This window comes from Sparus aurata, chromosome 9 (genome assembly GCF_900880675.1).
Source record: "Sparus aurata chromosome 9, fSpaAur1.1, whole genome shotgun sequence".
NCBI classification, from domain to species: Eukaryota; Metazoa; Chordata; class Actinopteri; order Spariformes; family Sparidae; genus Sparus; species Sparus aurata.
The window spans coordinates 2,603,276-2,668,591 of record NC_044195.1 but is presented as its reverse complement, the minus strand read 5'-3'; the positions used below and the strand labels follow the sequence as shown (position 1 = coordinate 2,668,591).

General features: G+C 41.1%; 3 protein-coding genes across 3 annotated transcripts; all 3 read right to left on the bottom strand.

The window, feature by feature from the left end:
- Window positions 1-24,517: 24,517 nt before the first annotated feature.
- Window positions 24,518-30,335, bottom strand: LOC115588118 (uncharacterized). The gene has a single exon (XM_030428500.1). The coding sequence runs from the start codon at window positions 30,333-30,335 to the stop codon at window positions 24,537-24,539; it is 5,799 nt and encodes a 1,932-aa protein (XP_030284360.1). The 3' UTR covers window positions 24,518-24,536.
- Window positions 30,336-30,624: 289 nt separating this feature from the next.
- Window positions 30,625-32,165, bottom strand: LOC115588117 (uncharacterized; the record flags this gene model as incomplete). Its single annotated transcript, XM_030428498.1, has 2 exons — window positions 30,625-30,637; window positions 30,742-32,165. Coding segments are annotated over 2 exons (1,437 nt in total), but the record flags the coding sequence as incomplete, so codon positions are not given.
- A 4-nt stretch (window positions 32,166-32,169) lies between these two features.
- LOC115588350 (uncharacterized) lies at window positions 32,170-38,288 on the bottom strand. The gene is made up of 12 exons (XM_030428939.1): window positions 38,167-38,288; window positions 35,834-35,942; window positions 35,590-35,690; window positions 35,229-35,501; window positions 34,999-35,092; window positions 34,758-34,825; window positions 34,439-34,657; window positions 34,270-34,329; window positions 34,031-34,171; window positions 33,841-33,882; window positions 33,652-33,732; window positions 32,170-32,946 (listed from the first exon to the last, which is right to left on the bottom strand). The coding sequence occupies exons 2-12, from the start codon at window positions 35,940-35,942 to the stop codon at window positions 32,170-32,172; spliced, it is 1,965 nt and encodes a 654-aa protein (XP_030284799.1). The 5' UTR covers window positions 38,167-38,288.
- Between the last annotated feature and the right edge of the window lie 27,028 nt (window positions 38,289-65,316).

Here is a 65,316-nt window from a genome sequence, read left to right as displayed (position 1 = left end):
CAGACAATCTTGCATATCTTTACAAAATACTGTCTGATTATCACATAAATACTCTTCATTGTGTGGTATGGCATGATGAGGCTTTGTGTAAAATTTGGTGCAAATCGGACCTTAGATGGCGCTCTGGTCGCAGTCTAATCATTTTGAATGGAAAGTAAATGGGGAAATCTTCAAGTCCTCTTCAAAACTCATCGACCTTCAACCTCTCCTTATCCATCATACTTTGAGCTAGACACACCATTCTAACTTTTAAAGAGTCAGAAGACCTCAAACTATTGGGCATGTATTCAGTTTTTAAAGCACACGTTAGCCACACCTGGCCTGCTATCATCATCAACAGCGTCAGCAACAGAGTTTTGTCCAGTGTTAGTTGTGTAGAAGCGTGTGCCTTTTAGAGATGCTTCATTAGATCAGAGTTGCTTACAATGGACGTGGACAAATTAGATTAAAACAGTGTCTGTACTTCCACTTTGTAAACATCAACTTTCCCTCCGGACTCGCCATAGCCGCAGTTCCCCTCTGCTAGTTTGAGTGTGTGAGGCTGGTGTGTGTCAGCGGAAGGTGTTGCTTGAGCAAGCCTCGACGGCAGCAAGCCCCGACGGCAGCATACATTGACGGCAGCAGGCCCCGACGCGCGTGGACTGCGAGGGCCCGTTCAACGCTGCTTGCAGCTTTAATTAGGGCCCGAGCAGGTCATCGACCTGTGAGGTCCCTATTGAAATTGGAAAAATTATTCTTCTTATTATTCTTCTGCGCTTTGACTGCAGTTTTGGATGCCTGAACATATCCAAAAACTCACCAAATTTGGAACATACATCACATCTGGCGAAAAATTTGATAATTTAATGTCGTTGGGCGAGGTCGTGACCTGCGGGCTCTGTAGCGCCCCCTAATGTTCAGCCCCGCCTCCCACAAGTGCGTAGAAGAACGAAAATCAATACGTAGATTCCTCATGACCAGACGCACAAAAAATCGTCTTGGAGCGATACTGTCACTCCAACAGGAAGTCAGTCATTTAGATGTGTGGCGGCATTTTTGTCCAATTCATGCCTACTTTGAAAATTATCTTGTCCTAGAGCTTAAACACCACGGTCTTCAAATTAACTCAGTAATTTTCTTCATGCCTTGAAGAATAAAAGTTATTGAAATCATTCAGCTGCGCCATACTTTAGTGGGCGGTGCGGTGGAAACCATTTTTTCCTCACGCCATCAAGCATCGAGGCTTTATAACTTCAACATACAATTTCCTATCCACACCATACTTCCATTAAGTGTAGAGGCTGTCTCCCCGAACAAATCTCAGCATCAATACTAAGTCTGCCATTTTGCTTTTGGCCGCCATGTTGAAATATTGCCAATCTTCGTACTTAAATTATCTCCTCCTACAGATGTAACACCACCGACTTCAAAGTCACTCAGTAGCATCCTCTGACCTTGAAGATGAAAAGTTATTAAAATCTTTATCCTACGTCATACCTGCTGGCCACAGTGGAGCGGGCAATTGGAATCCTTCGCCGTAAAGCATCGTGTCCTCATAACTTCTTCATACAATGTCTTATCTTGGCCAAATCTCTCAGGAATGCAGAGGGAGTCGCCCTAATGAGATCTGTGTAGTCATGGGGTGTGGCTGTGACGCGTGGGCTCTGTAGCGCCCCCTATTGTGATGCCCCGCCTCCTACTTGTAACATAGAAGGACGAAAATTGGTACGCAGATTCCTCATGTCTGGACGCACAAAAAACCCATTTGGACTCCTAGTGTCAGTCCAACAGGAAGGCAGTCATTTAGATGTGTGGCGGCATTTTTGTCCAAATCATGCCTACTTTGAAAATTATCTTGTCCTAGAGCTTAAACACCACGGTCTTCAAATTAACTCAGGAATTTTCTTCATGCCTTGAAGAACAAAAGTTATTAAAATCTTTCAGCTGTGACAAGGTGAAGTTGGCGGTGCGGTGGAATCCATTTTGTCCTCACGCCGTCAAGCATCGAGGCTTTATAACTTCAACATACAATGTCCTATCCACACCAAACTGCTCGTAACTGTAGAGGCTGTCTCCCCGAACAAATCTCAGCGTCAATAATTAGTCTGCCATTTTGCTTTTGGCCGCCATGTTGAATTATGACAATCTTTGTACTTAAATTATCTCCTCCTACAGATGTAACGCCACCGACTTCAAAGTCACTCAGTAGCATCCTCTGACCTTGAAGATGAAAAGTTATTGAAATCTTTATCCTACGTCATTCCTGCTGACAGTTGCGGAGCCCGCCATAACAATCCTTCGTCATGAAGCATCAAGTCCTGATAACTCCTTCATACTATTTCCTATCTAGGCCAAATCTAGAGGGAATCGAGAGGGGGTCCCCATGAATAGATCTGTGCATCAATACTCTGTCATATCCATAGCCCTACCCACTGGAAACATAAATTAGTTTTAATCTCATTCCATTAGGGCTCCTACAAGCTGTGAGTGACACAAGTCGCCACTAGATGGCAGTGTTGTCTTTCAAGTCACAGGTGTCACAGGTGTACTTTGTACCTCTGGATAACCCCTAGATAATTTCATTCCATGGCAGGAAGTCAGCCTCAAATTTATCAGATTTGATTGAAACTTCAAAATGTGGCTGCATGCACTTTATGGAATAAAAACTAGCAAACAAAGGAGAACTTAGATCAAAAGCATGACATTCATAGACAGCCATAAATACATTTTTGAAAGAAGGCAAGTGAAGCATCATTTGACACTCATTTATCTGCATTGATCACAAACATAGTCAGATGTACATGGCATTTGCAGGTAGTTTTGTCTAAATTGCACATTACAACATGGAATAATTGAAGGGTAATGTTTAGAGCCACATAATGGATAAGTCAGTGGTAGTAAGCCACAGCACACAATTTTCAATCAAGCCAATTTGCTAAGAATGCCATTTGTGTGTTGTGTCTGCCCTGTCAGTGTGGCACAAAACAAGATGTGTGTAGTAGTGATTCTGACCAACTTTTCCACGATGAACACAGTGGCTGCCCCTGCCATTTTAAACAACTGAGTCATTTCTTTGGTTAAAAGTCCCATATTATACTGTTTTTCATCAATGTCACACAGCTGTCAGAGGTCCAACAACTCTGTATTCGATATGTATTACCCCAAACACATCCGTGGTCCTGCATTCCAGCTGTCAAAAAGTCGGTCTGCTGAGCTGTAATCAGAGCACTCTGTTTCTGTGCCTGCACCTTTAAATGCTAATGAGCTCCGTCTGTCAACGCGTACTTGGGGAGCTTTGGATGCTGTCACTCTGAGGAAGCCCGTTATGCTAATGGCATGCGCTAATGTTTACGGTGGATGTAACACTATGGCTCGCGGAGATTTTTTCGCTCAACCGAACCAGTTTGACCCAGAATCGGACCCAGAAGGAGAGGCTTCTGAAGAAGTACAGACTCTGCGGCTGCAGCAGGACGTTTCAGAATGGTTAGTTTGTGTGTATGTGTTGTTACAGTTACTATAGTGTCGCTAATGGCTAACAGCTAGCGAAAGCTGTGTTTGTCTCAAACACAGTCTCAAACTATTGGCCACTGTTCGCATAGTTTCTGTCTCCAGTCTGCACATGTGTCCAGACTTTCTACTGTGACAACCTAGGTCCATCGTAATATCATTAACATCACACTCGCTTCAAACGCCATTGCACAGCGGACCGAAGTGGAGCTAACTCGTTAGCCAATTTCCAGCTGACTTCACCATACTCGTCGGCAACTGTAATCAAATCGCGGCGACAATTAAAGGTGGCTCGGGTGCAGTTGCTGCGTCCGGTATGGTTGAGACTGATCGTTTTACGAGGATCAGTGCCGAGGCAAAGACAGCGTTGTACTGACACTCGTTACCGAAGCAGTCCGATGTAAAGAGGTTAGCACACACATACAAGCTAACACGAACCGCAGCCGGCACGTTGTCATTAAAAAGGAAACACAACCACGGTCTCTGCCGGTCTGTTGTTCTGTAGCTGGGACAGAATATAGGCACTTATGTTGATTATTACGACCAACAACAGAGCAATTGCGTGTCTAGCTCTGAGCGACAACATTGTGAAACACTGCTGTCTCTCTGCTGGACACACCGAACTTCACCGCGGGGATGAACGCGCCCCCCTCTGACATCTCCTATCACCGCGCAGAGGAGGTCGGCCTATGATAATGACTCCTTTCGTTACATAACGTAAGGAGCAGAATCTGAACATCCTGTAGGTGCGCCTTATTACCAGTTAGTGGGCTGCAGGAATCAGTGGTTTTCCTTATTCTGGGAGTTAGCAGGCTCAGGGAGGACCAGCTTATATATGTTGAGAGCAGAGAAAACGTGTTTTTTATGATATGGGATCTTTAAATAACACAAAACACAGCTGTGGTTAACAGTCAGTATGTCAAGCCATCATGCTGTTTAGCATGCTTTGCCTATGCTAATGTTATGTTGGACATTGTACTGCGTATTCCAACGCTAATAATATATGGGTGATTCTCTGTAACGGGTGCCTTTTGGGTTCTCTGAGTTTTGAAAAAAGACCATAAATTATTGTACTTCTGAACATTGCATCTGATAAAGGAGTATTTGAACCTCTGGTAAAATACTGTTTCCCACCTTAGACGTGGAATGCCAAACATTACTAGGAATTTCTTTGTCATGTTAGCCATTTTTAATTCAACCCCGTAACAGACAATGTGATCTCTGTGTGAATACAATTTCAAAACATATTCAAACTAATTCTTGGAGATCCTTGGTAATCATCTGTCCCTTGTTTTAAGAATATATTGTAAGTACATTTCATTTTATTCTTAGTAATACTAATTTGAATGTCAAGTAGGATATGATACCTTCATGTAAATACGGCCTCCATATATTATGAAAATATGCAATGACATTAAGATTAGATTAGACCTTTATATATTTTCTTGTTGTCCTCTACAGTTTACACACAGTCCAACAAAGATTTCTCAAATATTTCTTTTTAATATCCAAAAATGTATGAAAATCTGTCACATAACAGGGTTGAACTCATTGTAACAGGGTTGAACTCACTGTAACAGGGTTGAATAGAATAACAGGGTTGACGTTTCAATCAACTTTTCAATACTATTTGGATTAATTTACCAGCAAAATAAATGTCGACATTTTATCACAATTATATTGACTCTAATTAATTCATTGCAACAAACAAGATGAGACAAACCTGTAATTTAGTATTTCATATCTAACATTGAAATCATTGAATCATAAAACATTTAATTTACCATGAAAATCAATGACGTTAAAACTATTTTATCACATTTAAACTGACTTCATTGTAACAAAAAAGAAGAAACAAACATGTCATTGGGTATTTCATATGAAATCACTGAATCATAAAACATTCAATTGAACATTAAAATCATTGACAAGAACTATTTCATAATGTTTTATGATAATTTCATTCCATACACACTTAACAGACAGCAGTCCTGTAGTTTTTTTCTATTTTAGTAGTATCAGTTAAGATTGTCTTTGCTGTTGATCCTTAATCTTTGCGTCCTTTTTAGTCTGACAGACGATCCCAAATCTCTTTCTGAATTTGCATGTGGCATGCATCGTAATGGGTTGAGCCACATAATGGATAAGTGAGTGGTAGTGAGCCACAGCACACAATTTTCAAATAAGCCAATTTGCTAAGAATGCCATTTGTGTGTTGTGTCTGCCCTGTCAATGTGGCACACAACAAGATGTGTGTAGTTGTGATTCTGCCCAACTCTTGCGCGATGAACGAAGTGGATTCCACTGCGATATGAAACAACTGAGTGGGTTCTTTGGTTAAACACCGCTACTGCAGGACGCTCGTCAAACCTGGTCACTTGACCGCTGTCCCTTTTCAAAAGGAAGAATCACATCTGGCTGCACTCCACTACCTATCTAAATCTGTGGCATTCCACTTCCATCCTCCCCTATGATGCGCTGCCTTCCTGCCTTCACGGTGACAACAGAAGGCTGTGTCTTATCTGCGCCGGTGGCCGAGTGGTTGGAGTGCATGCCACATATGCAGTGGACCCGGGTTCGAATTTAGGGCGGAGGAAGTTTACTGCAAGCCACAACCCCCCCCTCTGTCCCACTTCCAATCTGTTCCCTGCAAAAACACAGGTGTCCGTGCCTGAATTCCAGACAAAGGCAAAGAGAAGGCCGTAACACTTCACACAACGTAACGGTGCAGAATTGATTGTCAAAACGTACCCGATTATTAAGTGTTTTAGAAATCATTCACCTGTAGTCCATTTGGATTTCTGACTTCCCCTGAAAGCGCTTAATACTGGCAGGGGCAGCCCACCGCGTTACAAACACACATTGGGAGAAGATGCTGATATTCACCCCCGGCGTGCACCGTCTCAAACGCAGGCGGTTGCCGCCTCCGTGAACACCGAGCAACGGGGCTTAAGCCGCAGCGCGTTTGGAAGGCGGCGCGCCCCGACGCGCGCGCGGACTGCGAGGGCCCGTTCATCACTGCTTGCAGTTTTAATTATTATTATTTTTCTTCTCACAAAAGGATCGCATTTTTCACTGCTTGAACATACCCCAAAACTCACCAAACTTGGAATATAAGTCACACCTGGCGAAAAATTTTATAATCTATTGTCGTCCTGAATTTCCACCACTAGGTGGCGCTGTTATTAAGGAAAGCGCGTTTTGGCTAATAACTCCCATATACTTTGTCGCACATTCAAAAACCTTACATCGACGCGTTCAGTGGATTGTGCTGAATCTCGTGGTATAGGCCACGCCCATTTCCGCCTACCGTTTTTTTTCGCTACATCGCAAAATGTCGAAAACCTACTTTTTCGAACTCCTCCCAGGCGATTTCACCGATTTGCACGAAACTTGGCACACAGCATCTCTGGACCCTCCTGACAAAAAGTTATTAAAGGAATTTTGATAGGCCACACAATACTCAAGTTATTAAATAACTACTTCCTGCAGATTTGGTTACAAACAGGAAGTGTTGCATATCTCCACATTGGTGTGGTCTAATGACATGAAACTCAGGATACTACTTCCCCATGAGCCCCTGAGGCCCTGTGCAAAATTTTAGGCGATGACCACAAGGTGGCGCTCTTTAAATTGATGTATTTTATATCTCCACAACGGTGCATCGGAATAAGACGAAACTTGGTACATTCATTGTCAGTGCCCTCCTGAGGACATCTGACAAAGGGTTTACCGTTCCACCAGTAGTTGGCGCTCTGGCGTCACTTTAATTGCATAATTGGCCCTGTGCCCACACCATAACACTTATGGAAATGAAATTCATAGAGGTGCTATAGAATGGCCCCTGTGACTCACTCAGCGAAAATAACCACCAGGTGGCGCTATTTTCAATTTAAAGGCCTTTTTGGCTCATAACTCCCACTTAATATGTTCCACATTATTAATCCTCATATATATGTATTCCCTGAATTTAGCTGAATTGTTTGATGTAGGCCACGCCCACTTTTGCAGTAATTTTCCATTCGCAAATTTGCAAACAAAGTAAAACCTACTTTTTCGAACTCCTCCTAGACGATTTGACCAATTTGCACCAAACTTTGCATGTAGCATCTGTAGACCCTCCTGACAAAAAGTTATCAAAAGAATTTTGATAGTCCATAAACTGCCCGAAATATAAAATGACAAATTCCTGCATATTGTGTTGAAAACAGACAATCTTGCATATCTTTTCAAAATACTGTCTGATTATCACATAAATACTCTTCATTGTGTGGTATGGCATGATGAGGCTTTGTGTAAAATTTGGTGCAAATCGGCCAATAGATGGCGCTCTGGTCGCAGTCTAATCAGTGTCAATGGGATGTTCAAGTCCTCTTCAAAACTCATAAGCGTTTTTGGCTCCAACAGCACCCTCTGCTGGTGCAAAGAGTCAGGACATGCTCAGTCACAGAAATTGTAAGAAAGCTCTACAGGTAAAGGTCCAACAGCGCCCTCTACTGGTGCAAAGAGTCAGGACATGCTCAGTCACGCTAAAATGCAGAAGACCAGTCAGTGAGCAGACCGTGTGGAGCCGCATGGACTTTCTGTGTGTTTCCCTAATGATGTGTGCATTCTTGAGGAAATGTAAGTGGTTTCTGCTTGTAGTTATGGATAATTTGATCACTATTGCAGTTTACACATAGCCTGTGTCTCAGTAGTAGTTAGCTGCACTTTGCTTGCACTGCAGCTACATTTGGATTGTGAGGACTTAATGATGAATATTTCGTTTTTAATGCCGATTTTTCAACTCATAATGATTATTCTTCTTCTTCTTCTTCTTCTTTTTTTTTTCCTTTGTCCAAAATGATCGCATTTTTCACTGCCTGAACATACCCCAAAACTCACCAAACTTGGAATATAAGTCACACCTGGCGAAAAATTTTATAATCTATTGTCGTCCTGAATTTCCACCACTAGGTGGCGCTGTTATTAAGGAAAGCGCGTTTTGGCTAATAACTCCCATAAACTTTGTCGCACATTCAAAAACCTTACATCGACGCGTTCAGTGGATTGTGCTGAATCTCGTGGTATAGGCCACGCCCATTTCCGCCTACCGTTTTTTTTCGCTACGTCGCAAAATGTCGAAAACCTACTTTTTCGAACTCCTCCCAGGCGATTTCACCGATTTGCACGAAACTTGGCACACAGCATCTGTGGACCCTCCTGACAAAAAGTTATTAAAGGAATTTTGATAGACCACACAATACTCAAGTTATTAAATAACAACTTCCTGCAGATTTGGTTACAAACAGGAAGTGTTGCATATCTCCACATTGGTGTGGTCTAATGACATGAAACTCAGGATACTACTTCCCCATGAGCCCCTGAGGCCCTGTGCAAAATTTTAGGCGATGACCACAAGGTGGCGCTCTTTAAATTGATGTATTTTATATCTCCACAACGGTGCATCGGAATAAGACGAAACTTGGTACATTTATTGTCAGTGCCCTCCTGAGGACATCTGACAAAGGGTTTACCGATCCGCCACTAGGTGGCGCTCTGGCGTCACTTTAATTGTATAATTGGCCCTGTGCCCACACCATAACACTTATGGAAATGAAATTCATAGAGGTGCTATAGAATGGCCCCTGTGACTCACTCACCGAAAATGACCACCAGGTGGCGCTATTTTCTATGCAAAAGCGTTTTTGGCTCATAACTCCCACTTAATATGTTGCATATTATTAAACCTCATCCCTATGTGTTCCCTGCATTCAGCTGAATTGTTTGGTGTAGGCCACGCCCACTTTCGCGCTAACTTTCCATTTGCAAAATCGCGACAAATGAAAAACCTACTTTTTCGAACTCCTCATAGGTAATTTGAGTGATTTGCACCAAACTTTGCGTGAAGCATCTGTGGACCCTCCTGACAAAAAGTTATCAAAAGAATTTTGATAGGCCTTAAAATGCCTGAAATATAAAATGACAAATTCCTGCATATTGTGTTGAAAACAGTCAATCTTGCATATTTTTACAAAATACTATCCGATTATCACATAAATGTTCATAATTGTGTGGTATCGCCTATTGATGGTCTGTGTAAAATTTGGTGCAAATCGGCCCATAGATGGCGCTCTGGTCGCAGTCTAATCATTTTGAATGGAAAGTAAATGGGGAAATCTTCAAGTCCTCTTCAAAACTCATCGACCTTCAACCTCTCCTTATCCCTCATACTTTGAGCTAGACACACCATTCTAACTTTTAAAGAGTCAGAAGACCTCAAACTATTGGGCATGTATTCAGTTTTTAAAGCACACGTTAGCCACACCTGGCCTGCTATCATCATCAACAGCGTCAGCAACAGAGTTTTGTCCAGTGTTAGTTTTGTAGAAGCGTGTGCCTTTTAGAGATGCTTCATTAGATCAGAGTTGCTTACAATGGACGTGGACAAATGAGATTAAAACAGTGTCTGTACTTCCACTTTGAAAACATCAACTTTCCCTCCGGACTCGCCATTGCCACAGTTCCCTTCTGCTAGTTTGAGTGTGTGAGGCTGCTGTGTGCGTGTGTGGCTTGTGTGTAAACCGAACATTGCCACTGATTGGCTTAAGAATTCTCACTCAATGTTAGGGAGCCAATCATCATCACTCATGCGGTTGTCTCGCTCCTCCCTCCTCCCTCACCGGAGGAAAAAAAATTTCAGACCATCGACTCAGTCTTTGTCCGGGGAATTATGCAGCAGTTCACACAATTTTTCTGACTTCAGCGTACATTATTCACACCGACAATAGCAGGCCACCGAATTATAAAGCAACAACTTCGTCAGCGGAAGGTGTTGCTTGAGCAAGCCCCGACGGCAGCATGCATCGACGGCAGCAGGCCCCGACGCGCGTGGACTGCGAGGGCCCGTTCAACGCTGCTTGCAGCTTTAATTAGGGCCCGAGCAGGGAACCTGCGAGGTCCCTATTGTAATTGTAATGATTATTATTCTTTTTTTTTTCCTTCGTCCAAAATGATCGCATTTTTCACTGCCTGAACATACCCAAAAACTCACCAAACTTGGAATATAAGTCACACCTGGCGAAAAATTTTATAATCTATTGTCGTCCTGAATTTCCACCACTAGGTGGCGCTGTTATTAAGGAAAGCGCGTTTTGGCTAATAACTCCCATATACTTTGTCGCACATTCAAAAACCTTACATCGACGCGTTCAGTGGATTGTGCTGAATCTCGTGGTATAGGCCACGCCCATTTCCGCCTACCGTTTTTTTTCGCTACGTCGCAAAATGTCGAAAACCTACTTTTTCGAACTCCTCCCAGGCGATTTCACCGATTTGCACGAAACTTGGCACACAGCATCTGTGGACCCTCCTGACAAAAAGTTATTAAAGGATTCTAATAGGCCACACAATACTTCAAGTTATTAAATAACAACTTCCTGCAGATTTGGTTACAAACAGGAAGTGTTGCATATCTCCACATTGGTGTGGTCTAATGACATGAAACTCAGGATACTACTTCCCCATGAGCCCCTGAGGCCCTGTGCAAAATTTTAGGCGATGACCACAAGGTGGCGCTCTTTAAATTGATGTATTTTATATCTCCACAACGGTGCATCGGAATAAGACGAAACTTGGTACATTTATTGTCAGTGCCCTCCTGAGGACATCTGACAAAGGGTTTACCGATCCACCACTAGGTGGCGCTCTGGCGTCACTTTAATTGCATAATTGGCCCTGTGCCCACACCATAACACTTATGGAAATGAAATTCATAGAGGTGCTATAGAATGGCCCCTGTGACTCACTCACCGAAAATGACCACCAGGTGGCGCTATTTTCAATTTAAAAGCGTTTTTGGCTCATAACTCCCACTTAATATGTTGCACTATTATTAATCCTCATACTATGTGATTCCCTGCATTCAGCTGAATTGTTTGATGTAGGCCACGCCCACTTTTGCAGTAACTTTCCGTTCGCAAAATCGCGACAAATGAAAAACGTACTTTTTCGAACTCCTCCTAGAGAATTTGACCAATTTGCACCAAACTTTGCATGTAGCATCTGTAGACCCTCCTGACAAAAAGTTATCAAAAGAATTTTGATAGTCCATGAACTGCCCGAAATATAAAATGACAAATTCCTGCATATTGTGTTGAAAACAGACAATCTTGCATATCTTTACAAAATGCTGTCTGATTATCACATAAATGGTCTTCATTGTGTGGTATGGCATGATGAGGCTTTGTGTAAAATTTGGTGCAAATCGGCCAATAGATGGCGCTCTGGTCGCAGTCTAATTAGTTTCAATGGGATAAAGTGGGGAAATCTTAAAGTCTTCTTCAAAACTCATCGACCTTCAACCTCTCCTTGTCCCTAATATGTTGAGCTAGACACACCATTCTAACCTTTAAAGAGTCAGAAGACCTCAAACTATGGGGCATGTATTCAGTTTTTAAATATCTTTTATGGTTTTCAAATCATCACAGTTTTACTTTCAAGGATTTGTAGGCCGTCTTCTGATTTTATAATGGGGGTGTATTGCGCAGTGTTGGGCACGTTACTTTTAAAAAGTAATTAGTGATAGTTACTAATTACTTCTCCCAAAAAGTAACTGAGTTAGTAACAGAATTACTCCATTATAAAAGTAATTAGTTACCAGGAAATTAACTGTTGCGCTACTTTTATTTCTTCCCCCTTTTGAGCTCGGCAGTCATTTTAGCTGCTTGGCTACAAATGTATTTAGAAAATGTATTTCTTTGACCGGCACCTGCTCTCCCCGATATTTTGTCAATGAGTGCTCTGAAGGAGTCTGAGTCAGCTGTTGATAACGGGAGCAAGTTCTCAACAACATACCTGTCTATCATTGCATTCAGTTCAGTCTGTGTCACAAGTTTCTGTGAAGCTGTTCGCAGAGCACAGGTTAGCCACACCTGGCCTGCTATCATCATCAACAGTGTCAGCAACAGAGTTTTGGCCAGTGTTAGTTTTGTAAAAGGTGTGCTCAGAGTTGCTTACAACGGACGTGGACAAAGGTGATAAAAGTAGTGTCTGTACTTCCACTTTGAAAACATTAACTTTCCCTCCGGACTCACCATTACCACAGTTCCCCTCTGCTAGTTTGAGTGTGTGATGCTGCTGTGTGCGTGTGTGGCTTGTGTGTAAACCGAACATTGCCACTGATTGGCTTAAGAACTCTAACTCAACGTTAGGGAGCCAATCATCATCACTTATGCGGTTGTCTCGCTCCTCCCTCCTCCCTCACCGGAGGAAAAAAAATACAGCTCTGCAGCTCCGGCGGCTGAGAGCCGAGATGGATGACAACAGCTTCAGTGATCAGCTTCAGTTTGTCACACGCCACATTTAATAGTCGGTAACGGCATTGTAACGATGGAAATAGTAGTATTGATTAGGTTAACTGTTACTGAAAAAAGTAACGCTGTGAGTAACGCCGTTTATTCTAATGCCGTTATTCTCAACACTGGTGTTGCGTGAAATAGAATGCGTGACATCATAGCTACAGTGGAGAGCAGCTGGAAGAACTGTAGAAAAAGTTCTCTTCAGCTTGATTTTGATCCCACATCTTTAACTTCACATAGACAATATATACATAGACATGTAGGAAATCTTGTTGGCTTTCGGCTGATGGTCTTATTTTAGATGTAGGACTTTTGGCTGTTAAAGCCCCAGAGGGACAAGCACAACAGCAACTCCCCCATGAGCTGCAATTTCTTCCTCTTCTTCAGATTTCATCATGCAGCAGGTGACATCTCACATCCCATCAGTTACTCAGTTCTTCTCTGACCTGGCTGGCTTTCATGGATTTCTTTCAAGATCTCCAGAGAGAACCAGTGTGCGTGACACAGTGGTGGCACACAGACTCCCAAGAGCAAACAGAGTGAGATGGAACATCTCCATCATCCAGTGTTTTGAAAGCATTAGGGGAGATTGAGCCTACCACTGTGCGAGAAGCTAGAAGGTTTGCTGAGGCTACTGGAGGATGATACTCAGCTTCTTCCTGAAACTATTTCATTGCATCATGCCTAGTGTGCACATTCTCTTCAGCCAGCTCCAGAGGCGGACCATCGACTCAGTCTTTGTCCGGGGAATCATGCAGCAGTTGACACAGTTTTTCTGACTTCAGCAGACATTATTTCAAACCGGCAATAGCAGTCCATCGAATTATGAAGCAACGACTTCCTCGGCGGAAGGTGTTGCTCGAGCATGCCCCGACGGCAGCAAGCCCCGACGGCAGCATGCATCGACGGCAGCAAGCCCCGACGGCAGCAAGCCCCGACGGCAGCATGCATCGACGGCAGCAGGCTCCGACGCGCGTGGACTGCGAGGGCCCGTTCAACGCTGCTTGCAGCTTTAATTAGGGCCCGAGCAGGGAACCTGCGAGGTCCCTATTGTAATCGTAATGATTATTATTATTTTTTTTTCCTTGTCACAAAATGATCGCATTTTTCACTGCCTGAACATACCCAAAAACTCACCAAACTTGGAATATAAGTCACACCTGGCGAAAAAATTTTATAATCTATTGTCGTCCTGAATTTCCACCACTAGGTGGCGCTGTTATTAAGGAAAGCGCGTTTTGGCTAATAACTCCCATATACTTTGTCGCACATTCAAAAACCTTACATCGACGCGTTCAGTGGATTGTGCTGAATCTCGTGGTATAGGCCACGCCCATTTCCGCCTACCGTTTTTTTTCGCTACGTCGCAAAATGTCGAAAACCTACTTTTTCGAACTCCTCCCAGGCGATTTCACCGATTTGCACGAAACTTGGCACACAGCATCTCTGGACCCTCCTGACAAAAAGTTATTAAAGGATTCTAATTAAAATAAATAATTTTGAAGTTATTAAATAACAACTTCCTGCAGATTTGGCTACAAACAGGAAGTGTTGGATATTTCCACATGTAGTCGGTCTAAATGACATGAAACTCAGGATACTACTTCCCCATGAGCCCCTGAGGCCCTGTGCAAAATTTTAGGCGATGACCACAAGGTGGCGCTCTTTAAATTGATGTATTTTATATCTCCACAACGGTGCATCGGAATAAGACGAAACTTGGTACATTTATTGTCAGTGCCCTCCTGAGGACATCTGACAAAGGGTTTACCGATCCACCACTAGGTGGCGCTCTGGCGTCACTTTAATTGTATAATTGGCCCTGTGCCCACACCATAACACTTATGGAAATGAAATTCATAGAGGTGCTATAGAATGGCCCCTGTGACTCACTCACCGAAAATGACCACCAGGTGGCGCTATTTTCAATTTAAAAGCGTTTTTGGCTCATAACTCCCACTTAATATGTTCCACATTATTAATCCTCATATATTGTATTCCTGAATTTAGCTGAATTGTTTGGTGTAGGCCACGCCCACTTTTGCAGTAACTTTCCGTTCGCAAAATCGCGACAAATGAAAAACGTACTTTTTCGAACTCCTCCTAGAGAATTTGACCAATTTGCACCAAACTTTGCATGTAGCATCTGTAGACCCTCCTGACAAAAAGTTATCAAAAGAATTTTGATAGTCCATAAACTGCCCGAAATATAAAATGACAAATTCCTGCATATTGTGTTGAAAACAGACAATCTTGCATATCTTTACAAAATACTGTCTGATTATCACATAAATACTCTTCATTGTGTGGTATGGCATGATGAGGCTTTGTGTAAAATTTGGTGCAAATCGGCCAATAGATGGCGCTCTGGTCACAGTCTAATCAGTGTCAATGGGATCTTCAAGTCCTCTTCAAAACTCATTGACCTTCATCCTTTTCTTGTCCCTTATACTTTGAGCTAGTCACTCCATTCCAACTTTTAAAGAGTCAGAAGACCTCAAACTATTGGGCATGTAATCAGTTTTTGAAAATCTTTTACGGTTTTCAAATCATCACAGTTTTAGTTTTAAGGATTTTTAGGCCGTCTTCTGATTTTATAATGGGTGTGTATTGCGCAGTGTTGGGCATGTTTCTTTTAAAAAGTAATTAGTTATAGTTACTAGTTACTTCTCCCAAAAAGTAACTGAGTTAGTAACAGAATTAGTCCACTATAAAAGTAATTAGTTACCAGGAAATTAACTATTGCGCTACTTTTATTTCTTCCCCCTTTTGAGCTCGGCAGTCATTTTAGCTACTTGGCATCTACATATGTATTTAGAAAATGGCCTGCTATCATCATCAACAGCATCAGCAACAGAGTTTTGTCCAGTGTTAGTTTTGTAAAAGCGTGTGCCATTGAGAGAGGCCTCATTAGATCAGAGTTGCTTGCAACGGACGTGGACAAAAGAGATTAAAGCAGTGTCTGTACTTCCACTTTGCAAACATTTACTTTCCCTCCGGACTCGCCATTGCCGCAGTTCCCCTCTGCTAGTTTGAGTGTGTGAGGCTGCTGTGTGCGTGTGTGGCTTGTGTGTAAACAGAACATTGCCACTGATTGGCTTAAGAACTCTCACTCAATGTTAGGGAGCCAATCATCATCACTTATGCGGTTGTCTCGCTCCTCCCTCCTCCCTCACCGGAGGAAAAAAAAATTCACGACTCAGTCTTTGTCTGGGGAATTATGCAGCAGTTCACACAATTTTTCTGACTTCAGCGTACATTATTCACACCGACAATAGCAGGCCACCGAATTATAAAGCAACGACTTCGTCAGCGGAAGGTGTTGCTCGAGCATGCCCCAACGGCAGCAAGCCCAGACGGCAGCATGCACCGACGGCAGCAAGCCCCGACGGCAGCAAGCCCCGACGGCAGCATGCATCGATGGCAGCACGCCCCGACGCGCGTGGACTGCGAGGGCCCGTTCAACGCTGCTTGCAGCTTTAATTAGGGCCCGAGCAGGGAACCTGCAAGGACCCTATTGTTTTTGTAATGATTTTTATTATTATTATTATTATTTTTCTTCTCACAAAAGGATCGCATTTTTCACTGCCTGAACATACCCCAAAACTCACCAAACTTGGTATATAAGTCACACCTGGCGAAAAATTTTATAATCTATTGTCGTCCTGAATTTCCACCACTAGGTGGCGCTGTTATTAAGGAAAGCGCGTTTTGGCTAATAACTCCCATAACTTTGTCGCACATTCAAAAACCTTACATCGACGCGTTCAGTGGATTGCTGCTGAATCTCGTGGTATAGGCCACGCCCATTTCCGCCTACCGTTTTTTTTCGCTACGTCGCAAAATGTCGAAAACCTACTTTTTCGAACTCCTCCCAGGCGATTTCACCGATTTGCACGAAACTTGGCACACAGCATCTGTGGACCCTCCTGACAAAAAGTTATTAAAGGAATTTTGATAGACCACACAATACTCAAGTTATTAAATAACAACTTCCTGCAGATTTGGTTACAAACAGGAAGTGTTGCATATCTCCACATTGGTGTGGTCTAATGACATGAAACTCAGGATACTACTTCCCCATGAGCCCCTGAGGCCCTGTGCAAAATTTCAGGCGATGACCACAAGGTGGCGCTCTTTAAATTGATGTATTTTATATCTCCACAACGGTGCATCGGAATAAGACGAAACTTGGTACATTTATTGTCAGTGCCCTCCTGAGGACATCTGACAAAGGGTTTACCGATCCACCACTAGGTGGCGCTCTGGCGTCACTTTAATTGCATAATTGGCCCTGTGCCCACACCATAACACTTATGGAAATGAAATTCATAGAGGTGCTATAGAATGGCCCCTGTGACTCACTCACCGAAAATGACCACCAGGTGGCGCTATTTTCAATTCAAAAGCGTTTTTGGCTCATAACTCCCACTTAATATGTTGCACATTATTAATCCTCATATTTATGTATTCCCTGAATTTAGCTGAATTGTTTGATGTAGGCCACGCCCACTTTTGCAGTAACTTTCCATTCCCAAAATCGCGACAAATGAAAAACTTACTTTTTCGAACTCCTCCTAGGGAATTTGACCAATTTGCACCAAACTTTGCATGTAGCATCTGTAGACCCTCCTGACAAAAAGTTATCAAAAGAATTTTGATAGTCCATAAACTGCCCGAAATATAAAATGACAAATTCCTGCATATTGTGTTGAAAACAGACAATCTTGCATATCTTTACAAAATACTGTCTGATTATCACATAAATACTCTTCATTGTGTGGTATGGCATGATGAGGCTTTGTGTAAAATTTGGTGCAAATCGGCCAATAGATGGCGCTCTGGTCGCAGTCTAATCAGTGTCAATGGGATCTTCAAGTCCTCTTCAAAACTCATTGACCTTCATCCTTTTCTTGTCCCTCATACTTTGAGCTGGCCACTCCATTCCAACTTTAAAGAGTCAGAAGCCCTCAAACTATTGGGCATGTAATCAGTTTTTGAAAATCTTTTACGGTTTTCAAATCATCACAGTTTTAGTTTTAAGGATTTTTAGGCCGTCTTCGGATTTTATAATGGGTGTGTATTGGGTGAGCTAGAGTGCGTGACATCATAGCTACAGTGGAGAGCAGATGGAAGAACTGGAGAAAAAGTTCTCTTCAGCTTGATTTGGATCCCACGTCTTTTACTTCACATAGACAATATATACAGGGAAATGTAGGAAATCTTGTTGGCTTTCAGCTGATGGTCTTATTTCAGATGTAGGACTTACACTTTTGGCTGTTTGTGGTTTGTGACACTGCTGCAGGGAGACAAATTCAAACAGTACAAAAGTCAGTTCCACCATGGAGGCTTACCCACTGCTTAACAAGAACAAGCTGAAAACTGAACTGTCTCACATCTACAGCAATGATGAGTTCAAAAACCGTAGTGGAGCTGTGGCTCTGTACCAGCTGGTCACAGAGTGCAATCGTCAGGAAACCTTTTCAGAGACTGTGGCTCTGCTAAACATCCTCATCACAACTTCTATGACTACAGCTGAATCTGAGCGGTGCTTCTCAACACTGAAGAGAATCAAGACCTTCCTCAGGAAGATAATATCTTCTTAATGCAGTTGCCATGCTCTGTATGGAGAAGAAACTTATCAAAGACATCCACAACTTAAACCACAAAGTCACTGAGAAATTTGCATCTTTCAAGAAGAAAAGTGCTAAATGTATGTATAAAAAGTACAACTGAAAACACCTGAACAGTTTCTTCACAGGTTTAATATGTTACTACTAATTGTCAACATTGTTCTGCTTATAAGGCAGCGGAGCAAAACAACCCACCTTTTCTCCTGTATTCTTTTCAGTTTCATGAAACCTTAAGAACCATATAACATTGGAAGTTTAATGTGCAGTGCTGTTGTTTTCATCTGACCACTACATGTCAATACAATGTTTGTAACAGTATTCATTTTACTTGATCTGTAAGTGTTAAAAAGATAATATTACTAATGATAAATGTTTGGAGATTTGTTTTGACATTTTATGTGATATATAGATATAATCATAATACATATCTTTATAGTAATAATGGAGTTTGGGAGGCGTTTTCCCATTTCTTCTTGTGTGGACATTTCCTACTTTGCCTCTGCTAGTGCTCCAGCATATGTGCAGCCACAGAAACTGTAAGATAGCTCTACAGGTAAAGGTCCAACAGCTCCCTCTACTGGTGCAAAGAGTCAGGACATGCTCAGTCACAGAAACTGTAAGAAAGCTCTACAGGTAAAGGTCCAACAGCTCCCTCTACTGGTGCAAAGAGTCAGGACATGCTCAGTCACACTAAAATGCAGCAGACCAGTCAGTGAGCAGACCGTGTGGAGCTGCATGGACTTTCTGTGGGTTTCCCTAATGATGTGTGCATTCTTGAGGAAATGTACGTGGTTTCTGCTTGTAGTTATGGATAATTTGATCACTATTGCAGTTTACACATAGCCTGTGTCTCAGTAGTAGTTAGCTGCACTTTGCTTGCACTGCAGCTACATTTGGATTGTGAGGACTTAATGATGAATATTTCGTTTTTAATGCCGATTTTTCAACTCAGTCTGTTTCTTGGGATTGTGACCATGCTCATTACAGTTTAAAGGTCGAAATATGTACTGTGGTTAACAGTCAGTATATAAAGCTATCATGCTGTTTAGCCGTCTATAGGGTCGAACACTGTACTCGTGAAACCCCCCCTTGAGCTGCAATTTCAGCCTCTTCAGATTTCATCATGCAGCAGGTGACATCTCACATCCCATCAGTTAATCAGTTCTTCTCTGACCTGGCATCGACTCAGTCTTTGTCCGGGCAATCATGCAGTAGTTCACACAGTTTTTCTGACTTCAGCGTACATCATTTCAGACCGGCAATAGCAGTCCATCGAATTATGAAGCAACGACTTCCTCAGCGGAAGGTGTTGCTCGAGCATGCCCCGACGGCAGCAAGCCCCGACGGCAGCATGCATCGACGGCAGCAAGCCCCGACGGCAGCATGCATCGACGGCAGCACGCCCCGACGCGCGTGGACTGCGAGGGCCCGTTCAACGCTGCTTGCAGCTTTAATTATTATTATTTTTCTTCTCACAAAAGGATCGCATTTTTCACTGCCTGAACATACCCCAAAACTCACCAAACTTGGAATATAAGTCACACCTGGCGAAAAATTTTATAATCTATTGTCGTCCTGAATTTCCACCACTAGGTGGCGCTGTTATTAAGGGAAACGCGTTTTGGTTAATAACTCCCACATACTTTGTCGCACATTCAAAAACCTTACATCGACGCGTTCAGTGGATTGTGCTGAATCTCGTGGTATAGGCCACGCCCATTTCCGCCTACCGTTTTTTTTCGCTACGTCGCAAAATGTCGAAAACCTACTTTTTCGAACTCCTCCCAGGCGATTTCACCGATTTGCACGAAACTTGGCACACAGCATCTGTGGACCCTCCTGACAAAAAGTTATTAAAGGAATTTTGATAGGCCACACAATACTCAAGTTATTAAATAACAACTTCCTGCAGATTTGGTTACAAACAGGAAGTGTTGCATATCTCCACATTGGTGTGGTCTAATGACATGAAACTCAGGATACTACTTCCCCATGAGCCCCTGAGGCCCTGTGCAAAATTTTAGGCGATGACCACAAGGTGGCGCTTTTTAAATTGATGTATTTTATATCTCCACAGCGGTGCATCGGAATAAGACGAAACTTGGTACATTTATTGTCAGTGCCCTCTTGAGGACATCTGACAAAGGGTTTACCGATCCACCACTAGGTGGCGCTCTGGCGTCACTTTAATTGCATAATTGGCCCTGTGCCCACAACATAACACTTATGGAAATGAAATTCATAGAGGTGCTATAGAATGGCCCCTGTGACTCACTCACCGAAAATGACCACCAGGTGGCGCTATTTTCAATGCAAAAGCGTTTTTGGCTCATAACTCCCACTTAATATGTTGCACATTATTAATCCTCATATTTGTGTATTCCCTGAATTTAGCTGAATTGTTTGGTGTAGGCCACGCCCACTTTTGCAGTAACTTTTCGTTCGCAAAATCACGACAAATGAAAAACGTACTTTTTCGAACTCCTCCTAGAGAATTTGACCAATTTGCACCAAATTTTGCATGTAGCATCTGTAGACCCTCCTGACAAAAAGTTATCAAAAGAATTTTGATAGTCCATAAACTGCCCGAAATATAAAATGACAAATTCCTGCATATTGTGTTGAAAACAGACAATCTTGCATATCTTTACAAAATACTGTCTGATTATCACATGAATACTCTTCATTGTGTGGTATGGCATGATGAGGCTTTGTGTAAAATTTGGTGCATATCGGCCAATAGATGGCGCTCTGGTCGCAGTCTAATCAGTGTCAATGGGATCTTCAAGTCCTCTTCAAAACTCATTGACCTTCATCCTTTTCTTGTCCCTCATCGACACTCCATTCCAACTTTAAGAGAGTCAGAAGACCTCAAACTATTGGGCATGTCATCAGTTTTTGAAAATCTTTTACGGTTTTCAAATCATCACAGTTTTAGTTTTAAGGATTTTTAGGCCGTCTTCTGATTTTATAATGGGTGTGTAAATTAATCTTTTCAGAGACTGTGGCTCTGCTAAACATCCTCATCACAAGTTCTATGACTACAGCTGAATCTGAGCGGTGCTTCTCAACACTGAAGAGAATCAAGACCTTCCTCAGGAAGATAATATCTTCTTAATGCAGTTGCCATGCTCTGTATGGAGAAGAAACTTATCAAAGACATCCACAACTTAAACCACAAAGTCACTGAGAAATGTGCATCTTTCAAGAAGAAAAGTGCTAAATGTATGTATAAAAAGTACAACTGAAAACACCTGAACAGTTTCTTCACAGGTTTAATATGTTACTACTAATTGTCAACATTGTTCTGCTTATAAGGCAGCGGAGCAGAACAACCCACCTTTTCTCCTGTATTCTTTTCAGTTTCATGAAACCTTAAGAACCATATAACATTGGAAGTTTAATGTGCAGTGCTGTTGTTTTCATCTGACCACCACATGTCAATACAATGTTTGTAATAGAATTCATTTTACTTGATCTGTAAGTGTTAAAAAGATAATATTACTAATGATAAATGTTTGGAGATTTGTTTTGACATTTTATGTGATATATAGATATAATCATAATACATATCTTTATAGTAATATATACATATTTTGTGTGTGTGTGGGGGGGGTGGGGTTATTATGACATGTTCGGTGCATTCAACAGTAGCATACACATTTCTCACTCATCCACACATCACATTCACAACTGATGCAGTTACTTTTCATACCAAACATTAAGGTTGTTGCACTTTAACATGAATTGTCTCATCTTTGTCGCATGAATTCAGCCAGTTTGTGACAATAACGTTATATAATATGGGGTGACTGCTGTCTATTGTCTTAGTTCATCAGGTGTTGCTGTTCATCAGTTCAACTGACAGTGAGTCAATATTCACCATCATGACCATTTTTACTGTCAATTTACACTTTTATGATTTACCATATATTTAGGGTTTTTGGTCTGCCCCCCCTCGTAAAAAAGTGCACCAGCCGCCACAGCTACAAACGCATCCCACACACACACACAGACACACATTGTGCCAACCTGAGTGCCACACACAATATCCGGACCCAACAATGTATCATAGCTGATCAAAGGCCATATATATAAAGATTTACACAGTTCTAACTAGTAAACTGTTATTCCTCCCAGGACAGAGGAGGCACAGCAAGAGTGTTAACATTGTAAGGGTGATGCCACTGCCAACACTATGAGCAATATCTTGTGTGGAGGACATCAAGTCCAGCTTCCAAATCTTTTTTACCAGAGTTTATGGATGAAATGATACTGGCTGTGACAAACCTAGAGGGGGGAAGCATGTGATTAGGGAAATATGGTGAGCATTTGACCAGGTCTGTCTCCAAACCTACATGTGTCTGTTGATTCTGGTTGGACCTCATCACCCTCTGCTAGTCTGGTTAGGAGATTGCAAACCCCAGCTGCTGCCCCCCCCCCAACGACAGCAACAACACTGACATGCTACAAATGTGATGCCTTTGTTTGCAAGACACACTCCCACCTGATTGTATAGTGCCACTCCTGTGTGTCGAAAACACCCACGCACACACACTTGGTAGAATCTGGTTGAAGTCAACAGCGGACACACAGCTGGAGCAGTATGAAAAGCTTCTTTATTTCAACACAACTGAATTCACAGCTGATGATGGTTTGAGGTTGAGGCTGCTGGAGAGCTGCGTGGTGTCTAGCTGCATGGAGGAGCACATGGCAGGTGGAGTGTTGCAGCCAGGCTGAGGAAATGCATGGTGTTTGGCCACTTGGAGGAACACAGCTGTAGACAAAGAATGACGAAAGTAGTTGTTATATTGTTTCCAGTATAACACACAGGTGAACTAGAGTAAGTCTAGATTATACTATTGACAGAGCCATATACCGCATGTGGTTGATGTAATCATCTGTCAGCAGGTAGTGTGTCGATCAAGTCTTTTAAGCAGGCATTGATTGTCAACCTGCAGCAGGTGCATGTGAGTGTGATCCCTCCCGAAACAACAAATCCGCCCAGCCTTCCAGTGCAACGCTGCAAGTAAACACAACACACAAGCACAAAAAACACAACACAGACACTGCAGCCATAGATCATGACAAGAGGACTATTCTTTATATCAACATAGAATATTCTTTGAATGGTCATTGCCATTACACCACTAGTTAGAAACACTTACTACAATGTATTAAAAGTGTTCAATAAAATGGCCTTTTCATTATGTTTGAATGTTTTTGTAAGAGCACTTAAACCAGACCTGTCAAATTTGACCAGGAACACCATAGTAAGGTGGAGAAACGAACATAATTGAAGGGTTAATTGGATGTGGATTTTCTTTTCTGGAGTTTGGTCACATTTGTTATACATATAATTGAGTAAAATATGGCCTTTCATGTAAATGCCAAAGAATCAGCAGGACACCGCAGGGAATTGAACCCCATCCCGGTAAAACCAGGAGTACCATTACCAGTGTCTTTTGCTTTTTGAGGCAACATGAAAGGTAAAGCAAAACCTGCATTAGCAACAGCATATGACTGGCAGCAATTCATATTATGCGATTACTGCAGTATACCAATTGCTATATATCAGCTACATTTTTTCAAGAAAATGTTTTACATATAAAACTCCAAATGTGAATCATTGAAATTACTGTTAAAAATTGTTAGTACTGTTTGTTTTAGTTTAGAAATGCTGTTGTAATACAGGAAACGAAACCCATATATGTAACAAATTTTGTTTTTGTTTTTATATATTGAACATATAATAAAGAATTACACCAAACTCCTGAAAAGGAAACATGCATATAGGAACAATATAAACTTTATCAAACACTTTTTTTTTTTTTTTTTTTTTATATTTTTTCAACACACAATATAGAATTACACAAAACTCCTGAAAAGGAAACATGCATATATGAACAATATAAACTTTATCAAACACTTTTTTTTGTTTTTTTAAATATATTTTTTCAACACACAATATAGAATTACACAAAACTCCTGAAAAGGAAACGTGCATATATAAACAACAATATAAAATGTATCAAATACTTATACAAAAAGATAACTACTACTATGCTCTTCTCCCTAACTACTCTGTGCTGGATGTAAAAGAACACATGATCCCCTCATGGTCACTGAAATAAGTTGGCAACACTAACGATTCAACAATATAATGCGTTGTTTTCACGTACACGTGATCAATCAGTGTGCCGTTTATTGTTGTGGGTTGTTTCACAAATTGAACAAACCCTTTGTTTGTCATAAATTTGGCCATTGACGATGATTTCAAAATATCGTCATTGAAATCTCCCATGACAGCAATTGTGTGACTTTGTGGATTAAGCCAATCAAGTAATTTGCCTAAATTTACTTTAAACAAAGTCATGGGATAAGATGGTGGTCGATAGATTACTGCTATCAAAATGCTGTATGTAGTGCAGTGGTAAACCAAACATTCTAAATTGACATTTGGTACCTGGAAAAAATTGCATGCCAAATTGTCTGCACTATACAGGCCAACTCCACCACGTTGTTGGCCTTGAATTTCTGTCAATATTGGGTCGCTGCTACTGTAGGATAAATTCCTTGGCTGATTATGATAAGCATAACCATCCATCTGTACAGTTTCAAATGAGGAAACTGCAGGCAGCCATGTTTCTGTAACAGCAATGCAGTTAGGCTGCAAATGCTGTGTGCGAAGTGCCAAATCAGACACATGTGAGGTCAAATTCTGCACATTCATCAAAAACACAGTAAAGGTCTGTGTATTGAATTTGTGCCTTGAAATATTCTCGACCATGAAGGGAGGCATGTTTTCAATTGCATCTTTGATTGTGTCCTTACAATAGATGGCTTTCTCCTTAAAGTCCCTAATCACCAACCCTGACAAATTTCTAACCCGACTTAAAGCTACATACGCCTGTCCAGCTGCAAAAATCCTTTCAAGCGACACGACCGCTTGATCTACTGTAATGCCTTGTACTTTATGTACTGTACAGGCCCAGGCGAGCTTCAGTGGAAATTGCCGACGCATTCCACCCTTTTTAGTCACCCTATCCTCTTCGGGTTGAATGCCCGTGGAACCCATTTCTACTGCAGAGGCAAATGCACAGCGTTTCCTCTTCTGTATGCCTACCCTATCATCATCAAATTTCACGTACACCGTCTGAGGAAACCGTGTTCCATCATTCTCCGGATAAACTATGTGTGTCACAGTACCACACGCCCCATTTACTAGACCATCCGCCACATCTAAGTTTTTAAACAGCATTACACGGGCATCTTTCCCTAAAAGCAGTGTCTCATCCAGACATGTGTCATATGCTCTGGAATGATGTCCGCTTATCAACTCGAGCTTGCCTGTTTTCTTACTATTGACATAATCCTGTGCCTCTATCTCCACATGATCCGGACAACTCTTAAACAACTGCACTACATTATGCTCATTTACTTGTCGATTTGTCGGAAATATGTGCAAAGCTGAGCTGACTTCGCCGGTTTCACAATGTTTCAATATTTCAATGTCGCTATCCAACATCGGGGTACCTTTTGAACGAGTTCGAACTCTGTTCAACAACTCTGCAAATACGGGATCTTTCTGACGCACAACGGTTTTCAATTCTGCAACCTTAAACAACCGAGACCACAAATCACCACCTTCCAGGTCATCTAAATACAGAGGTCTCCCTTTCACTGGAGGCAACTGATAAAAATCTCCAACTGCAATTACACTAACGTTTCCAAACGGGGAATAGTCACCAGATTGCTTAATTTGTCTTAATCTTCCATGGATATAAGCCAATAGTTTGTGATCAACCATGGAGATTTCATCTATTATCAAAAGTTGCAAGCTACTATATTTAGCACGTAAAGAATTCAGCTTCTCCTCACCCAATGGAGTGTAAGGCAAGCGTACGTCTTTACCTATGCTAAAAGCATTGTGAATTGTAGCTGCATTTAAATTGTGTGCAGCTATCCCCGTAGGAGCCGTTAGTAGAACGCAAATGTCGTCCAGATCGTGACACCCTCTCTGCAACAACCTATTTGCCTCGTATTGTATGGCCCTGATCAAATGACTCTTACCTGTCCCTGCCCCACCTGTAATAAATACATGTATCGGATCTGGCTTTGCTCCATTTACCCTATCTAAGCACCACTGCCTAATCTGATAAAAAATACACATCTGTGTCTCATTCAGAGACCTAACTAAAGCCAAACCGTCTTCTCTGTTGAGGACATTGTTCCTCTTTTCCAAATGTGCAACATCTTTACTGTTCACAGCCAAATCTGGAATGCCATCTACATGTTCCTCCACTATCTGCTCTGTCCCTCTACGTTCCTCGATACACTCTAAACGCTCCAACTCCTGCTCTGGGCACAGCTCGCACCAGGCATCTTCAAACACACCGTCCGTATCAATTGAATTTTGGATATCATCCAACTCGTCTGCATCTCTTTCAAATTTGCATCTGTTCGAATCAACAACCGCTTTAACCGAATGCATCAATTTATCACCTAATTTCACACGACCGTGTCTATAAAACTGCTCAAACATCTCAAACCCTGCCGGTTTGAGCTGCCCATCTATACGATACGGCAAGAACAACTGCAAAATGCTCTGATAGAACAATTCCGGATTCTTAGTCTCGGAAAAGCGCACGTAGCGAACAACAGCAGGTTGCGAACGTGTTCTTTTCACAACGAAACCACAATCATCATCCAATTTAACCCGATGGCCAGCCGTTTCGTTTTTACTCAAAACACGATACTCTGACGCAAATGTTGCCAAACACATATCATTAAAAGTACCATTTTTCGGCCTATTCTTGTACCTGTCTACAGAACTCCTCATCCACATATCTTCATCGGTAAGATCATGTGATGATGCCTTTTGTTTTAACACACTTAAAGGCAAACTCATTCTAACTGTATTCTCCCCTACCGGCACAAACACAACTTTCCTAGAGCACTCCTTAAGATGCATGTTTGTCAATCTATACACCGCTTCTTGAGCACAAACATCCCTATTGTGTAAATACACACTTCCTAAATTTTTCAATGCATCTTTAGCACTACTATTACCCTCTTTAGCCGCTTCTCTCCGAGCATTTCCTAACAACAACCCCATCTCCTTTTCTGCCTTGGAGATGTAAGAAATAATGTACACCACACAAGCATAGGCATCAACGACATATTGGATGTCAATATTAGCATTCCAGCATTTTAAAAGCGGTTTGCTATATTGATTGATCCAAACTTCGTTCGCCTGCCTCTTCAAAACAACGTGCGTCTTCCTGGCTACTCGGTTGTAAGCAGCCTCAAAACGACTTTGGTTTAATCCTAAATGTCCAAACAACTCTTCCACACTATCAAAACTGGCATTATCATCTGAAAGAGCCTCCTTAATCTTTGTCATAATGTTAACGGCAATCTCTTTTTTCATGATTGCTGGTTTTTTCTGCCCCTCATTCTTGCATGCACAACGGTCCAATTTATGTGCTTCATCTAGGCCTACCTTACATTTACAAGACTTTTTGTCATCCTCTTCACTGACTGGACGTGAAATGAAAGTTTTTGCGGATGGTGGCTTGGGAAAATTGAAACGACAAACAGTTTTATTCTTTTTACAAGATTTTGAATGTCGTTTTGAATGCTGTTGCACAGATGTAACAATCTCCAATAATGTTTCATCCTGTGCTGGTAATTCACATGTCACATAATGATCAATAAAGTCAACTACCTCTTCATCTGTGTTTTTATCAATTATTGGGGCATTCTCTATCCAAAAGAGGCAGTGAACATGTGGTGATCCACGCTGCTGGAATTCCACCCTATAAAAATAATCCTTTATTTTGCCAATAGGATTAGATGGAGACATAAGCACCTCTCTCAAAAAACAATGCCAGCGAAAATCAAACATTCTGGCCGCAGTGGCCGGACTGCCACGCAAAAGTTGACACCTCTCTGCATAATCCAACTGCTCGGCTGTCTCTGTTCTACCTGCCTGCTTCAAAATACTATTGAGGAGACTTTTCCACCGCATATCAGCTGAAGAAAACGAACAAAACCACGTCGGGACACCCAGCTGACGAACACAAGCCAACAAATCACGCTGGGCTCCTTGCCAAAAAGATGGGGTACCTCTGATAGGTTTAAGAAAACGAAACCCATCATCAAACTGCAACAACTTTTTCAAAGATTCCTCATCATTTAATACATTTCTACTGACCTTTGATATAGCACCTCCTTTACCCTTTCGCAGTGCTATTGATACATTTGACACAACCTGTTCTACCTCAGATAAGTACTGAGCAAAAAAGATGTATTCAACATTTTGTGCAAATCTACCATCAGCATGCAGAATCCTGTTATTAAAATAACGCGACAAGGTCAAACGATGCGGTCTACTGTCATGATATGTACCATGTCCAGTAGGAAACAACACTGGGAAGCATTTAGCTTCATTTGTATGATCCGACAACAACCTAACAGGAGAGTTCCCTTCTGCTGGAGCCAAATTCAATATATTATCAAAATATTGATCCAGTGTTTCCTGACCAATATCCACAGGCATAAGACAAGTGTCCTGAAACATACAATGGTTTTGTCTATCATGCAGAAGCTCATCTTCGCCAACATCTGCAGATACTTCACCACCCGCATCACAATTACTATCCGATTCGCTACAAAACGTATTTATCCAAGCTTCGTTAAACTCAACATCTTTATAATGGACATTTATCTCTTTTAAATACTGCAAAGCCTGCCTTACGCGCATACTGTCAACAAACTCATAGTCATAATGTCCTTTATAAGTAAGCTTCCGCTTCAACTTTACTGGCAACAAAGATCCTTCCATGTCTGTATGTGGCAGCAAATTGGTCGTCTGCACAATATTTGCAGGAACACACGTCACAGGTCCGTGTACTCCGTTTTGCCCGCCTTTAGGCAACGCCAACATCTTCATGAACGGAATATGCAACGCTATCAAATGTATCTCTAACCTTTTCAAACACGCAAGTACTGGTGGAATGGGACAAAGCGCCAAATTGTTCAATGCACATTCAGGTGGCATTACACCATCTATAATACAAGAATGACACTTGCTACAAATCCACAGCTCACTTCTAGCTGTACCCAACCATTTACATGGCAATATGCAGTCTTCATTACATTTATGTAAATATTTGTCACTAATACATTTATCAGCAATTAACATGCTTTCTTTGGTTTTAGTATAATTTTCTCTTTTACACTTCAAAACCTGATTCTTAAACAACCCTCTGTAGCATACACAGCATACAAAATCTGGCCCATCTTTAACTTTGTCCCAAAACTGTTCTCTAACATAATCAAACTCCTCTGACTTTTGTTTATGCTTTTCCCTCTTTAATTTGTTTCCTGCTATAACACGCTCCTTATATTCATTACTGTCATGATATTTGCGTTTAATCTCGGCTATTACATACTCTCTGTATACGTCATTGTCCCTATATTTCTCTTGACTCCTTTTCTTAACTTTATCCTTAAATACTTCATTTTCGCGATATTTCTCTCGACTCCTTTTCTTAACTTTATCCTTAAATACTTCATTTTCGCCATATTTCTCTCGACTCCTTTTCTTAACTTTATCCTTAAATACTTCATTTTCGCAATATTTCTCTCGACTCCTTTTCTTAACTTTATCCTTAAATACTTCATTTTCGCCATATTTCTCTTGACTCCTTTTCTTAACTTTATCCTTAAATACTTCATTTTCGCGATATTTCTCTCGACTCCTTTTCTTAACTTTATCCTTAAATACTTCATTTTCGCCATATTTCTCTTGACTCCTTTTCTTAACTTTATCCTTAAATACTTCATTTTCGCCATATTTCTTTACACTCATTTCCTTAACTTTATCCTTATACACTTCATTTTTCCTATATTGTCTTTTATTTCTTTCAATAACTTTCGTCTTATGCATACCATTTGTGTTATATTTCTGTTTAGCATTGTCCTTCTTTTTCTCCCTATACAAATCATTTAGCTGGTATTTCCTTTTTATTTTTGAGCTCCTTTTCCTTATCAAATACTTAGAAGTATTAACATTAGTTGGCTTAAATGTAAATGAAGACTGCTCTTGCATAGACACAGTACTATCCTGCTGTTCTATAACTTCAATATCGATAACTTCTTCAGCTACACAACCTAAAGCAACAACCGGACTTAAACTCTCAGCACAAACACTACTCTGTCTACTTTGCCGTCTAAGATTGTACCCTCCGGAACAAGACGCATTCACTTTGCAGTACCCATAACAACTCTGCATCTCAGGCTGCATAACACAAACAACATTTTCATAATGGTTACCATTACAATTCTCTAAATACACTGCCTGATTGGACAACTGCCTATTCTTGCAACTGTATTCAAGCCAGCGATCACCACAATACGTGAAAATATTCACTCCTAAACAATCTGCTGCTGCTTGAATCTCTACCTCAGTGGCCCAAGTACCAACACGTTGCATTCCCGATCTACTCGCATAATCTGCCATTGACGAATACTCGCGACGCAAAGTATATGCTAGAGGATTGGCCCGTAACTGCTTAAACACAGCTAATCTAATTTTTCTATGATTCTTCTGTGTGCCACACACAGCTTGACTAACCGCTCTAAAGAAACAATTACCATCACCAACTATTTGCTCGTTCCTACAAGGAGCCCCTAACGCACCAACCTCTGTCGACACCAGATCAAGTTTCTCCGACTCCACGTTCAACTGTTTGCACAAAGCTTGTGCAACGTCGCTGCGCAGCGGATTAAACTCAAGTCTTTTCCTTCTCACATCACTGACAAATACAACATCTGAATTAACCAGATTAACATCCCTGCTTTTCAACTTTTTGGATGCACGATCACCCACCGAAATCTTGCGTTTCACACCTGTCTGACTGTTGCTGCTGTCAAGTGTTACCTGTTCAGCCGACACTTCAAGTGCTGGCTGAAGAGGTAAGCTACAACCAAACTCAACCTCTCTGCTTTCAACAGTTGCACTTTGACTTTTGTGAGTGACACAAACACCGGCAATCTCAAACGGCTTTGGAGAGTTCATTGCGGTGGCAAATTTGCATATGTGATCAAACACACGGTCAAGGCAACTAAAATACACAACAACACTAAACCCGAGCTCATCTACCATGCCATCTGCACCGCGTGCGTGGGAGTCAACAACTGCATACTGCCCATCTCGACCAATGATAGCACATGTGCTGCCACTCACAGTCAGAAAGCATGTGTCATATTTGCTACACATCTCTCCCAAACCATTCCTGAGAGTGGTGTACACACCTTCATCAACAAACTGTCCCTCAACCACATCAACATCACCAGAAACATAGTCACCATACTCAAACTCAAATTCCTGTCCATCAATGATGGACTCTTTGGGCAAATCTGGAACACACAGCAGTTCAGACCTCCCACTGATGGACTTACTTTCCCACAATGATGTGTAGAGCTTGTCCCCCAACTCTACAACCTTATCCAGATCGTCGGACTGCCAAGAAAACACACTATCAATGCTGTGTTTGGCCAAAGCTACCAAACTTACAGCCATACACTGACGCCCTCCGTATAGGAACCGATCGTCCCCTTGGTGAAAAGTTCCCCTGACGGAACTTACATCGATCTCTGGCCTGACTGACACGCTATCCTTGAGCGTAGCTGCAACACCGACGTCAACACTCCCTGCCTGCAAACAACGTAGCACTCTCACTGTCATCATCTAGTGGATATGGCATGACGGAAATGCCATGGACGGCATACCACTTCGCATCTAAAGACTCCTTCAGCTGACGGATGTGAAGCATCAAGTCAGCAAGGGATGTGTTGAACACAACCACAGATGTGCCAATGCTAGATGCCATCCCAGATGCATCGCGCACGCCGCAATCAACAACCACAAGATGCTCATTATGATCAATAATGGCACTTACTGCACCACCGAGGTCCAACAGACACGCGCCATGCGTCAACAAATGCTCTTGCAGCTTCTCAAACATCATGGTGTCCCCCTCCAGTAACTTAAAGTCACTACGTGCTGGAGGAGGAATAGCTACCTGCCACTGCCTGCCAAACACCTTCTGCTCCTCAATCAACTCACACAACCATTTAGCGCTACCGTTCTGCCTAGCTTCAACTATGTCACTGGCCAGTTTGCCACCTTCTATGCCTATGCTGTCGATATCTTTCCCTTTCCATGTACACACTGGTGAGATGACATGTTTCATAACTGCTGCAACACCACATGCTATGGATGTCAGTGTGTCAGAACTGAGTGGTGCAGCTCTGACACAAAGACCAGGAACAAAAGCCCTCAGCGGGGCCTCCGCACACCTGCAAGAAAGCGGGTTAGCGTCACACTTACCTGTGTTGGATCTTGGTGTCGGCCGGACACCAAGATCGACGACAGGCGGAAGGTCCCCCCCCGGCGCTGCGACGGCGGTGGTGGCAACCTAGATGAAAGAAAAAAAACATTAAATGATTTGAATAATTTAACTATACTACTATTATTATAAAAATGGATTACACACCAGGGTTCGTACACATTTTTCAAGGTAAAATTTTCCAAACTTTCCAGCACCTTATCGCTGGGGTAAAATACATGTCTACAGGAATATACTCATGATTATTTTTTTCACTTTTTATCACAATTATGTACATTGTATTACAATGTCAACATCTAAAATTATGTTTCATACTAGCAAAAACTTTGTGTTCTCCTTTAAGTTCTAATGTTTTATCCCAAAAAAGAGAAGCCACTTGGCGTTCTTCAGGTATACCTGCACCAAGAGAGACCTGAGAGCACCCTGTTAAACTTTTATAAGCTGTTCGCTTATTCATCAAAGTTTAATATTGAACGTGTCATCAGTCCAAATTGCATCAAAGTCACCTTCTCCTCAGCCATCATTTTCTATTGCTACCAGGCTGCATGTGTGATGATACACAGATTTTATTTCTCCTTGTAATAAGCAAAGTATCCAGTCTGATCCCAATGTTGCCAAGACAGAGTTATAATGTCAAGCACTTTCAAGCACTTAAACTAAAATCCAAGCACTTTTCAGACCTTGAAAACACAACATTGAAATTCAAGCACTTTCAATGATTTAAAGCACCCGTATGAACCCTGACACACACAGTTTGCACAAAACTGTACTAACCTCCCCCCTGGCATCCACTTTCAGATGAGCAGTTGCAGGCGGTGGCACAGGTTTCACCACGGGCAAAGCTCTCGCCGAGACCTAGAAAACATTTTGTTGTTCCGATTATTGATGTTATACGGCAGACATGCAAAAAATACACATTTTTTAATCCAAATAAGTCTAATATTGAATACAATTGCTACAAACCTTCTGGCGTGCAGAAGTCCGACGATGTTCCACTTTTGGACGCTGATGAAAGAAAAACAAAATAAACTTTCTCAAGCCATATTTGGGCAAAAGCCCTTGTGGACAATATTGTTGTTGTGAGTGTGTCGGAAAGAAGGAGATACTAAAAACAGTTGAACCAACCAACATACACCACTTGCATGCAGTTTACCTTTGAGCTTCGTGGAACAGCAGTAGGATCAGGGCTAGGAAGATGGGATGGAACAGCAGCATCCATCGCAGCCAACACCGAACTGCTGAACCAAACGGGGTTGGGCTGGATGAAAGACTCCAGAAGTGAAGTCGCGTCAACCTGTCAAATACATATACAGAAAGACAATTGTCAAAATGCCATCATCAAATCAATAATCATATCCAAAACAGTCTAGGCTAAAATCAATCATAACATACCTGCTGCTGAACCACCCTCTCTGCACCAGAGGACTGCTCAAGTTCCTCAGGTGCTCTCCTCTGTAATGACAAAATGAGATCCTTTGTATTAAACAACCAATCAACCATTACAGAGTTCAGCTGTTAAAAATAAACATCAACCACACGATGACGGTGTGTAAACAATTACCTTCCTGGCCTTGCCAACGACGGTCCACTCAAAGGGGTTTGATGGACGAGGTACGGTGACCTCTCCCTTCACAACCACCTTTGGAACAACCTGCCTACGAGGCTGCGACGCTCTGGGAGCAGGCTGAGGCTTTGGTGTCGGAGGATGCAGGAATTGGTATGCAACACTCCACAGCAGCCCGGCAAAAATGGGCATGCCGTCACTATCACTGAGGTGAACCTGCAAAAATAATGAAAATGAAACGGATTAAACGATATCTGCAATAAACTTATCATTCAACTACAGAGAAAGTGTAGACGAGGCTATATATTCTACTTACACCATCTCTGCTCCACAGCTCAAGCCGGTCCATGGGGAAATGCTCAGCAAAGGGGAAGTACCTGACACCTAAAAAAGACAAATCATCCATTATACCAACATCTCTATGCATTTCATTTAAAGTTTTAGATAACAACCATAATGATTATGGAAATTATATTATTCATTCAAACAGTCTGCCTAAAAACATATCATCCATTATACATGAACTATATTTAAACTATGGTATTCTTAAAACTTACCCATACGTGCTGCCACACGGCGGAACTGTTGACGCAGCAACTCTTGCTGTTCGACTTCAACAGTCAAACGGGGTGCAAAGTCCGTGACACACACCTGTAGAGTAAAGTGGTTGTTAATAACAGAATAAAAATGTTCTGATAATGCCATAACTAATGATATAAATATACATTATTCTGCAACAGATAATATATCAGTATATATACACACACACAAAAGAAAATAAACCTACGTTAGGCCATCGCGAGCAGGCACTGAGCAGGAGCTTAGCAAAGTCTGCCCCAGCCTCGTCGATGGTCCTGCTGGATGTCAGGTTATTGCTAGGTGCAATGACCAGGACTGCGTCAGGAGTCCGAGGAACAGCAGCATGTAGCAACTCGGTCCTCAGCTCCATCGCACAGGCCCCGGGTGTGGACATGAAGCCAAAGGAGAGTGAGCCCTCTGGCATCGGGATGAAGCCATCTACGATAGCGCGTAGATGGGAATCACCGACAACAAGAACAAACTGGAAAAAAAAGATTAGTTTGTTATAGAATGAAAATCACTAATAAACCCTTTTATACTTTTATTGTTATCTTTTATTATTATGTTACCTTCTTGTCAGGTGATTCGGACGGCAAGACCAGCTTGTGCTGACGGCCTGTCAGCGACTTTGACCACTGGTTCACAGCATGGCGCTTACCGGTGCCGGACTCTATTGATAAACAGAAAACAACAACAAGATACATATACTTAATGAAGCCTTTCAAATCATCATTGCAAATCATGTAAACACAACACACCTTGCCACTAGGAAAATATGTATAGTGTACACATCTATGGAAAAGATTTACATACGTGAGACAGAGGCATTGGGAGGCTGCTGCGGTTCCACGTCAACCTTTCGCCATTCTGCCAGACGTTTTTTGGCTGCCTCCGAACGACGAAAAGACTTGCCCCGTGGCATCTAATAACATTTAAACAATTAATTAATATTGACATTACAACTCATCTTTAGACTGCAATAATTGGACAAAATACATCTTAACACGTTTAACAAGCAAGCAGTGATGGGAGAAGAAGAATTAAGATTGTTACTTGAAGTGAAAGTCTCACCAAAATGCAACCTAGGCTTTTTTTGTTAATGTATACCAGTCAAACCTTCGTGTAAAAGGTATAATTATGACAAAAGAGGCACTTTTAAGATTGACCGTATTTTCGCTCAAACTCATTTTCAATGGGAGTGCATGGGGCACTTTTACACTAGCATTAAAACTGCTATTTTTAAAACACTAAGAAGGGTCAACACAACATGAAACTTTACTCATAGTATCACCATGGTCTCTACACATAGCTCAAGTGAACCACATACACTCTACCCAGACATTTCGATACCCGAGTACGTCTGGGCTGAACTGACGACAGCTAGAGGAAGAAGCTACTGATAATGTCAGTTGTTCAAACTCTCTTTTTGTAAATTCTGGGTGTACAAACAATGTTATCAATGCTCAAATTCATGAATAGAGACCCTGGTGACATCACTTGATGTCATTTCATTTACGGAGGGCAATGTGAAGACTGTGTGGTGAGTCTGTACTTCTCCTCTTCAAAATTACTATCAATAATATGGTATGCACATAGAGTAGATCAATCAGTTGTCAACTGTATTATCAACATGTTCACGTGAACTTGCATTAGATGTTACAAATATGCAGATAAAGTGTATAAAACCACGAATTGATCAAAGTACGGTGACAGGTCTGAAGTCTGCTGTGAACATAAGTCCCTAAAATGGCTGAAATGTCACCTGTGTTACCTTTCAACTGTGATAACCATTCACTGTAACACAGTATGAAATTAAATTATTACATTTTTTTTTTTTAATCAACAAAAGGTTTCTCTTGTTCTCCTGTCCTGTAAACTGTGTTACTCCTCTCAACTATGTTACAAGTGGTCTTTGTATGATGAATAACTTTTAATTCAGTGTAATGTGGATTTATGTTGAAAAAACGTTCATGCATCATCATAGCATCTCGCAGAATATCCATCATAAAGCTCCAAAGTCAAATTTTTAAATAAGTTTGACTGATAGCCTCAAAACCGCTGGTGAATAGACTCAAACACTTTTCAAAAAAAGTGTGTCATTAATTGTGTAGCATTTCATAACATTATGTTTTATATGACACAACATTTGTCCAAAACACACTTGACAAAATAATGAATCAAATGTTTATTTTCATTAACATTAAAAAAGTTATTTGAGCTTAACCTTTCCAATTCATACATTTGGCGAATTAACATTGTATACTATGGAAAAATGTGGTTGATTTATCGAAAATAATTACTGATATTTTGACTTTTTGGTTGAAATGAAATCTCCTAATCATAGAATGACTACATAGCTATATGAATACGGATATTACTGAAGACATGTTTACAGCTGGTTCTACAGTTTGATCATATTGCTAAATTAGGAGTAGAGTGCATGGTGAACTCAATAACTTGCTTCTTTCTGTTTACTCAATACGTTTCTCTTTTTCTCTGTCCTGCACTGAAGCGCAACATCGCCCGCGAAGTTCAAAAACCTACTCCAACCAATCACAGCGCAGGACGCCCTCAGTTGAAAGTTCATCCCGACAAGCAAAGCGCGACCGCGAAATTCAAAATATACTTGCGCAAATCGCAGCGTAGTAACGGAAATCTTTACCAGTGTGGCGTTAAGATACTTGAAATTTATTTCGATATTAAATAAAATGAATACTGTCTAAAGACTTGCGTTGCTAGTAGCTTATAGCTGATTTAGCAAACAAACCAAAGGCATGTGCTACCAAACATAACCTATGCTAACAGCCAACCAGCTCTCCTAAGACTAACGTTACAGATAAGCCAGCATCGATGACACATACCATAACAGCAGAAGAGTCATTCACTATTAACTCGGTTAGAACAAAACCCCGAAGGTTTCTGCTACAGAGCAATGCTAATACTGTCTGCTAACTAGCTCTCTCTTCAGCAGCACAATCATAGACAGTCAAACAGGGCGACTTTACAGAGAACCAAGAGTGTTAAAAACAAACAAAAATAACAGCATGACACTCATTCACAAAACATAACTTACACACACAACTTATCTTACTAAAGTTTGCAGCTAAGTCTTATGCTAACGCCTTGTAAATTCAAAACTCACTCACCGTATTGAGCAAGTCCAAACTCCGGATGAAGAAAACAATGCTGCTGTCTTAATCCGAAATGTGTGGGAATGTATGTCAGTATCTGTTTGTATGTATGTGTGTATGTATGTGTGTATATTCTCTCTGTCTCTCTCGCTGTCTCGGTGGGAACTTTAGCAAACTCCAGGTAGGACTTTCGTCTCCAAAGGTTTTTGCTAAAGGGACCGTTAACTGGGTTCAGCGTTCTTTTATAGGCTAACAGGTGACATGCAACCAGCCAACCAATCACAGCGCAGCAACGTCAACCGGCTGGCTGCGGTGTATGTTCTTGGTTGAGACTGTGATAAGAAGAAAAATTGTTCATTACTTATTACTAGTTATTACTAAGTGGGATTAAACAAATAATTTAGCACTTATAAATCTGTGAAATAAACACTTGTTGTGTGTATTTTTAGTGGATGCTGAAATGCTCCATGCAGCCTATCCCCACTACATTAACTTAATGGTAGAGTCCTATACTACCGGAAGGCAACACACACATTGTCAAAATACAGTAATTTGCAAGTAAATTATTTGCTGGCTTTTATCTCTCACATAAACAGTATTCATGCCGGCAATAATGCGAATTTGAGCTACATTAAAATAAACTATTAAATCAACACCACTTACTACAGACAGGGACCGAGACTGACGTAACTCCGGCTAATACAGCGATCAGGTGTCATTGCCAGCCGCCAGTTGGTAACGCTAACATGTTATAATACGTTTAAACAGCAGTACATCCACACGTATATCAACCTGCAACAGGGAGACGTCTAGGTTATTCACCCCGTCACTTTCGTCACGTTGTTTTTTATTGTTTGGGTCGTCGGTCAAGTTAAAAGCGATGAAGATGGACAGGTTTGACAGTGGACTTGTGACGTGACGTCTGTTTTGGCAACGTCATTTGGTGATGCATTCAAATCGGTTTAGAAAGCTGGGAAAAATCACACTCCGGAGAGTGTGGCTACCAGGTGGTCACATAGGCGTGAGAAAAGTCACAGATTACCACAAATGACACTGAAATGTATGTTTAACGTGGGGAAATCTATATATGTGTGTGTGTGTTCATTCATGGCGATATTTTCTATGTAATGAATGAACATAATCTAGTATTACCCATTAATTTCTTATGCCAGTCAATTTTCATCAGGAATACCACAGTTGTTACGAAGTTGATTAGCCAACTCAAAATTCAGTGAACGTGGTTATCAGCAATTTGATATGTTCAGATGGCTAGTGTGGAGGATATCATAAGATCTTGACAAAATCAGAGGACAAATTACAGCTGCAAGCAGGGATGAAAAGACTTTGGCATCATTAGAGAGCAAACAACTAGATGTCTCCTGTGACTTTTGGCTGAATCAATGACACCTATGAATCCTGTAAATGTCATGAAAATGGCATAAAAGTTTTAGGACTAACTAACTCTTCCTGTGTCCACTATGTATTGCTAGAAATCACCCTTCAATTATATGTGATGTTGTAGAGTATGATGTGAAAAAAAACAACCTGCAAATGTCATGTACCGACATTATATAAAGCAGTTGTCACCAACCACCGTGCCGCCAAAGAGTACTGGTGAGAGGATGCACTGCACGGGGGAGTAGCACTACCTGACATACACTGCACAGAGGAGGGGGCTACCAACCGTGTATACACAGCCATCATTGACACTTCTCAGACACTCACCTTGACTCTGATTGGTTCTGTTGATTTGAGTGGCAAATTCTTTCAAACCAAGACACACTGGCTGCAACCACAGACAGTGGATTTTTTTCATAATAGATGTGTATCTTATTCTACACTCAAATCATAATGACTATTTTAACCAATATAAGAAAATAGTTGTACATACTACTAATTTAACTTTGTCATTATAAAACAAACCACCTCTCATATGCAACATTACAACATCAGAAAAATTAATTTCCTTCTTTCAGAAACACAAATAACTAATGGCTAACACTAACACCTCTGGAGTGCTATTCTTTTCTTTACCCAATATGGTAATATTACCACTGTTTTGTGTGTGAACACTTATGACAATTCCTAACACCCTAATCACCATAGAAGTTGTATACACAAGGAGACAAACACGTATGTAAACAACATTTATTAAACGAAGACAAATAACAAAACAAACACAAACTCCTCAGACTCCTGCCACATCTTCTCCTCCTCCTGCCACCACACCTTCTCCTCCTACAGCAAATGACATAAACAACACAAGCAAATAAATTATTACTTCAATTACACTCACATATAAAGGCAAAGCTTGAATGAAACAAAGAATCTCATTATAGTCTTTTGCCTCTCTTCCTGTCCCTCTCTGAGCTGTGAAAGCTCAAAGACGGACAACAAGAGACTAAATAAGCTGGTGAAAACAGCTGTTTCAGTCTTGGACTATCCTCTGGACACCATTAATAAGATGGGTGAGAGGAGGATGTTAGCTAAGCTGACATCAATTATGGACAACCCCTCTCACCCACTACATGAGACTGTGGGGGCCTTAAGCAGCTCCTTCAGCAACAGACTGCTTCATCCACGGTGTAAAAACAAACTCTACTGCAGGTCATTCATTCCAACTGCTGTCAGACTGTTCAACACCTATAACACTTAACATAACACCATAAGCAACTACTTATCTTGCACTACTTACACTTCTACCTCCGCCATCTTGTGCAATTATTCTGTGCAATGATACTGTTTTCTTTTTTGTACATATTCATATTCATACACTGACTCTGTTTATTTTAAAATACTGCATTTAAACACTATTTATATATGCATCCAACCTCAACAAGCCAATATTCTTACAGTTTATTTAAATTTATAAATCTATATGTGTGTCTACCTGCTACTGTGACAAGTTAATTTCCCTGATGTGAGATAAATAAAAGTCTCAAGTCTAAACTACCACATTTACAACTTAACCTCCTCCAACACCTCCACCACTCCTACAACAAATAACATAAACAACACAGGAAAACACATTATAACAATTCTATTACACTCACATATAAAGGCAAACCGTGAATGTAACAAACCACAACATTTACAACTTACCCTTCTCTACCTCCATTACCACCTGTAGCATTTCTGCATCAGTGACCTCTGCAAATACACACAATCATAGTGTTAGGTGAACTATTTGACTTTTTCTCACACTCAATTACAGGATTCCTACACATTTTTCTGGGTAAAATTCAAGCACTTTAAACAGTAATTTTCTAATTTTTCCAGCACCTTATTGCGAGTGTAAAATACATATGCACAGGAATATATATACACTCATGTTTATTTTTCATTCAGTTTTTATCACAATTATGTAGATTGAATTATGCTTAAACATCTAAAATTATGTTTCATCAAAGCAAAAGTTTTATAAATTCAAGGAGGACACAAAATTTTATCCAAAAAAAGGTATGCCTTCTTTAAGCAAACTTGCACAAAGACAGACCTGAAAGCACCCTGTACTTTTGTTTTTGGACATACATTTTTATGTTTCAAAATGTCTAACCTATCTGTAAGAACTATTGGCACACTTAAAGCTATTACAGATGTCAATGCCTGATGTGACGTTACAGAGACAAACTGAAAAGTCACGTTTCCAACTCTGTCGTTAATCAACTGGTGTGAGTCACTTGTCTCCTGACAGCCTGTCAGCAGCAGGAAAGATGCTCTGTACTGCAAAGAGCGCTGTTGGCTTATTCATCAAAGCTTATTAATATTGAACATGTCATCAGTCCAAGTTGCATCAAAATCCACCTTCTCCTCAGCCATCCTTCTCTATTCCTACCAACTGCATGTGTGACGATACACACACAGGCCATAGACGGCAGACACATTCAGGCAATAACTTAATGACGTAACATAATTTGATTAATGCTGCGTTAATTATTATTTATGGTTTTCATATTAATTACATGCGTCAATGCGTATGTTTTTTTCAGTCTTAGTTAACACGTTAACTTTGACAACATTTGATCTAATTTCCTGTGTAAAACCACTAATTTAGCTAATGTTAGCAGTTATCATAAACAAAGTTTTAATGTGCAGCGCTGGCCTAACTTACTCAAAAAGTCTAAACTTACATGTCATGTGACTGGAGAGCACAGTCTCTCCCATGGAACAAATCTCTCAATTCTCTTACTGATTTTATTTCTGCATGTACACAAACTATCCAGTCTGATCCCAACTTTATGAAAGACAGAGTTATAAAGTCAAGCACTTTCAAGCATTTACACTTAAATCCAAGCACTTCTCAGACCTTGAAAACACAACATTGAAATTCGAGCACTTTCACAGATTTAAAGCAGCCGTACAAACCCTGACTTTTCATATACATATACTGCTGACTCACAGTAACTGAACTTACCACATCGAGCTGCCATCAACTGTTCTTTAAGTTTGGCATTATCAGCCTTCAACTGCTGGATGGCTTTATCTCTTGTTTCAGCCCGCTTCGCGGACCATGCCGCCTGCTGCTTGAAGGCACGATTTTGCCTCACAAGCCGGTCCACCAGCTTCATCCCCATCTCACCCACTTGCAGGCTTTGTCTAAAAAGCTTTGCCCGCGGGACAGCCTCATCCAAGCACTGATACTGCAACATACACACAACATACAAACATTTCACCAGCATAAATAAACATTACCTGTTCCTTATATTTCTACTATACACATAGGCACTCAAACCCACATACGTATTTTTCTAATGTTTAAATTACTGTTTATAGCTACTAATGTATCTAACGCTGTTAATCTGATGATAAATGACTTAAATATAGAATCTGGGTATATAATGACAACCTTCAGACATGTAAATGTGACAGCTGTCTAGCACACTGTCAACTTGTTTGACTTTAAATATGGACACGACCTCCATTATAGATACTTCAGAATCACTCACAGTTTATTGATGCCTGAGGGTATTCCTTTTGTTACACTTGCTAACACTCAAAGTCTAAAATATGCATAAAATGCACTATATATATCTATATACCTATACATATAGATATATAGATATATATGACAGGCTTATAATAATTCCCTACTATTACTTAACTTTCTTTTTAACATTTACTATATAAAATATATTTTACTGTATAATGTCATGGGTTATACAACTTGACTCATTAAAAACAATACAGATACTAAGTAGTATCTTGATCGTATCTTGATTTGCAGACTTTGTTCATTTTTGCCTGCATAATTATTATTATTAGCACTTTGACTATAAAATATAGGTAGTTTTTATTCACACAGATGTCACATTTACATGTCAGAATCTGGTTATTGTAAACACAGCTCCAATGTTTAACTGTCATTTATCATGACGTCTGTCATAACCCTAGTGGCAATCAACATGCAACGCCTGATTCAATACTTACAGACATCAACTGCACTTCCTTTTGATACTGCGTGGCTTCAGGGTCGTCCACGCAAGTCAATTTTGAAGGTGACTCTGGGAATGCCATGTCTACATTTACAGTATAGAAATACACAACCAATTCAGATTTAAATATCAGTCAGTCACAGCAATAACCACACACGTTTTGACATTACTTGTAACATGCAATTTTTCCATTTATCATCCAACAGTAGCGTTAGCATGCTTTAGCTAAGGCTACATAGTTAACGACCTAACCCGCAATTACTTAGACCATCCATACACACTTTCAAAACAATGTCTGAATACTAAATCAACTAGCTTGACATCTGTCGGTAACAGCAATGGCTATGCTTCTTGTTGACGTGTTATATAATGCTATTAAATGCGTTGGTACAGGTGAATGGCAAATGCACAACCTACCTCATGCGAATAACTTGAGATTCTGGCGGTCTCCGCCAGTATTGCACAGGTGTAACATGGGAAATCGCGACAGATGTCATTACGCATTCAGGGAATTCAGGTACATTTTAACGCAGGGAAGCAGCGAGCCCACGTCATTTCTATACACCTGAAGTCCCTGAATGCCTCATGACATTTCGCAATGTTACTATTGCAAGTCCCGACTATTGCTAACAGAAAAACATTTTCCCGAATTTATCTAACAGGTAGGTTGCTGATGTGGCTTTCACCTGTAACAACACACCTAATGTCAGCATATTTAACATAAACAACAACCCAACCATATCGATTATGTCAGGCTAGTGGTTTTACTATTCAAACATTATTTTCTGTACCTAACGTTACCAACAACCTGCTAAAGCTACTGGTGGATTAATGCATACAAGTGCATGTTACACGTCATATGTGTTGTTAGTAATGTGATTGATTGATATGTAAATCTGAATTGGTTGCATATTTCCACAGTTTAAATATAGATATGGCGTGCCCAAACTCCCCTGCCAAGTTCGGCATCGTGAAACACGCAGAACTAATGGGGATTCGCTGCTGTCGGACACTGTAAGTAGGCTATCTAACCAGCCAATGTATGTTTGATAACCAGCAACTTCATGACAGACGTTAACCACCCCAACCATGAAGTGTTTATGAAGCTGCCTTCTAGCAAGTACGTACACAATGTTTGCATACACGTGTAGAAATCAATGCTCTGGTAAAAAAATAAATGATAATACAATAAAAGACAACATCAGCTATTGCAGTAGCATTGCTTAGCAATGTAACTATTGCCAATAAAGTGTACATACAAGAATATTGTATACTGTAGCCAGCTTCTCAACCAACGGCATCCCCTAGAGGCAATCTTCACAGTTAAAAATACGATTCTTCAACATAAACTATTAACGGGTAGTATTCAGTCTCGCAGTGAAGCTCACGGAGCTAACATACACAGCTTCCGGTTTATCTCATTTCAAAACAAAAGCACGTGATTCGAAATACATTCAAAAACAGCTGCAATTACACAAGTCAGTGCGGTTAACTGTATAAAGAAGAATCATACAAAGTGCTATCAGCTAGCTTCCAGTCAATGTAACGCTGTTGCTCTGATGATAAATGACAGTTCATTATTGAAGCTGTGTTAACAATAACCATATTCTAATATGTAAACATGACATCTGTGTGAGTAAAAAGCAGCAACATTGACAATTGGCTGATTGTGATTAATCCTTTTTACAACAACACTGATTTTTTTTTTTTTTATCTAAAGACTAATTGTACAATAATGGAGACAAAATTTGACTAACTCTACAAATCAAGATAATTAACTACAACTGCCAGTGAACCTGCTTCCTTCTCTTTTATCAGTAAAGTGATGTATTCCATGACATAACATTATCATGATGAAAACAAATTAAGTTATTTTAGGCTTCTATTATAAATATGCATAATTTAGTTATATTATATGAATTTTCTGCACATTTTCACCCTTGACTGGTAGCAGGTGTAACACAAGCAATTTAAACTCTGGGATGAATAATTTATTTCTGATTCTTATATAATGGAGTCACTTGTCCATATTTAAAGTTAAATAAAATTCATAGTTCACAATATGGTAGACAGATGTCACATTCACATGTCAAAATGTTGTCATTGTGTACCCAGATTCAATATTTAACACTAATTTATCATCACAGTAACAGCAATATACCTTCAAACACTCATGTTAGCTGAATACATTTCCTAATGTAGTGCTTAGCTAAATCATTTATGCCATCCAAAGTTCCTTTACATGCTTCAGGTTTTCTATGTTATTGCATTTACTTGTTAGTTGAAGTTGATCATATTCTGTCCGGTTAGTATATGTGGATTGTGTGTAAGCATGTACATGTGTTGGCTGTAACCTCTAACATGCATCAAATATAGCCAATAAATGTACAACAAGTACAAACAAACAAAACATACATGAATATCAATAGATCAATTGTGATATCCAAAAAGTAGCACTGTATATTGTGTCATTATTTTTGTCCAGTATCAAAGACACAGCAGCACAGTAAAAGACTGTGTGCTTTCTCAGCATTCACTATTTGTTTGCATGCCTGCATGGAATTACTGCCCTGATTATAAAAGCATTTCCTCAATACAACTGGTCAACAGCAGGCAGTTGCCACCAACGTAAACAATGACCAAGCAATAGGGCTTCAGCCGCAGGGCACTTGGATGGCAGCATGCCCCGACACGCGCGTGGACTGCGAGGGCCCGTTCAACGCTGCTTGCAGCTTTAATTAGGGCCCGAGCAGGGAACCTGCGAGGTCCCTATTGTAATCGTAATGATTATTATTATTATTCTTCTTTTTTTTTTCCTTTGTCCAAAATGATCGCATTTTTCACTGCCTGAACATACCCCAAAACTCACCAAACTTGGAATATAAGTCACACCTGGCGAAAAATTTTATAATCTATTGTCGTCCTGAATTTCCACCACTAGGTGGCGCTGTTATTAAGGGAAACGCGTTTTGGCTAATAAGTCCCATATACTTTGTCGCACGTTCAAAAGTCATTATATCCACGCGTTCAGTGAATTCTGCTGAATCTCGTGGTATAGGCCACGCCCATTTCCGCCTCCCGTTTTTTTTCGCTACATCGCAAAATGTCGAAAACCTACTTTTTCGAACTCCTCCCAGGCGATTTCACCGATTTGCACGAAACTTGGCACACAGCATCTGTGGACCCTCCTGACAAAAAGTTATTAAAGGAATTTTGATAGACCACACGATACTCAAGTTATTAAATAACAACTTCCTGCAGATTTGGTTACAAACAGGAAGTGTTGCATATCTCCACATTGGAGTGGTCTAATGACATGAAACTCAGGATACTACTTCCCCATGAGCCCCTGAGGCCCTGTGCAAAACTTCAGGCGATGACCACAAGGTGGCGCTCTTTAAATTGATGTATTTTATATCTCCACAACGGTTCACCGGAATAAGACGAAACTTGGTACAGTTATTGTCAGTGCCCTCCTGAGGACATCTGACAAAGGGTTTACCGATCCACCACTAGGTGGCGCTCTGGCGTCACTTTAATTGCATAATTGGCCCTGTGCCCACATCATAACACTTATGGAAATGAAATTCATAGAGGTGCTATAGAATGGCCCCTGTGACTCACTCACCGAAAATGACCACCAGGTGGCGCTATTTTCAATGCAAAAGCGTTTTTGGCTCATAACTCCCACTTAATATGTTGCACATTATTAATCCTCATATTTGTGTATTCCCTGAATTTAGCTGAATTGTTTGGTGTAGGCCACGCCCACTTTTGCAGTAACTTTCCATTCGCAAAATCGCGACAAATGAAAAATGTACTTTTTCGAACTCCTCCTAGAGAATTTGACCAATTTGCACCAAACTTTGCATGTAGCATCTGTAGACCCTCCTGACAAAAAGTTATCAAAAGAATTTTGATAGTCCATAAACTGCCCGAAAAATAAAATGACAAATTCCTGCATATTGTGTTGAAAACAGACAATCTTGCATATCTTTACAAAATACTGTCTGATTATCACATAAATACTCTTCATTGTGTGGTATGGCATGATGAGGCTTTGTGTAAAATTTGGTGCATATCGGCCAATAGATGGCGCTCTGGTCGCAGTCTAATCAGTGTCAATGGGATCTTCAAGTCCTCTTCAAAACTCATTGACCTTCATCCTTTTCTTGTCCCTCATAGACACTCCATTCCAACTTTAAGAGAGTCAGAAGACCTCAAACTATTGGGCATGTAATCAGTTTTTGAAAATCTTTCACGGTTTTCAAATCATCACAGTTTTAGTTTTAAGGATTTTTAGGCCGTCTTCTGATTTTATAATGGGTGTGTATTGGGTGAGCTAGAGTGCGTGACATACAGTGGAGAGCAGATGGAAGAACTGGAGAAAAAGTTCTCTTCAGCTTGATTTGGATCCCACGTCTTTTACATCACATAGACAATATATACAGGGAAACGTAGGAAATCTCGTTGGCTTTCAGCTGATGGTCTTATTTCAGATGTAGGACTTGCACTTTTGGCTGTTTGTGGTTTGTGACACTGCTGCATGGAGACAAATTCAAACAGTACAAAAGTCAGTTCCCTGAAACAGTGCTGAACACCACCATGGAGGCTTACCCACTCCTTATCAAGAACAAGCTGAAAACTGAACTGTCTCACATCTACAGCAATGATGAGTTCAAAAACCGTAGTGGAGCTGTGGCTCTGTACCAGCTGGTCACAGAGTGCAATCGTCAGGAAACCTTTTCAGAGACTGTGGCTCTGCTAAACATCCTCATCACAACTTCTATGACTACAGCTGAATCTGAGCGGTGCTTCTCAACACTGAAGAGAATCAAGACCTTCCTCAGGAAGATAATATCTTCTTAATGCAGTTGCCATGCTCTGTATGGAGAAGAAACGTATCAAAGACATCCACAACTTAAACCACAAAGTCACTGAGAAATTTGCATCTTTCAAGAAGAAAAGTGCTAAATGTATGTATAAAAAGTACAACTGAAAACACCTGAACAGTTTCTTCACAGGTTTAATATGTTACTACTAATTGTCAACATTGTTCTGCTTCTAAGGCAGCGGAGCAAAACAACCCACCTTTTCTCCTGTATTCTTTTCAGTTTCATGAAACCTTAAGAACCATATAACATTGGAAGTTTAATGTGCAGTGCTGTTGTTTTCATCTGACCACTACATGTCAATACAATGTTTGTAACAGTATTCATTTTACTTGATCTGTAAGTGTTAAAAAGATAATATTACTAATGATAAATGTTTGGAGATTTCTTTTGACATTTTATGTGATATATAGATATAATCATAATACATATCTTTATAGTAATAATGGAGTTTGGGAGGCGTTTTCCCATTCATTCTTGTGTGGACATTTCCTACTTTGCCTCTGCTGCTGCTCCAGCATATGTGCAGCCACAGAAACTGTAAGAAAGCTCTACAGGTAAAGGTCCAACAGCGCCCTCTGCTGGTGCAAAGAGTCAGGACATGCTCAGTTACAGAAACTGTAAGAAAGCTCTACAAGTAAAGGTCCAACAGCACCCTCTACTGGGGCAAAGAGTCAGGACATGCTCAGTCACACTAAAATGCAGCAGACCAGTCAGTGAGCGGACCGTATGGAGCTGCATGGACTTTCTGTGGGTTTCCCTAATGATGTGTGCATTCTTGAGGAAATGTACGTGGTTTCTGCTTGTAGTTATGGATAATTTGATCACTATTGCAGTTTACACATAGCCTGTGTCTCAGTAGTAGTTAGCTGCACTTTGCTTGCACTGCAGCTACATTTGGATTGTGAGGACTTAATGATGAATATTTCGTTTTTAATGCCGATTTTTCAACTCAGTCTGTTTCTTGGGATTGTGACCATGCTCATTACAGTTTAAAGGTCGAAATATGTACTGTGGTTAACAGTCAGTATATAAAGCTATCATGCTGTTTAGCCGTCTATAGGGTCGAACACTGTACTCGTGAAACCCCCCCTTGAGCTGCAATTTCATCCTCTTCTTCAGATTTCATCATGCAGCAGGTGACATCTCACATCCCATCAGTTAATCAGTTCTTCTCTGACCTGGCATCGACTCAGTCTTTGTCCGGGCAATCATGCAGTAGTTCACACAGTTTTTCTGACTTCAGCGTACATCATTTCAGACCGGCAATAGCAGTCCATCGAATTATGAAGCAACGACTTCCTCAGCGGAAGGTGTTGCTCGAGCATGCCCCGACGGCAGCAAGCCCCGACGGCAGCATGCATCGACGGCAGCAAGCCCCGACGGCAGCAAACCCCGACGGCAGCATGCATCGACGGCAGCACGCCCCGACGCGCGTGGACTGCGAGGGCCCGTTCAACGCTGCTTGCAGCTTTAATTAGGGCCCGAGCAGGGAACCTGCGAGGTCCCTATTGTAATCGTAATGATTATTATTATTATTCTTCTTTTTTTTTTCCTTTGTCCAAAATGATCGCATTTTTCACTGCCTGAACATACCCCAAAACTCACCAAACTTGGAATATAAGTCACACCTGGCGAAAAATTTTATAATCTATTGTCGTCCTGAATTTCCACCACTAGGTGGCGCTGTTATTAAGGGAAAAGCGTTTTGGCTAATAAGTCCCATATACTTTGTCGCACGTTCAAAAGTCATACATCCACGCGTTCAGTGAATTCTGCTGAATCTCGTGGTATAGGCCACGCCCATTTCCGCCTCCCGTTTTTTTTCGCTACATCGCAAAATGTCGAAAACCTACTTTTTCGAACTCCTCCCAGGCGATTTCACCGATTTGCACGAAACTTGGCACACAGCATCTGTGGACCCTCCTGACAAAAAGTTATTAAAGGAATTTTGATAGACCACACGATACTCAAGTTATTAAATAACAACTTCCTGCAGATTTGGTTACAAACAGGAAGTGTTGCATATCTCCACATTGGAGTGGTCTAATGACATGAAACTCAGGATACTACTTCCCCATGAGCCCCTGAGGCCCTGTGCAAAACTTCAGGCGATGACCACAAGGTGGCGCTCTTTAAATTGATGTATTTTATATCTCCACAACGGTGCATCGGAATAAGACGAAACTTGGTACAGTTATTGTCAGTGCCCTCCTGAGGACATCTGACAAAGGGTTTACCGATCCACCACTAGGTGGCGCTCTGGCGTCACTTTAATTGCATAATTGGCCCTGTGCCCACATCATAACACTTATGGAAATGAAATTCATAGAGGTGCTATAGAATGGCCCCTGTGACTCACTCACCGAAAATGACCACTAGGTGGCGCTATTTTCAATGCAAAAGCGTTTTTGGCTCATAACTCCCACTTAATATGTTGCACATTATTAATCCTCATATTTGTGTATTCCCTGAATTTAGCTGAATTGTTTGGTGTAGGCCACGCCCACTTTTGCAGTAACTTTCCATTCGCAAAATCGCGACAAATGAAAAACGTACTTTTTCGAACTCCTCCTAGAGAATTTGACCAATTTGCACCAAACTTTGCATGTAGCATCTGTAGACCCTCCTGACAAAAAGTTATCAAAAGAATTTCGATAGTCCATAAACTGCCAGAAATATAAAATGACAAATTCCTGCATATTGTGTTGAAAACAGACAATCTTGCATATCTTTACAAAATACTGTCTGATTATCACATAAATTCTCTTCATTGTGTGGTATGGCATGATGAGGCTTTGTGTAAAATTTGGTGCAAATCGGCCAATAGATGGCACTCTGGTCGCAGTCTAATCCGTGTCAATGGTATCTTCAAGTCCTCTTCAAAACTCATTGACCTTCATCCTTTTCTTGTCCCTCATACTTTGAGCTAGACACTCCATTCCAACTTTTAAAGAGTCAGAAGACCTCAAACTATTGGTCATGTAATCAGTTTTTGAAAATCTTTCACGGTTTTCAAATCATCACATTTTCAGTTTTAAGGATTTTTAGGCCGTCTTCTGATTTTATAATGGGTGTGTAAATTAATCTTTTCAGAGACTCTGGCTCTGCTAAACATCCTCATCACAACTTCTATGACTACAGCTGAATCTGAGCGGTGCTTCTCAACACTGAAGAGAATCAAGACCTTCCTCAGGAAGATTATATCTTCTTAATGCAGTTGCCATGCTCTGTATGGAGAAGAAACTTATCAAAGACATCCACAACTTAAACCACAAAGTCACTGAGAAATTTGCATCTTTCAAGAAGACAAGTGCTAAATGTATGTATAAAAAGTACAACTGAAAACACCTGAACAGTTTCTTCACAGGTTTAATATGTTACTACTAATTGTCAACATTGTTCTGCTTATAAGGCAGCGGAGCAAAACAACCCACCTTTTCTCCTGTATTCTTTTCAGTTTCATGAAACCTTAAGAACCATATAACATTGGAAGTTTAATGTGCAGTGCTGTTGTTTTCATCTGACCACTACATGTCAATACAATGTTTGTAACAGTATTCATTTTACTTGATCTGTAAGTGTTAAAAAGATAATATTACTAATGATAAATGTTTGGAGATTTGTTTTGACATTTTATGTGATATATAGATATAATCATAATACATATCTTTATAGTAATAATGGAGTTTGGGAGGCGTTTTCCCATTTCTTCTTGTGTGGACATTTCCTACTTTGCCTCTGCTAGTGCTCCAGCATATGTGCAGCCACAGAAACTGTAAGATAGCTCTACAGGTAAAGGTCCAACAGCTCCCTCTACTGGTGCAAAGAGTCAGGACATGCTCAGTCACAGAAACTGTAAGAAAGCTCTACAGGTAAAGGTCCAACAGCTCCCTCTACTGGTGCAAAGAGTCAGGACATGCTCAGTCACACTAAAATGCAGCAGACCAGTCAGTGAGCAGACCGTGTGGAGCTGCATGGACTTTCTGTGTGTTTCCCTAATGATGTGTGCATTCTTGAGGAAATGTAAGTGGTTTCTGCTTGTAGTTATGGATAATTTGATCACTATTGCAGTTTACACATAGCCTGTGTCTCAGTAGTAGTTAGCTGCACTTTGCTTGCACTGCAGCTACATTTGGATTGTGAGGACTTAATGATAAATATTTCGTTTGTGATGCCGATTTTCAACTCAGTCTATTTGTTGGGATTGTGACCATGCTCATTACAGTTTAAAGGTCAAAATATGTACTGTGGTTAACAGTCAGTATATAAAGCTATCATGCTGTTTAGCCGTCTATAGGGTCGAACACTGTACTCGTGAAACCCCCCCTTGAGCTGCAACTTCATCCTCTTCTTCAGATTTCATCATGCAGCAGGTGACATCTCACATCCCATCAGTTAATCAGTTCTTCTCTGACCTGGCATCGACTCAGTCTTTGTCCGGGCAATCATGCAGTAGTTCACACAGTTTTTCTGACTTCAACGTACATCATTTCAAACCGGCAATAGCAGTCCATCGAATTATGAAGCAACGACTTCCTCAGCGGAAGGTGTTGCTCGAGCATGCCCCGACGGCAGCAAGCCCCGACGGCAGCATGCATCGACAGCAGCAAGCCCCGACGGCAGCATGCATCGACGGCAGCAAGCCCCGACGGCAGCAAGCCCCGACGGCAGCAAGCCCCGACGGCAGCATGCATCGACGGCAGCAAGCCCCGACGGCAGCATGCATCGACGGCAGCACGCCCCGACGCGCGTGGACTGCGAGGGCCCGTTCAACGCTGCTTGCAGCTTTAATTATTATTATTTTTCTTCTCACAAAAGGATCGCATTTTTCACTGCATGAACATACCCCAAAACTCACCAAACTTGGAATATAAGTCACACCTGGCGAAAAATTTTATAATCTATTGTCGTCCTGAATTTCCACCACTAGGTGGCGCTGTTATTAAGGAAAGCGCGTTTTGGCTATTAACTCCCATATACTTTGTCGCACATTCGAAAACCTTACATCGACGTGTTCAGTGGATTGTGCTGAATCTCGTGGTATAGGCCACGCCCATTTCCGCCTACCGTTTTTTTTCGCTACATAGCAAAATGTCGAAAACCTACTTTTTCGAACTCCTCCCAGGCAATTTCACCGATTTGCACGAAACTTGGCACACAGCATCTCTGGACCCTCCTGACAAAAAGTTATTAAAGGAATTTTGATAGGCCACACAATACTCAAGTTATTAAATAACTACTTCCTGCAGATTTGGTTACAAACAGGAAGTGTTGCATATCTCCACATTGGTGTGGTCTAATGACATGGAACTCAGGATACTACTTCCCCATGAGCCCCTGAGGCCCTGTGCAAAATTTTAGGCGATGACCACAAGGTGGCGCTCTTTAAATTGATGTATTTTATATCTTCACAACGGTTAATCGGATTAAGACAAAACTTGGTATATATTTATTGTCAGTGCCCTCCTGAGGAGAGCTGATGAAGGGTTTACCAATCCGCAACTAGGTGGCGCTCTGGTGCCACTTTAATTCTATATTTGGCCCTGTGCCCACACCATAACACTTATGGAAATGAAATTCATAGAGGTACTATAGAATGGCCCCTGTGACTCACTCACCGAAAATGACCACCAGGTGGCGCTATTTTCAATGCAAAAGCGTTTTTGACTCATAACTCCCACTTAATGTGTTGCATATTATTAAACCTCATCCCTATGTGTTCCCTGCATTCAGCTGAATTGTTTGGTGTAGGCCACGCCCACTTTCGCGCTAACTTTCCATTTGCAAAATCGCGACAAATGAAAAACCTACTTTTTCGAACTCCTCCTAGGCAATTTGAGTGATTTGCACCAAACTTTGCGTGAAGCATCTGTGGACCCTCCTGACAAAAATTTTTCAAAATAATTTTGATAGTCCATAAAACGCCTGAAATATAAAATGACAAATTCCTGCATATTGTGTTGAACACAGTCAATCTTGCATATCTTTACAAAGTGCTGTCTGATTATCACATGAATGTTCGTCATTGTGTGGTATGGCCTGTTGAGGATTTGTGTAAAATTTGGTGCAAATCGGCCAATCGATGGCGCTCTGGTCGCAGTCTAATTAGTTTCAATGGGATTAAATGGGGAAATCTTCAAGTTCTCTTCAAAACTCATCAACCTTCAACCTCTCCTTGTCCCTAATATGTTGAGCAAGACACACCATTCTAACCTTTAAAGAATCAGAAGACCTCAAACTATTGGACATGTATTCAGTTTTTAACCCTCTGGCCTTGTTCGTTTTCACTACCTTCTCAGCTTGTTCGTGGCCAAAAATGGCCAGCAACAGATTAAGTCTTAAATTTTTTGGATTTTGTATGTTTTTTGCTGCTTTTACTGCATACAATGTTTAATTAGTATCAGTTCTTGTCATAAGTACAAAAAAATAATTCATTTTTTATTTTTTAACCCCTCAAATGCCAATTTGTTTGCACAATGCACTTGTTGGAAAACTACCACAAAAATGACCACTGCCCACCTTCTCCGTGCTACCGGTTTTCCTTGTATTATCAATAACACAGTCTGAGATATGTAACTGATTAACAACAACATTGATTATTATGCATTGTTATTTTTGTGCAGGGAAGGCAAAGTAGATAAAACTCCCTCTCAGCTTGTTCGTGGCCAAAAGTGTCCACCTCCAGTTTACATTTCCAAAATGCTATAAAACTAATATATATATGAGAAATTCCATTTTTTTATCCAATTTTTAAAATTTGCATCAGTCCTGGTCAAGAAAACTAAAATTTCATTCAAATTCTGAATTTTAACCCTTTAAATGCCTATTAGATAACATAATGCTGATGATTTATAAGGGAGAATAGTATTAAATAACCATGTTTTTACAAAATGATACATGCTACCTGAATTATTCTTTAACCATCATTGCAGCTTAATGTCTGTCAATAATAAGCAGTATCAATGATTTTCATGCTTCATTAGTTTTTTGTGCAGTGACAGAAAAACATAAAAACTCCCTCTCAGCTTGTTCGTGGCCAAAAGTGTCCACCTCCTGTTTACATTTCTAAAATGCTATAAAACTAATATAAATATTTAAAAAAATTCCACTTTTTTCCCCAAATTTTTTTAATTTGCATCAGTCCTGGTCATGAAAACTTAAATTTCATTCAAATTCTGAATTTTAACCCTTCAAATGCCTATTAGATCACATAATGCTGATGATTTATAAGGGAGAATAGCATTAAATCACCATGTTTTTACAAAATAATACATGCTACCTGAATTATTCTTTAACCATCATTGCAGCTTAATGTGTGTCAATAATAAGCAGTATCAATGATTTTTATGCTTCATTAGTTTCTTGTGCAGTGACAGAAAAACATAAAAACTCACTCTTAGCTTGTTCGTGACCAAAAATGGCCACCTCCTGTTTGCTTACAAAAATGCTATACAAACACTATATACTGAAAATATTTGCTTCTTTTTTTAAATTTGACATCAGTCCTGATCATGAAATCCAAAATTTTAATCAATTCCAGAATTTTAACTGGGTGGTTTTCCCATGTAAATCTCCATCCTCCAGGCATAGGAGGCTGGATTAATTGGATATAAACCAGCTTTTCTAAAATTTTACTTAAAAAGGGTAAGTTGGATACAGGTCGGTTGTTTGCGAAAATATCATGATCCAAATTGCTCTTTTTCAGAAGGGGCTTCACCGCTGCTGTTTTAAAGGCAGCGGGAAGACACCCGTCTGGAGAGAGCAATTCACAAGATTTAAAAGTTCAAACTCAAAGAACGCATAAAATTGTTTTAAGAGTGATGTGGTTAACTCGGGAGAAAACTCTACCGAGTGTTTCTGTATCAACCAGGGAAAAATGCTCCATTGTCTCCTCAGATAAAAGCGATGGTTCAGGTCTGTTAACATTGTTTTGTTCTAAAAGAGTGGTTCTAATGCCATCGATTCTACCTCTGAAGTGGTCTGCAAAGTCCTCACATAGATTGTTTGTTGGAACTATGGAGGACTTCTTAAAATCAGTATTAATTAAACGAGCGATTGTGGAGAAGAGGAATTTATGGTCGTTCTTTTTGTCTGAGATGAGTTGTGAGAAATGGGAAGTTCTTGCCTGTTTTACTGCTTTATTGTAGGTTTTGAGTTTGTCCCGGAATATGTCATAATGAACTGTTAACTTTGTGTGCCTCCATTTTCTCTCTGCACTCCTGCAATTTCTTTTCAGTTGTTTTATTTCAGTCTTTATTCAAGGTGGTGTAGGCTTGATTGATACCGTTTTTGTGGAAAGTGGAGCCACTGAATCTAGGGCTGACCTGAGTTTACTGTTAAAATTATCAACAATAAAATTGCAGGGTGCAGGTAAAATGTCAGCAGTGCTATTGTGTAAAAGTTCAATAAAATTTGCAGCCACTTCAGGAGTAAGATAGCGCTTCCTCACTGTTCTCACCGGGGCCTCCTGTTGGATAAAACTCGAGATATTAAAAAACACACAATAATAGTCAGACACAGCCAGGTCGACAACAGAGGACACACCAGTGGACAGGCCATATGTTATGACCAGGTCCAGGGTGTGTCCTCTGTTGTGAGTGGGCTGTGTGATGTGCTGCTTAAAATCCAGGTAGTTTAAAAGATTTAAAAATTCAGTCGCAGTGGGATCTGAATTATCACCTGTGTGTATGTTAAAATCACCAGTTATCAAAACTCTATTTTAAGTTGAGTGTAAAATCGATAAAAGTTCGGAAAACTCACTGATAAAACAGGGATGGTGCTTGGGTGGTCTATAAATAGTCATACATAAAATCGGAGGACTGCTAAAAACAAAGGCATGGTATTCAAATGATGTATAGTTGTTAAAAGAAATGTCCTTTGTTATTATAGAGTTTGAGATAATTGTTGCAGTCCCACCACCTCTCCTACCACTCCCGTTAGAAAATAAAAAAATAAAGTTTGGTGGGGAAGCCTCAGTGAGAACAGCTGGTGCATCAGTGCTGAGCCATGTTTCAGTTAAAAATAAACAGTCAAGTTTGTTCTCTAAAATCAGGTCATTGATGATAAAAGAGGGCTGCATGTGGGTTGGTTGACTGTGAGACCTTGTTGATGTTGACATGTTTCAGGTTATGACGGGAAGGGCAGGGAGGTGTAATGGGACGGTGGATGTGTAGTGGTCTGTTGTTTGTAATGACTGGGATGTGTGCAGGGTGTGAAGTGGAAATGGAGATGGAGGTGGAGATGGAGGTGGACTTGTGGCGTCAGTCTGTGGGACAGGGGAGATGTGTGGTAATTTGGGAGGCTAGTGCAGTGAGACCTTTGATGTTGAGGTGGAAGTTGTCCAGCCAGAAATCAGTCCTTTTCCAGAATGTATCAAAGTTATTAATGAAACCTGAAACCTGAACCAAACCCACATGCAGAGCAAAAGTCTGATAACCACTGATTGATACTGAATAATCTGCTAAAAAACTCGGAGCCACGTCTGGGGGATGGAATCAATCCAGAAAATATACAGGTCCTCCCCAGGCTTTCTATGAGGTAAGCCAGCTGTTCGTATTCCGCGCGGAGCTTTGTTGATTGCCTGCACCTGAGATTGTTAATGCCACAGTGCACGAGGATCGTGTGGGCAGACGGGTGACAGTCGGCAATAGCAGGGATGTGTTTGTGTAAATCCAGGATTTTTGCAGCAGGAAAGGAATAAGTAATGCCATTTGGGATTGCAACAGACCTTATCATGGAGTCCCCAACGAGGATGTATTGTGGAGGTGGAGAGCGAAGCACGGTGCTAGCATCAGCGGTGTTAGCCTCAGCGGTGTTAGCCTCAGCGGTGTTAGCATCAGCGATGCTAGCAGCCGGAGCAGAGGAGGGGATTCCCAGCCGGGTGTTCTGCCGTCCCGCGGTGAAACGGTCAGCCGACCGTTCAGCACCAGCGACGGGTGGAGATGTGGTAGTACCAGAAGAGCCCCCTCTCCCAGAGAGGCTCACAGCGGTAGCAGCAATGGGAGTCGAGACGGTCTCCGAAGCAGCCGCCGCCGGAGTAGCCCAAGAAACGGTGACTGAAGCCCCCGCCGTGTCCACCGGGGCAGGATCCACGAGAGGGTGGCACACCTGCCGAGAGCTCAATTGTTGAAAAATGCACACCAAAGTGGGTGCCAAAACGCGTGCTAAAGTGCCCTCTTGGGAGCCAAAACGCGCGCTCAAGCGCTCTTGGGAGCCAAAAAGTGTGTTAAAGTGGCCTCTTGGTTGGCAAAACACAACAAACTGCACCCCTTGGCTGGTTAAAACATGATAAACTGCCCTCTTGGGTGACAAAATCAGGCGCTAAAGTGCCTTCTTGGGAGCCAAAACGCGCGATAATGTGCCCTCTTCAGTCGCGAGAACGTGCTGTATGTGCCCTTTTTTTGCTTTTCGCCTCTGCCTTTCAAAAGGTCTGTGCACGCCACTGGTCGAAGTCCACAATGACCTATGAATGCAACAAGCTGCTCGTCAACAACCACATCAACCCCTGGATTAAATAAGAGGGGGAGGCAAGCAACCCACTTTTCCCACAGGATGCGAAATGCAGCGAGTTTATCATTCCTGAAGCGTCCTGGGTGGGAGAGCCTGTCATCAAAGCAGATGTTAGCGCTGATCTGAGTGAAGCCATAGAGGGGCATCGTAGCACAAAACATGGCCCGTCCTGTCTTGGCATCCCACATGCCACGTGTTGCTTCATGTCTTGAGCGGTAGACGCCAGCCAGAATCAGAATCCCAATGTAGACTCTCATCTCCACTTCATCCACATCCCTCCAATCCTCACACCTTCCCCTCCCATGCAGGTTTGTGTTGGTGCACAGCAGCTGAATGATCTCCTCTGTTATAAACAGGTCAAAGGCAGACCTCATGTTGCTGATGTGGGCAACTGCATACAGGGTGGGCCCTGGGGTGATACCAGTGAGTACTGGATTGTGGTGCAGGGTCTCTTCAGCAGTGGGAAACCACATAATTTTCCCATGACGAGACATCCACTCACCCGCCAGCTCCTCTGTCTCTGCCATCAGCTGATCGGCCTCCATCGCTGTGTCTGTACCGTCCTCTTCCCCTGAGGAAGAGGAATCAGACAATGGCTGGAAGTCGTCATCAGTGGTGTTGCTGTCATCCTCTGAGGAAGGTGTCCCATCATCTTCAGGAGGGGATGTGTCCTCATCTTGGGTAGAAGATTTCTCCTCCTCAACCGCAGAGGATTTCTCCCCATCTTCGTTCTCTGAGCCCATCACATACTCAAGTGCTTCAGTCAGGGAATATGACCTTCTCGCCATCTTGCCAGATAAAGAAGGATCTGGGAGCTGATAGGCTCACTTATAGCATTAGTACTGACTGCACCTGCATAAACTCCAGGACAGATTTATAAACAGTGTCAGACTTTGTTTTTGTTTCCCCAGAAGCCAGAGGTCAAGATGACCTGTGATCCTTTTTTTTGGAGAGCAGCTATTTCAGTATGTAAAGGCTATTGTGTAGTTGTGTGTGGCATTTTTTTCATGAAAAGATCAAAGCTACAGGTGTTTTCAACCTGTGCATCACAGCCAGGTTTGCCTTGGAAACTCAAAGCTCAATAACCTGTACCAAGAGAAATTCACTGAAACTTGGAGGTATGATACACTCTAATTTATGTCACTTTATCTTGCTAATACATATTTGCAGGCACATTTTTTTTTCATGCACAAACACACATCATTACCTGACATCCTTAGGATCACACCTATGTCAAAATTGTGTCATTCATTTGCTCCATTGGAGTGCAGGAAGCCATCATACGCCCCTAGTGGAAACTAAGAATATTACCTGAAATTGCTCCCTTGCCCAAAAATGGACAAATGACATAATCTGGTAGAAAACATTAAAAACTAAAATTTTCAAGTGTTAAATTTAGAATGAAAGCCATTTTACCTAAATTATATGATGTTATACTGTAAATCACAAGGAATTAAAAAATGTAGTTTCCATGGGTTTCAATTGGCCAAAAGTGTCCACGATAGAGCCATTAGGTATAATTGTAGATACACAATATAAAATTGACATATTTAAAGAGCAGGTTTTGAAAATTAAAAGATCAGCCAAAAATCCAGACCCTTGGGAAATATCATTCCGTATGCATTAACACAGCTAAAATGATCAACAAAAAGGAAGTGAGGTGGACACAAATGGCCAGCATAGAGTCCAGAGGGTTAAGATTTGGATAACAAAAGGCTTAACTACCTATTATTCGTTCGTCCACAAAGGGGCATATCAGAGTTTTGAAGCCCTACAGAAGGACCATGGTCTGGGAAGAGATTACATTTTTAGGTACCTGCAAGTGAGACATTATTCTTACAAAAATCTTAAAGAAGTGTTAGGAAAAGGTGAGTCAGGATTTATTGAGGTATTTATATCATTAACTAAGCCCAGATCATGCAACAAAATTATCTCCAAATTATATAATGCCATACAATTATCTAAACAAGAGACTACAGAACATAAAGAAGAAATGGGAAAAGGAAGCAGGGGTAATGATCACACAAGAGAGCTGGGAGAAAATATACCAGCCACAATGGTTCTCAACCGGGTTAAGCACATGGCGGGAGTTCTGCTGGAAAAATATTGCAAGATATTTTATCACACCCATTCAGAAACGATACCAGCGGTGGGGACTCTTGTTGGAGACTTTTTGGGTCAAATGGAGCCAACCACTTCCATAGAGATCCACAGACATATCAAGAATGTATTTAATGTAAACATTCCATTTATATGTGAAACTATGTATTTGGGTAATATAATGTGTGAAACATGGAACGTCAAAGACAAAAAACTGCTGGCTATACTGTTGGCGGCCAGAAAAAAATCTGTCACGAGGAAATGGTTAAAAGTAGATCCTCCCACCATTGATGAATGAATTGAAGTTGTCTATGAGATTTATGTTATGGAAAAGCTATCTTTTTTCCTCAAAGTTGAAAAAGAAAAATTTTATAAGATCTGGACCAAATGGACTATGTAAAACCAATCAGATCTGATTTCATTTGAATGCACTTGTGCTTTGGGGGAACCTGCCCCTCCCCCCTTTTTTAATGTGATGTTTTGAGTGTTAGAATGGGTGCCGCCAATAACATGAATTTGTGCATTTTTAAAATAAACATTTCAATCCACACCACTTACAACTGACGGGGACCAGGAGTGACGTGATTCCAGCTTCTGCAGCGATCAGCTGTCGGTGACCGGCAGCCTGTTATAATACGTTCAAACATCAGTACATCTCACACGTATACCAGTTTGCACAGGCAGACGTCCATGTTATTCATTCCGTCATTTTCGTAACATTGTTTTATCATTTTTGGGTTGTCTGTCAAGTTAAACAGCGTGATGAATAACAGAGACAACAAGTATGGCATTGGACTTGTAACGTGACGTTTGTTTTGACCACGTGATTTCGTGATGCATTCAAATCTGTTTAGAAAGCTGGGAAAAATGACACTCCATTGCTTTTTCACAGTGTTTTGTGTGAAAGTACTTGCCATAATGAAAAGGTATGATACATTATTAGGAGAGTGTGGCTGCCAGGTGGCAACATAAGCATGAGAAAGACACAGGTTACCATAAATGACACCTAATTCTTCAGTCTGAAATGTATGGTTAGTGGGGGAATACGTGTGTGTGTGTGTGTGTGCGTGTGTGTATGTATGTGGGAGGGTGTTTGTGGTTGTGGATGTGGATGTGTGGGTGTGCATGGGGATGTTTTCAATCTGATGAATGAACATAATCTAGTATTACCCATTGTTAGGCGACGTAGGATGGAACAATAGTGGTCGCCGAGGGGCTAAGTGAGGGAAACACTTTACTTGCCGGACGTGCTTCTGTATAATAAAAACTAAGCTCTAGAGGAATGCCGAATCACATATTTATTAAGGCTAAAAACACAGAAACAAAACCTGAAAAACATCCAAAAACAGTGTACTTTAGCGGTCAGCAAAGTAGGACCTTCCCCCCTCACCCTCTCAGTTCATTCATTTTACAACAGGTGGGGAACAGCTGATTTTACTACTCTGCTGACGTACCACCCACCTGACTCCTCCCCGGATGTGACACACAAAAAATACTAGCTGGCACCTACACCCATTAATGTCTTATGCCCGTCAATTTTGACCGGTGTTACAAAGTTGATTAGACAACTCAAAATTCAATTAAAGTGGTAATCAGAAATTTGTTAAGTTCAAATGACTAGTGTAAAGGATATCATAAGGTCTCGATGAAATCAGAGGACAAATTAAAGCTGCAAGCAGGGATGAAAAGGCTTTCACAGTCCACATGTGTCAAGCTTTGGCGCCCTTTTGAGGGCATGCACCTAGATGTCTCCTGTTACTCTTGGCTAAATCAATGACACCTAAGAATCCTGCAAACGTCATGAAGATGGGATAAAAGTTTTGGGCCTAACTAACTCTGCCTGTGTCCACTATGTATTGCTAGACAGCACCCATCAATTATATCTGATGTTGTAGTGTATGATGTGAAGAAAACAACCTGCAAATGTCATGTAAATGCAATGCTGTTTTTACTCACTGCAAATTGCTGAGCAGAAGATAGCGCTTTAGTTGCCTTCTTTCCAAAACGTATGCATGTGTGAAAGTATGTGTGCATGTGTGTATGTGTATGAATGGTTTTTGGTTTTACTTGTGCTTTGTTTTGCATGCTTTTATTACATAAAGAAAGTTGTGATACATCTTATTTGTATGAAAAGCGTCATGTCTTCTTGACATTCTATATGTAAAGCAGTGGTCACCAACCACCGAGCCGCCAACCAGTACCGGTGAGCGGATGTGCTGCATGGGGGAGTTGCACTACCAGATATACACTGCGCAAAGGAGGGGGATACCAGCAGTGTACACGCGGGCATGATTGACACTTCTCAGACACTCACCTTGACTCTGACTGGTTGTGTTGATTCGAGTGGTGAATTCTTGCAAACCAAGAGACACTGGCTGAACCCAGAGACAGTGGAATTTTTTCACAGTTGATGTGTATCTTATTCTACTCTCAAATCATAATAACTATTTTAGCCAATATAACAACAAATAGTTGTACAGACTACAAATTTTACTTCGTGATTTTAAAACAAACCACCTCTCACATGCAACATTCAATTTTTTTTCTCTTTTTTGGTGAATTTAAGTGGCGTACAAGGTGACATGAGGGACAAATACATCACACCACGTGGACTACAAATACACAACCCATTCAGATTAACATACCAGTCATAGCACTAACAACACACATTTTGACATTACTTGTAATGTGCACTATTTCATTAATGTATCCATCCAACACGAGCGTTAGCAGGTTGTAGTTAACGCTAGATAGCTGGCTTGCTAACCAACAATAACTTACAAAATCCATACACATTTTCAAAACAATGTCTGAATACTAAATCAACTAGCTTGATATGTATCGGTGCAAGCAATGGCATTGCTTATTGTTTATGTTTTGTTGTTTTGTATATGTTGATAGTAGGTGTTTTGTTACAGGTGAATGACCAACCTACCTCTCGTGAAGTTTCGCAGGTAATGGAGGTTCGGTGGCAAAGTTCGAAAGTTGTAACATGTAACATCTCAAGATCTATCATGACGCATTCGGGGAATTCAGGTGAAATTGAAGGCAGGGAAGCAGCACGACGACCTGAATGCATCATAACAGATGTCATAATGTTAAAACTCTTGCATATCGCTAACGGAGGGGAATTATTCCAAATACTTTGCAACAGGTAGGTTGCTCATGTGTCATTCACCTATAACAACAATGCTAATATCATCATGTGATTGACTGATATGTAGATTGGAATGGGTTTGTGTTTCCATACATTACATATAGATGTATAGATATAGATACACACCCCCTCCTTTGACATTCTTCCTCACCCCATGCCAGCAGCAGTACAAAGCACAGTCCAGCTCTCTAGCGCCCCCGTCCCTCCCACTCAGCCCATAAAATCCATCTGGTCCAACTCCCGTCCCCCTTCACGCAACACTGGCCGGGCCGTTGACCACAGTGTCCTAGCCTCCCTGCCCCGGTCGGCTAGTAGCACTGCCAATTGTGAAAGCACCACTGTCAACTTCGGTTTACTCAATATCCGTTCACTCACGAGCAAGGGCCATCTTATCCAGGATCTCATCACTGACCATAAGTTTGACTTTTTCTGTTTAACTGAAACCTGGCAACAATCCAACGACTTCTCCCAACTCAACGAACCTACTCCTCCGGCATTTACTTACACCTGTCAACCCCGTGGCACCGGCCGGGGAGGGGGTCTCGCAATAATCCAACACGAGAAGTGGAAAGTCTCGCCGGTGCCTACCCCTGCTTTCATCTCCTTCGAATCCACTGTTTGTCAGCTCTCTGGACCGACTCCCACCATCATTGCTACTGTTTACCGGCCCCCAAAACCAAATATTGACTTTCTACATGACTTTGCTGCTCTGCTCACCCACCTATCCACCCTTTCACCAAACAACATAGTACTGGGAGATTTTAACATTCACATGGACAATACCAACAACCCACTTACCAAAGACTTTACATCCTGCCTCGACAGTTTTGGATTTCAACAGCACACCGATACCCCCACTCACTCCAAGGGTCACATTCTGGACTTAATCTGCTGCTCTGGTGTTTCCCCTTCCGATCTAACTGCAGTTGAACTCCCCATAACCGACCACTTCCTCCTCTCATTTAATGTAAAACTCTCTCTCTCCACTACCAAGCTCCCCCATCTCATTTCTTTTCGCAATATTAAGGATATTAACTTAGATTCCCTCTCCTCCAGCATTGACTCCCTCATG

What these genes read in the sequence shown, in the direction of transcription:
- LOC115588118 (XM_030428500.1), bottom strand. Translation starts at nt 30,335, where the DNA reads ATGAGTGTAAAGAAATATGGCGAAAATGAAGTATTTAAGGATAAAGTT.
- LOC115588350 (XM_030428939.1), bottom strand. Translation starts at nt 35,942, where the DNA reads ATGCCACGGGGCAAGTCTTTTCGTCGTTCGGAGGCAGCCAAAAAACGT. An exon ending in CCGAATCACCTGACAAGAAG is followed by an intron (nt 35,502 to 35,589) that starts GTAACATAATAA and finishes TTTTTTTTCCAG; the next exon opens with TTTGTTCTTGTTGTCGGTGA. An exon ending in CCGTGTGGCAGCACGTATGG is followed by an intron (nt 34,826 to 34,998) that starts GTAAGTTTTAAG and finishes TGTCTTTTTTAG; the next exon opens with GTGTCAGGTACTTCCCCTTT.